At 44.8% G+C, this 58,882-nt stretch overlaps 3 protein-coding genes across 8 annotated transcripts; all 3 read left to right on the top strand.

Moving 5' to 3' along the window:
* Positions 1–5,066: 5,066 nt before the first annotated feature.
* On the top strand, positions 5,067–6,757 carry LOC101170395 (nuclear factor 7, brain-like). The gene has a single exon (XM_004084874.4). It carries the CDS (start codon positions 5,172–5,174, stop codon positions 6,603–6,605), a length of 1,434 nt encoding a protein of 477 aa, XP_004084922.1. The 5' UTR covers positions 5,067–5,171; the 3' UTR covers positions 6,606–6,757.
* Positions 6,758–10,941: 4,184 nt separating this feature from the next.
* LOC101169704 (uncharacterized) lies at positions 10,942–22,596 on the top strand. Of its 2 annotated transcripts, none has more exons than XM_011478740.3 (12): positions 10,942–11,027; positions 11,631–12,334; positions 12,412–12,491; positions 12,608–12,688; positions 12,769–12,816; positions 12,891–12,959; positions 13,045–13,119; positions 16,732–18,625; positions 20,083–20,205; positions 20,364–20,594; positions 20,667–20,780; positions 21,941–22,596. In XM_011478740.3, exons 2-12 carry the CDS (start codon positions 11,674–11,676, stop codon positions 22,225–22,227), a joined length of 3,663 nt encoding a protein of 1,220 aa, XP_011477042.1. In that variant the 5' UTR covers positions 10,942–11,027; positions 11,631–11,673; the 3' UTR covers positions 22,228–22,596. The 2 variants fall into 2 exon arrangements, with proteins under 2 accessions (XP_011477042.1, XP_020561298.1); XM_020705639.3 differs by having other exon boundaries at positions 10,957–11,078.
* Positions 22,597–28,197: 5,601 nt separating this feature from the next.
* si:dkey-13n15.2 (protein transport protein Sec24C) lies at positions 28,198–58,487 on the top strand. 5 transcript variants are annotated; one of them, XM_023958145.2, is made up of 21 exons: positions 28,198–28,413; positions 31,499–31,975; positions 32,153–32,208; positions 32,729–32,782; positions 39,123–39,234; positions 39,313–39,440; positions 39,652–39,787; positions 39,916–40,025; positions 40,117–40,226; positions 40,314–40,484; positions 41,469–41,565; positions 41,635–41,739; positions 53,592–53,759; positions 53,816–53,912; positions 53,980–54,128; positions 54,204–54,342; positions 54,774–54,895; positions 55,023–55,202; positions 55,447–55,638; positions 55,856–55,945; positions 56,251–58,487. In XM_023958145.2, the coding sequence occupies exons 2-21, from the start codon at positions 31,525–31,527 to the stop codon at positions 56,389–56,391; spliced, it is 2,808 nt and encodes a 935-aa protein (XP_023813913.1). In that variant the 5' UTR covers positions 28,198–28,413; positions 31,499–31,524; the 3' UTR covers positions 56,392–58,487. The 5 variants fall into 5 exon arrangements, with proteins under 5 accessions (XP_023813913.1, XP_078809467.1, XP_078809468.1 ...); XM_078953341.1 differs by having other exon boundaries at positions 28,205–28,419; XM_078953343.1 differs by having other exon boundaries at positions 28,232–28,419; positions 32,729–32,806.
* The last annotated feature ends 395 nt before the right edge of the window (positions 58,488–58,882 follow it).

Genomic DNA, 58,882 nt, shown 5'->3' with positions numbered 1-58,882 from the left:
TTGTTTGTGTTTTCTAGTTTTGATTATTATTGTTTATTGTTTGTGTTTTCTAGTTTTGATTATTATTGTTTATTGTTTGTGTTTTCTAGTTTTGATTATTATTGTTTATTGTTTGTGTTTTCTAATTTTGATTCTTATTGTTTATTGTTTGTGTTTTCTAGTTTTGATTATTATTGTTTATTGTTTGTGTTTTCTAGTTTTGATTATTATTGTTTATTGTTTGAGTTTTCTAGTTTTGATTATTATTGTTTATTGTTTGTGTTTTCTAGTTTTGATTATTATTGTTTATTGTTTGTGTTTTCTAGTTTTGATTATTATTTTTTATTGTTTGTGTTTTCTAGTTTTGATTATTATTTTTTATTGTTTGTGTTTTCTAGGTTTGATTATTATTGTTTATTGTTTGTGTTTTCTAGTTTTGATTATTATTGTTTATTGTTTGTGTTTTCTAGTTTTGATTATTATTTTTTATTGTTTGTGTTTTCTAGTTTTGATTATTATTGTTTATTGTTTGTGTTTTCTAGGTTTGATTATTATTGTTTATTGTTTGTGTTTTCTAGTTTTGATTATTATTGTTTATTGTTTGTGTTTTCTAGGTTTGATTATTATTGTTTATTGTTTGTGTTTTCTAGTTTTGATTATTATTGTTTATTGTTTGTGTTTTCTAGTTTTGATTATTATTGTTTATTTTTTTTTTTTCTAGTTTTGATTATTATTGTTTATTGTTTGTGTTTTCTAGGTTTGATTATTATTGTTTATTGTTTGTGTTTTCTAGTTTTGATTATTATTGTTTATTGTTTGTGTTTTCTAGTTTTGATTATTATTTTTTATTGTTTGTGTTTTCTAGTTTTGATTATTATTGTTTATTGTTTGTGTTTTCTAGGTTTGATTATTATTGTTTATTGTTTGTGTTTTCTAGGTTTGATGTAAGCTGTTCTTACGCAGAACGGACTGACTGCTGGAGTTTTTCTCATCAAACATTCGGTCAGAAATGATCCCAAATTGATCGAATATAAGAAAAAAATGAAAAAACAAAGTCTAAATGTGAGTCAAGTTTTCATTTACTGAAGTTTTTGTTTGTTTGCTTGTTTGTTACGGGGGGGGGGGGGGGGGGGTAATCTCTGAACAAAGATGAACCTGCGGCTTGTTGTGTGGAAGTGGGTGGGGGGTTGAGAAGCTCCCTTGCCCTCTTCAGATGCCCCCCTCCCATTGAGCTTCTCTGTCGGGGGGTGAACTTGTATGTCCATGTCAGACCCCATGGGAAACGCTCCAGGCATCTACCCCCCGATCTTCTTCTCTTCCTCTCATCTTCCTCTCATCTTCCTCTCATCTTCCTCTCATCTTCCTCTCATCTTCCTCTCATCTTCCTCTCATCTTTCTCTCATCTTTGTCTCATCTTCCTCTCATCTTCCTCTCATCTTCCTCTCATCTTTCTCTCATCTTTGTCTACTCTTCCTCTCATCTTTGTCTCATCTTCCTCTCATCTTCCTCTCATCTTCCTCTCATCTTCCTCTCATCTTCCCTTCATCTTCCTCCTTGTCTCGGCTCATCTCCTCTGGAGCTTCTCACTAACTTTGAATGATTTACGTTCTCTCGGTCCTGGAAGGACACCCGGGGGGGTGAGGCTAGCTGCTCTATGAAGCAGCATCTCTGGATAATTAAGCATGGCTAATTGCCCCCCCCCCCCGTCCAGTTTATAGAGTGGAGATAAAGACACAATGAAGGGGTGGGAGATGCTATATAGGCTGAAGTGTTCTCTCTCTGGGTGACGGATGGCGTCTCTGCTTCAGAGCCGATGATCTTCATCACATCAGCGTCGGAACACAACCGCCTCGTTTGAGGAAGTAATAAGGCGCCGGTTCTGGCCGAACTAAGGACGTTTTCCGGGGTTGTTCACGCAGAACCAACAGCTCAGTTTGCCCGGCCCTGATGAGGATTCAAACCCTCGTTGGCGTTCCCCTCAAGACGACGTGAGCACAGGAATCCTGCAGGTTTCAGCGTTGCTGCTCATTTTCTGTCACTCCTCCGCTGCAGCTGAGAGCTCCGGGTCAACTGTCAGCATCAATACGGCAGGACAGCAAAGCTCTGCAGATCCATCCACCACATCTGCCAGCAGAGCAAACCTGAGAGACATGACCCCCCCTTAACCTAAATCCTCATTCAAGCGTGGATGTTCCTCCTGAAATGCTTCGTTCTGCGGGCGGATAGTGTTTCCTCAGCCTCCGAGACGGAACATCCTTCAGCATCTGAAGGAGCAGAGGTCAGAGGTCATCTCAGGAACTCGTCCGGTCCTCAGATCTTCCGATCCTCTTCCTGCATGAACACCCACCTTCTTCGGATCCTTTTCTTCACAACCAAAAACTGCTTAGAAGGATTTTGCGTTTCTATTCAGGAAAAAGGCATTTTCCAGCCCTGTAAATTATTCAATAAAGCTGATCTTTGTAAAAGAGCAGGTTAAGGATTTGTTCAAATATTGTCTAATAAAAAACTATTTTCCGCTTTGGTCCAAATTCACTTCTTTTTAAAGCACTCAGAACAACTTTTTCTTCTGGATTCCAAAAACGTGTTAAACTTTTCCTCCAGCGTGGGAAGTGTTGAAATTCTGCCTGTGGAAAAGGTGAGCGTGCCGTCTCCTCTTCATCACCCAGAGAAAACCTTTGATGCTGTTAGAAACCTCAAGAGTAGTTGTTTTCGTTTCTGTTGGTCTGGTTCTGACCAGTCCGGTTCTGTTGGTTCCAACAGCAGATGGAGTCACAGAGTGAATCCAGGTTCCATCATCCCGACAGAGAAACCAGACTCTGCTGGTTCTCTGATTGATTTGAACGAGTTTTAGTCAGAAAATGTTGTTTCTGGGCTCTCCAAAAACAATAATATTCTTTTTTTGAAGATCAGCCAAAGCTCTCAGGTTGAGACCTCGTCTGATGTGATCGTGTGTGAACGACTACCTTTAAACACAAGGCCCAGGTAAAGTGTCACAGCCGGGTGTTATCGTGCACATCACTGAATGTGTGAGGAAGTCTGGAAAACGAAAATGATCAACAAACCAAACGATTGAAAGCTGATGAAGCAGCAGAGAAAAAGGTCCACATCTGTGGATCAGGCTCCTATTTAGAGCAGCAGGTGATCAAAAACATTCCCAGATGACAGGAACTTTGCTTTGACATCATTTAACACCTTTATGTGAGCTCTGCAAGAGCCATTCCTGCAGCTTGTTTGTTCTTCATCGCTTTTCTTTCCCAAAGTAGCACAGGGTTTGTCTTCTTCATTTACACGGCACTCGAGGGAAGTTTCTGTCCTGTTTAAGTTCACGAAGCCTTTAAGCGTCTTTCTGTTTTTTAACCCTGACAGTTTGAGTTTTTAGGGTCGGACTTGTGTCTTCAAGACAAAAAAAGCCGTAAAGACAACTCTGACGTCTGTCTCGTGTCTTCAGTCTGGTCCGGAGCAGGTCCTGAACCTTCAACAAAATCCCCAAAGCCAAACTTTTAAGTGCAGCAGCCTCTTACTTTTTCTTATTTTTACTACTTTTTACCTTTTTTTTTAGACAATTTTGCCATTTTTGCACATTTTTTTGCTTTTCAATTGAATGCTGATTAGGTTTTATATATCTCTGCGTCTTTTCAGATGCTGCTGATGCAACAGTTGGACTTCCCCTCATCTTTACTTAGAGACGTTGCTGCATGCACACATGCTCCTGTCTTGGAGGACAGTCAAACGTTCAGAGTTCATTCCTCCTTTTTGTTCCAACAGCAGAGGAGCCGATGAAGCGCCTAATGAGTTCCGCCGCTGTTTTTGTTCCTCGTGTTGTTCGGTGTTAATCTTCCCACCTGACTCGGTCCCAACAGGGAGACCCGGGTGTGAGGAGTCTGCAGGAGCTCCATGATGACGCTCCTCTGAGCCTCTGCGGTCAGACGGGAGGGAAAACGGAGGAGGAGGAGGAGAATCCCAGAAGATGAAGATGCTCGTAAGAACGACGAGACAAAGGAAACAATTGGAGTGAAAACAAGAGGAACAGAGGAGGTCGTGAGGGCTCAGGAAAACAACAAAGACACACAAAAAAGCAACAAAACAGCACAACTGGAACAAAAGCATCAATGAAAAACCAGGAGGGGTCAGAGCTGTGTTGTCTCTGTAGCAAAAAATATGCTTAAAGTCAAATGAAAAATGAGAGAAAGTTGTGAAAAGTGTTCTTGTTTAGTTCGTTTCAGATTTCCTTCTTGTTCTTCACAGCAGCTTGAAGGTAAAACAGATCTACAATCTTCATCCTTTTAGTACATTTAAGTGTCTGATTTTTGGTTTAGTTGAGTAAACTTATTTCAATATTTCAAAAATCAAATAAAATCACTAAATAATATGACAATAAACAATAACAACAAAACAATAAATTAACAAATTAACAAGCTGACCCACTAGATCCGCTCACTGGAGTTAAAAGCCTGAGTAAAAAGACGAGTTTTAAAAATCACTGACGGTTCTGCAGACGTCACAGAGAAGGGGAGAACGTTCCAGAGTTCAGGAGCTGCAGCTGAAAAGGTTCCTTCTCCCCGAGTCCCAATCCGAGTCCTGGGACCTGTTAGAAGGTCTTCAGGTCTCAGGGTTCAGCGTGGACGATTCAAATGTAAAAGCTCAGAAAGATGCTGAGCTGCCAGACCCTTCAGACATTTAAAAACCAGAAGTAAAATCTTAAAAATGATTCTCAAAGACACAGGCAGCCAGTAAAGAGAGCATAATATTGGAGTCATACGCTCACACCGTCTGATCCCCCAGGCGGGACGCTGAATTTGGAACCAGCTGGTCATCTGCTGTTTTGTTTCCATTTTGTTTTGTAGTTTTTTGTGTGTTTTGAGTTTATTTATTCAAGATATGAAGTTCTAATCAATCACTAGCCCCACCAGGGTCACTCCTCTTCATGTTTCTTGACCCTGAGGAGGGTCGCCTGAATCCACCCCTCATCGTGTTCCCTGTTTCTCTGGAGCGTAGCTGGAACAGCTGTTGTTTAGGTTTTCTTACCATGAGAACGGTCAATGGGACCGCCTCTCCTCTCGTTCCTGAGGAGGGTTGCCAGACCAGTCCAGGTGTTCAAGCCTTTGCTCAAAAAAACACAAGATTTTGAGGAATATTCAATCCTGAAGTCAAAGAGTAAAGCCGGTGAGTCCTGACACTGAAAGGCTGGAAGCATGGCTGCAAAAGCTGCTCTTTTAAAACGTTTTTTAAACTGTCACGTCTGCTCCGAGCCTTTCAGCGATCCCGTATCTCTGAGCTGCAACCATAGCTTCTGCTCGAGCTGCCTGCAGAAGTTCTGGGAACAAACTCAGAGCAGGAACTGTCCCATCTGTAAGAGAAAATCCTCCAAAGATCACCTCGGTGTGAATTTTGGTCTGAAGGAACTTGCCGACAAGTTTGCTGGACGACCGGGGTCTGGATGGTCTGAGACAGAAACAGAAGAGCAGGAGGTGGTGGAGGTCTGTGGGAAACATCCAGGAGAACCCAAAGTGTTCTGCAAAGATGATCAGAGAGCTCTGTGTTCTGTCTGTGACATTTCTCAGCACCAGAGTCACACAGTGGTTCCTGTGGAAGTGGTGATCAAGGAGCTGAAGGAGGAGCTGAAATCAGACAAAAAGTATCTGATGGACAGGAAGAACCAATGCAGACGAGTGGAGGAGACGCTCAATCAGATGATTCAGCACTCCAAGAAGCAGCTGCTGTCCACCGAGAGACAGATCAGAGCCCAGTTCAACAAGCTCCACCAGTTCCTGAAGGAGGAAGAGGAGTCCAGGGTGGCAGCTCTGAGGGAGGAAGAGGAGCAGAAGAGGAAGACCATGATGGGAGAGATGAAGAGGATCCAGGAGCAGATGTCCTCTCTGTCAGAAAGTATCAGTGCTGTTGAAGCAGAGCTGCAGAAAGACAAGGAGGCCTTCCTCAGCAGCTATAAAGCCGCTCAGAGCAGAGCCAGAGTCCAGAGCTCGCTGCCAGAACCTCAGCCGCCCTCAGGAGCTCTGCTAGACGTGGCCAAACATGTGGGCAACCTGTCCTTCAGAGTCTGGGAGAAGATGAAGGAGAAGGTCCACTTCAGCCCGGTCCTGCTGGACCCAAACACCGCACACGGAAAGCTTTTTCTGTCCGCTGATCTGACCGCTGTGAGATTTGGGGAAACTCATCAGCAGCTTCCAGACAATCCAGAGAGAAACACCAGGTTTTACAACGTCTTCGGCTCCGGGGGTTTCAGCTCAGGAAGACACAGCTGGGACGTGGAGGTGGGAGACCACCCCCGCTGGAACATCGGCGTGGCCAACGAGTCCTCTGAGGGGAAGGGAGACAGACAGGCATCTCCACCATATGGAATCTGGTGTTTATTGTACGATCACGGAAAATTAGTGGCTGGAGATGGAAGGATCGTGAAACCTGACAAAACCCCCCAGAAAATCCGAGTGGAGCTGGATTATGAGGGTGGCGAGGTGTCCTTCTATGACCCTGACGACATGACTCACATCTACACTCTGCAGGACATGTTCACCGACAAGCTCTTCCCATACTTCTGTGTTTGTTCCTCTGAAGATGCTGAAACCCCCGGAAATAAGATGTGTTTAAGGGATTTCACATCCCAATCATGAGATCCAGCAGGATGTTCAGGGAAGTAGAGCTGGAAATATTAAAACGGTGGACTAAGGAGAATGAAGCCTCTTCTGCTTCGTCACTCGGTTTGACTTTGGCGTTCTCTTAAACACAGCTTTCACGGAGTCATCTCTCCTTTATGACTTCAGTCCTGAGATCTTCTGTCATTTGGGAAAATGTCCACAATTTGTTTTGTTTTGTCCATAAAGTTAATAAGTTACCTTTTGGTGTCATTCTTCTTTCTCTTTCGGCTTTTCCCATCAGGGGTCGCCACAGCGAATCATCCTTTTCCACCTCACTCTATCATGAACATCTTCTACCCTAACATTAGCCAACTTCATGTCCTCTGTTAAGACATCCATATATCTCCTCTTTGGCCGTCCTCTTGCCCTCCTGCCAGGCAGCTCCATCTCCAACATCCTTCTACCAATATATCCACTATCCCTCCTCTGAACATGTCCAAACCATCTCAGTCTGGCTTCTCTGACTTTGTCGCTAACACAGGCAACATGAGCCGTCCCTCTGATGTACTCGTTCCTTATCCTGTCTAACCTGGTCACTCCTAAGGAGAACCTCAACATCTTCATCTCCGCTACCTCCATCTCAGCCTCTTGTCTCTGTCTCACTGCTACCGTCTCTAACCCATAGAGCAGAGCTGGTCTCACCACTGTCTTGTACACCTTTCCTTTGAGTCTTGCTGGCACTCTTCTGTCACACAACACTCCTGACACTTTCCTCCACCCGCTCCAACCTGCCTGCACTCGCCTCTTCACCTCTTTTCCACAATCCCCATCACACTGAACTGTTGACCCCAAGTACTTAAACTCCTGCACCTTCTTCACCTCAGTCCCCTGTAACCTAACGCTTCTACCTTGATCCCTCTCGTTCAGACACATGTATTCTGTCTTACTACGACTGACCTTCATGCCTCTTCTTTCCAGAGCAAACCTCCACCTCTCTAGCTGTTCCTCCACCTGCTCTCTACTCTCACTGCAAATTACAATGTCATCCGCAAACATCATTGTCCAGGGAGATTCCTGTCTTACCTCGTCTGTCAGCCTGTCCATCAGCATAGCAAACAAAAAAGGACTCAAAGCTGATCCTTGGTGTAGTCCCACCTCCACCTTGAACTCCTCTGTCTGACCTACAGCACATCTCACTACCGTCATACTTCTCTCATACATGTCCTGAACTACTCTGACATACTTCTCTGCCACTCCAGACGACCTCATACAGTACCACAGCTCCTCCCTCGGCACCCTGTCATACGCCTTCTCTAAATCTACGAACACACAATGCAGCTCCTTCTGACCTTCTCTGTACTTTTCCATCAACATTCTCAAAGCAAAAATGGCATCAGTGGTGCTCTTACGGGGCATGAAACCATACTGCTGCTCACAAATCTCCACCTTCTTCCTAAGCCTGGCTCCCACTACTCTTTCCCACAGCTTCATTGTGTGGCTCATCAACTTTATTCCTCTATAGTTGCTGCAGTTCTGCGTGTCACCCTTGTTCTTAAAGATCGGAACCAGAACGCTTCTCCTCCATTCCTCAGGCATCTTCTCACTCTCTAAAATCCTATTGAACAACCTTGTTAGAAATTCCACTGCTGTCTCTCCTAGGCACTTCCATACCTCCACAGGTACGTCATCAGGACCAACGGCCTTTCCGCTCTTCATCCTTTTCAGAGCCTTCCTAACCTCATCCTTTCCAATCTCTGCTACTTCCTGCTCCACAACAACCACATCTTCCTCCCTTCTTTCCCTGTCATTTTCCTCGTTCATCAGCTCCTCAAAATACTCCTTCCATCTTTTCTGTACACTCTCTTGGGTTGTTAGCACCTTTCCATCTCTGTCCTTAATCACCCTTATCTGTTGCACGTCCTTCCCATCTCTGTCTCTCTGTCTGGCTAGCCTGTACAAGTCCTTCTCTCCTTCCTTTGTGTCTAACCTGTCATATAGCTCATCGTAAGCTTTCTGTTTGGCCTTTGCCACCTCTCTCTTCACTCTACGCTGCGCTTCCTTGTACTCCTGTCTACCTTCCTCAGTCCTTTCTACATCCCACTTCCTTTTAGCCAACCTCTTCCTCTGGACGCATTCCTGTACTTCCTCATTCCACCACCAAGTCTCTTTACCGTCTTTCCTCTTTCCAGATGACACACCTAGCACCTTCCTACCTGTTTCCCTGATAATCTCTGCTGTAGTTTCCCAGTCCTCTGGAAGCTCATCCTGACCACCCAGGACCTGTCTCAACTTCTGCCTAAATTCCTCACAAGTTTCTTCATTCTGTAGCTTCCACCACTTGGTCTTCTTTTCTGTTTTCCCTCTCTTCTTCTTCCTGACCTCCAGAGTCATTTTACACACCACCATGCGGTGCTGTCTGGCTACACTCTCTCCTACCACCACTTTGCAGTCATTAACCTCTCTCAAATGACCTCGTCTACATAGGATGTAGTCCACCTGAGTACTCCTACCTCCACTTCTGTATGTCACTCTATGTTCCTCTCTCTTCTGGAAGTAAGTGTTGACTACAGCCATTTCCATCATCTTCGCAAAGTCCACCACCATCTGTCCCTCCAGATTCCTTTCCTTCACACCAAACCTGCCCATCACCTCCTCATCACCTCTGTTGCCCTCACCAACATGCCCATTAAAGTCTGCTCCAATAACAACTCTCTCTCCTCTGGGGATACTCTCTATGACCTCATCCAACTCACTCCAGAATCTCTCCTTCACTTCTAACTCACCGCCAACCTGTGGCGCATACCCACTGACTACATTCACCATCACCCCTTCAATTTCTAACTTTAGGCTCATCATCCTGTCTGAGACTCTTTTCACCTCTAGAACACTGTTTACAAACTCCCCCTTCAGAATCACTCCTACCCCGTTTCTCTTCCTATCAACACCATGATAGAACAGTTTGTATCCTCCTCCAATAGTACGTGCCTTGCTGCCCTTCCACCTTGTCTCCTGCACACACAGTACATCTACCTTCCTTCTCTCCATCATGTCTGCCAGCTCTCTGCCTTTCCCTGTCATTGTGCCAACGTTAAGAGTCCCTATTCTCAAACCTATGTTCCTGCCTTTTCCCTTCTCTCTCTGGCCACGGACCCTTCTGCCTCCCCTCTTTCTTCCACCAACAGTAGTCAAATTTCCACCGACACCCTGTAGGTTAACAGCATCGGTGGCGGTCGTTGTTAACCCGGGCCTCGACCGATCCGGTATGTCTAAATCTTTCTCGTGGATGATTCGCATGGTTATTTTGGCAATTTTTACGCCGGATGCCCTTCCTGACGCAACCCTCTCTATTTATCCGGGCTTGGGACCGGCACAGAAGTTACTGGCTTGCAACCCCTGTGGCTAGATTACCTTTTGGTGTCATTAAACTTTGTAAAAGTCCTTTGTCAGCACTTTTGACAGCAACAGATGTATGTTGATGCATTTCTTCACACTTTTGTTCTTCATTGTTTTGTTTTTTTTTACCTTAAATTGAATCAAAATCATGCATTAATGTTTTTTATCTCATCTTATTTTATTAATTTTGATGCTGTTCTTTCTGTTTCTGCTGTGTCCTTATACTTGACTAAATAAAACACATAAACCAGTCATTTGATATCTATCATTCAAATTGTTGAACAAAGAACTATTGGTTGCTTAGTTTCTCTTATTTTCATGATTTTTGTTTTTAAATTCCGTCTTTCATTTATCTTTTTCTTTTAAAAGTATGACATAAAAACATGTATTCTAATTTAAGATTTTTTTGCAGAAAAAACAAATGTTTCATAAATGTGAATTTAAAACATCCAAATAGAAATTGTTTCTATGCTGTCCCTCACTGTCAGAAGTCTGAAGTCTGTCTCCCCCTCTGGTGACTGGCGGGAATCTCCCAGCAACCCCAGCGCACACTTCCTGGATGCTGCACACCTGACTGTCACTCAGTCAGCCATAGCATATTTAAGCACTGCACTGTGTGAAGTATTGTTTGCGCCACTCTACCTTCCTTACCAAGTGTTTTATTTGGACAGGATTTTTACTGCCCCTGTCTCTGTTTGCCTGCCCCGACAGTCTCTTCGCTGATGCTCTCATGCTTTGTGGACTTTTAGCAGAGCTAATAAACCTGCTGCATTTGGAACCAGCCGTTTGGTTCCAAATAGAAACAATTTAAGTAAAAAATAAATAGTTATTTGAACTTTCTATTTAAAGTTTTGAATCATAATTGTTTAAGTTTTCATGTAAAATCGAATCACTTCTGTATTTAGGAGATTACCCGTCCTTTCCATTAAAGTTCTGATTAAAAATATTTATCAAAAAAAATTGTGACTTCTTGAGACCACTTTTATTGTGAAAAGGCTAGCGGAAAGACTGTATTTTCCGTATCCGGGGAAAAGGTGAAACTCTAAGGGGCAGTGATCTCCCCAGGTGTGTTTTGCTTCTTTGAAACAGTAAACATATTTTATTCGGGATTTAAAGGTGAGGCGATTTTAATTGAGCAGCTTTTAAACTTTGGAGTCGCTGTTTGAGAACCGATCGATTCCAGGCTGTTTAAGCTAGCATGCTAAAGGCTAGCCGATGCTAACGGTGGAGGAAACATGAGGGAGTCTCTGGTGGACATTTGTCCAAAGATTGCAGTGATTTATGCTCTCAAGAGCAGCTCAGACTGTAGACTTTGGGCTTTGGAGCATCTCGTTACATTTGCCCCAAAATTTCCACAAGTTTCATTCGCTATTTTTTGTGGCTTTAATTTAAGTCTGTACCTATAAAATAAGATTTGAACGGATATTATTTCCGGTAATGTGAAGATCAGGGGTATTATGTGTTGTTGTTTAAACGAGACCAATATTTAGTCAGTTTAAGGGTTTCTACTGGGTTGCTGGGAAAACATCAGCCAGAGTTTTGTTCTTATCTGAACAGGTTTCCTTAAATAAGTTCAGCATGATTTCACCCATAAATAATGTATTTTTATTTTTGCTTTAAGATCAACCGAAGCACAAACGAGCAAAAGTGTTTTGTTTTTGTTCTTAGGAGACACTTTCAATGTGTTGAGAGGCGTCAAGCGTTTCGGAGGATGATGGAGAACCCCGTCGTGGATAAGAACCACATGTCCTGTCAGACATGGGTCGGCGGGAACGGCTGGTCCACGCCTTCGCCTCAGGGACCCCCCCTCATCGACCCACACGGCGGCCCCCAGCACCTCGGCCAGGGCTCCTCTGATCCGGGCTCTTTGTTCGGTCACCTGCAAGGCTCCGGTCCGAGCTGCATGGGTGACGTGAGCGCGCTGGCGAGCGCTCATCACGCTGCTCTGAAGCCCCTCCACATGAGCAACGTTTCGTCCCCCAACTCGCTGTTTGACAACATGACAAACCAGGGAGTTTCCCACCTGCTGTCCTTTGCTCAGCACATGCCGGATCCCTCGTCTATGCTGGCGACCGCAAACCAGGTGAAGACTCTCCCCCAACCAAACCGAGAGCTGCCCCCCTGCAGGCCCCAGCATTTGGCTACGGTTCCGTCCTCGGACCCCCACAAAGCATTTCACACGCCGTTAGGCGGACATGCTTTAGCTAACGGGCATCACGCCGTCAGCTTTTCGGCGTGTGGGCAGCACGCCGTCTCTGCTCCCTTTGGAGGGCAGGGTATGGAACCAGGGGGGGTCTCTGGGTTTACCCACAGCTATGGGACGTCTGCAGCTCAGGAGCAGCATCAGTGGCCGTCTTCGCTGCACAGCCGAGGCAAGGAGACGTTTGGACCTCCTCCTGTGCTGTTTGAGGAACTGATTTGCAGTCAACGTCTGTTTTTCCTTTTTAAGGAGTTTTGAACGAGTCCGTCCCAAATGCACGAGTCTGTCCGGACACAAACCCGATACCAGAGGAGGCCGCCGTTCCCGCGGTGAGGAGATCGTTTCGTTTTCGTCCAAGTCTCTTCCTCGACCTCCTCGCCGTTTTTCACGCAGACGTCGCAGGTTTCAGACTCACTGCGCTGACATTGAAACCGTTTCTTTTCAGGCTGGCGGGGACCAAAGCCGCTCAGGCCTTTTACGGCAGCGCGAACAGCTCCTCAAGCAGCTGGAAAACATGAACCGACTTGTAAGTAAGTGTTTTTCACGTCATCGCCTCACAGAACGGAATCTGCTCCCGTGGCTCACTCCTGTTTCCCTCCCGGTCAGCTGGAGTCGCTGCCTCCTGAGGATGAGGATGGCGAGCAGCCGCTTCACGTAAGATTCCTCTTTTCACGTGTTTGATAGATGCATAAAAACTAAAAAGAATCACAACCTTTTTCTGCCAACAGGAAGATTCATCCTCGAGGGAGAAGACTGAACCCAGCAGTGAAGTTCTGCATTTCTCCCAGGAGGCAAAGGTCCAACAGTAGCTTTCATGTCGTCGCTGCGTCTCTGAAGCGCCGCGCCGTCCAACTCACCTCTGTCCTTATCTTGTGTTTGAAGCTGCGACCTTCAGAAGATTTTCCACCTTCACTCGAAGAAAGCGGAGCTTGTGACGTTTCACCGCATCCGTTTGAGGCAAGCATGCAGATTTATTCATGTTTAAAATCCATTTTCCCCTGATTTTAGCATCATTATTCTCAGCAAAGGGCTGCCTACGCAAATGTTCAGTCAGGATAAACACAAGCTGGGTTTTGAAAATCTGTCCATTTTTTTGTGTTAAACACAGGGCTCCAGACTGCGACCAATTGGTCGCATTTTGAGACCGAAATTTGAGAGTGTGCGACAAAATTTTACATCCAGTCGCACATGTACTACCAGTAAATTTGCCTCCCTCATCCTTCGTATTTTTAATACATCAAACGTGGAAGGGGCACGTCAATGATCAATGAAATAATCAATGAGAGGCGAGCCACACGCACGCAGGCAGACACACACACTCGCGCACATACTCATCAAACGCGAGCACACACTCGCGTGATGCCTGTGTGTGAGGCGGCCACTGCGTGTGAGAAGAATAGGGAAAGCCACTGTGAGTGGCTAAAATGCGTGGAGGGGGAGGGGCCTAGAGATAATCGAGTGCGCGTAAACATCTGTGGGAAGGAAACGGAGACAAATATCATCACAAACTGATATGTGCGTCTGAGCTATGGGTAAGCGAACTATTGATTCGTTCTTCAGACCTGCAGCTAGTGTACCAGGGCCAGAGTGTACAGCAGGGGTCTCAAACTCGCGGCCCCCAAGATGATATTTTGCGGTCCCCGCCTTAATATGAAGGTTTAATGTTACTGCAGCCCGCCAGTTTGTATGAAAGACACTTTTTCATTGTCGTGCGCTGAGCTGACCAACCAATCACAGTGGGGTATATGACTCTTGGGGGGCGTGACAATGACAGGGTTTGAAAGCAGGAAACCTGACAGCCCCCTCCCTCCCCGGACCACATTAAGGAGTTCCTTACTTTCCTTTAGAACGTATTTATTCGCTCGTAATTGTCTAAATACATGCAGTCCGTGCTGAACTTTTCTCTGGGTCGCACAGAACCGGAGGAAGGTTTAGGGTTTTGGTTAAGCTCGCGGCGGCGTGTCACCCCCGACCACAAACGGTTTATGCACGGCTGTTAGGGCAGCTCACCGCTCCCGTGGGAGTCGGGTCAGCTGAGGAGAATAAATGTCCCTCACGTACATGCGTGACAGCTAACGGGGCTTGAACTTTAAATATGCGGGGGGTGAAGGCAAAGGAAGGAGAACAGGAAGTTGGAGTTGTCCTTACCATTCAATTTAGTTTTAATGTTCCTCTCTCCCTCAGTATGATCTGTTATTATATATTTTATGCTTATTTGAATGTTTTGTAATGTATGTAGCCTTTTTTTAATCAATTGGTATTTTAAATTATTTTGATTGATCATTGAACTACAAAAACCATCAGGACACATGTCCCATAATGCATTGTTTTGTAGTCATTAGGGCAGCTTTCAGTCAGTGCAGTACTAAATTTTCAGCTGCGTTCGCTCAGGTTGGGGCCTTGCTCCCACCCCTTTCTCGTGATATTTTTGTTTTGATTGACAGTTGATGTTGGAGCAAAAACAAAAATATACATCTCAAACCAGGTGATGTGTGCAGCGTTGAGTTCACCTGGGTGATCTCAAACATGCTTTTGGTGTCACCAACATACATTTCCATCTGTTTTCTTTACTTATTTGTACTGTCATGACAGCGATGCTTTTGTCAGTTTACCTTCATGTTGCATCTTCAAAAGTGCAGAATAAAATGTGACACTGAATTTGAAACAGCACATTGTAATCTCTGCATCTATTATTAAAGTATTTATTAGTAATACAGTGGAAATTAGTAGATTTGGTTAGAATGTTGATTCACGGTATGCGCCCCTAAATTTTCTGGTTGTGCCCCTAAAATTTTCAGTTGGGGGCCACTGTGCTCCTAGTGAAAAAAGTTAGTCTGGAGCCCTGGTTAAACAGGAATTTTGTAAACCAGAACCAACCAGAAACTGAAATAAATAATCAAAGAATCTTTATTTCTTTCAGGAAATCATGTATACGCTTTAAACAACTACAGATAAATGTATTTAAAATTATTCTTAGGAGCTTATGTTGTTTATATTTTATGCAATTAGTCTGAAAAGATTCAGGTTTTAGTGAAGAATTAATTTTAGTTTTTCCATGGAGTTGCAATACTCCTTTCCTCCACTGGGGGGCGCACACAGTTTTCTTTCACTCATGGATATTTGATCATCTCTGAGCAAAAATCACTTTTTGTTATTAAAATATAAACGTTTATGTGTTCTTCTCTCTTAACGCAAACAGTGCTGCCACACACACACACAAACACACACAATAACAATGATGACATCACGGCGGGAGGAACCATTAAAAATGCATGGGGCTGAAATCTCTTAGGGAGTTTCAAATAATAATTTAAAAAAAGAAATCCACTAACAAAACCAAAACACACATTTCGGGGATATCTAAAGGAGGTTTTAAAATTATTATGGGATGGCCACAAAGTGTGAAATTTGGCAGTTTTCACATTTTCCCCTTAATATGTGAACAAAACATGAGTTTGAACGATCGGCAATAGATTTCACGCACACGAATGTTGACCTCTGACCTCACAATTGAAAGTGTGGCACGCTCACTCGTGGCGTTGCCCTGCTGCTTGCACATTTTTTATGGGACTATTGTTGAATTTTATTTTAATTAAAGTTGTGCTGGGCAAACAGATGAGAGCTGAAGGCCTCTTGTGTTGGACATATTTTTACTAACAATAGTGTTTATTACTGTTACTGTTGTTGAATTTTAACACACAAACCGTTGGCTCAAGCTGAACGAAACAATGTGACGTATGACACGGATGTATTAGGAATGTGGGCGTGGTTAACAAAAAACTTGTGTTGCCACGGAAATCCCAACGTTTACTTTGGCCGATTCTTCCATAAAGGACACAGACCTGTTTGTCATCTCCAGGGGACCAAAAAATTGAATGGTTGCTATGGAGATGAAACCAACAGAAAAGCTGCCAATTTGAACAAAAGGTTTTTTTTTCATTCATTCGTCGGGTGCAGCTCTGACCGGGGGGGGGCATAGGGGGAGGAGTCAGTGAGTCTTCTAAGAGGCATCAATCACACGTACCATCACATGCTTGGAAAGTAAGGGGGCGGGGCATACAACGCTGCTTGTGGCTTTAATTGTTTGAATGCTATAAATCCTTCAACCATCGTTTTCCTGTTTCTGTTTCTTTAATCTAGCATCTTCCTCCATTTTTTGCCGCTTATCTCCTTCTACAGTTTTTCATCTATTTCAACCATCCAAATATTCAAATGTTCAGCTCTTTCAGCTTTTTCCAGCTGTGACTTTTGGTCCTTCAAATCCTTGAACTTTTCCAGATTTTCCAGGATTTCTGCCTCCATTGAAATCCATGGAGAATCCTTGGAATCTCTGAGCTAAACAAAGTGTCTTGATGTCTATTAAGTTTCATTTTCATACAGCATCAACCTGCAGTTTCTTCTGGAAACGCAGCTCCTTCTAGTTGACAGTTTGTATCCACTGAAGGTTATTTCTGAGGATTTGAATCCCTGTAACAGGAAAAGCTCTGGCAGGAACAGCGGTGACATCTCCAGAGGAAAACTTTGGGTTCTGACGTTTAAAAATCTTCTCTTTTCTCTCACTGTTTCCAGGAAAAGGAGGACAAGCGCGTGAAGTCCGATGATGACTGTGACGATGACTACATACCCAGCGCAGATAACAGCTTCTCAGATAGCTGGTCTGAGGATGAAGATGCGGCCCCCCCTGCTCCAGACAGCCCACGCAGAGCCTGCGGCCCCGCGGTCGAACAGTCGACTCTCAAACAGGAAGAAAGCGCTAAATCTGAGGAGTCTTCGTCTGAGGAGAGCAGCTGCCCCCCTCCTCTGAAGAAGCAGAAAACCCCTCAGAAGGGGAGCTTGGAGACCATGGTGCTTCCAGCGGCGAGCACCAAAGCGCGGCGAGTTTACGACAAGAGGAACTACTGCCTGTTCTGCTCCAAACCCGTGCTCAAAGTGGCGCGGCATCTCATGAACGTCCACAGCGACAAGGCCGAAGTGGGGGCGGCCTTCCAGTACCCCCCCCATTCCAAAGAGAGGAGCAGGATTTGGAAAAAACTGACCAACGAGGGGAACTTCCTTCACAACAAGAAGGTTCTGAGCTCGCGCCAGGGCCAGCTGGCCGTGAAGAAGAGGCCCAGCCGGCCCACGAAGGCCGTGGAGTACGCCCACTGCATGCACTGTCACGGCCTGTTCAGAACCAAGGCGCTCTCCAGGCACATGAGGAACTGTCCGGACAAAGTCAAGACGGAGGAGGAGCCGCAGGCGCGGGGGAAGCGCATCAGGTCGCAGTGCGCGCTGCTGGCGGTGAACTTCCAAGAGCTCGGCGTCGGCGAGAGCGTGAAGGCCATCATCAGCGAGATGGTGTACGATGAAGTGACGCGCGCCGTCATAGAGGACCGCACCATCTTGCAGTTCGCAGAGCAGATGCTGAGCGAGTACAGCGCCGACGAGAACAAGTTCAACTGCGCCAGACAGAACCTCCGGCAGATCGCCAGGCTCCTCCTGGAGGCCAAGAAGACCACGCCGCTGGAGAGCCTGGAGGACTTCTTCCACCCCGCCAACTTCTACCACGTGCTCTCCGCCGTGAAGGTCGTGTCGGGCTACGACCCCGAGAAGAAAAGGTTCAGCTGTCCCTCGCTGGCCATCAAGCTGGGCTACAACCTGCAGAAGATCTGCGGCATCGTTGAGGCGAATGCGGCGAAGGCAGAAGACGCCGAGAGGGCGGAGTCTGCCAAGAGGTTCCTGTCCGTTTACAGGAAGAAATGGAGGAAGCTCATCTCATTGGGGGCTTTGAGGAACCTCCGAGAACTAAAACGGAAAAAGGAGGCCGACGTTCCTTTAGCCGAGGACGTCAAGCTGCTGCAGTTTCACGTGGAGAAGGTCCACCAGCTCGCCGAGAAGAAGCTCCGAGAGAGCCGGTGTGTGGAGAACTACGCCGCCCTGACCAGGGTGCTGCTCGCTCGGACCATCCTGTTCAACCGCAGGAAAACCGAGGAGGTCTCGAAGATCCCCGTGACAAAGTTCCTGTCGCGGAGGAGGTCCGATGAGCTGGACGACATGGATGCGTCCGTGTCCGACTTGGAGCGGACGCTCTGCCGGTTCTTCACCAGGATCGACGTCAGAGGCAGCAGCGGCAGGATGGTTCCGGTTCTGCTCCAACCCTCTCTGGAATCATCTCTGGAGCTTCTCATGGCGGCTCGCCAAGAATGCGGAGTCCCCAAAAACAACGCCTTCCTGTTCGCGCGGCCGTCCGTGCGGTCGCCCTATAAGGGCTCCGAGTGCGTCCAGAGGTTCGTTCGGGAGTGCCGGGCGCAGCGGCCCGCGGCGCTCACGGCGCTGCAGATCCGGAAGCACTTTGCAGCGATGCTCCAGCTGATCAACCTGAACGAGGAGGAGGCGCGGCTCGTCCTGGGGCCGGACAATCCCGTCCGGACGCTGCGGGAGGACGGCGGCGCCGTGTGCGACGACGCCTTCATGGAGACCGGAGGTACGTGTGAAAATGGATCAATCAGAAGTTTCTCTGTCAACTTCCTGGTTAACTCCAGCAGGAAACCAAACATAAAGTCTCTGTTTTGGATCATTTAACATCAAATCCTGAAAATGTTTTTCCGTCCTCAAAGTAGGGCTGGGATCGTTTTCAAGCATGAAACCCAGCTCAGCATGTCTTTAGTTAGTGATCCTCACATTTAATGTTTGTTTTTGATTATCTATGCTTTTCCATCATTTTTGTGATGACTTTGATCAATCTGTGGGATTTGTTTTATTGTATTGAGGTCAATGCTTGAAATACATCAATCGATTAAAGGTGAAGCTGATTACAACTCCAGTAGATCGATGACGTAAAGACAATAAATGAAGACGCAGCAACGCCTCAATAGAAATAGAACAACTAGAAAAAACTTTCATTTAGACTCACGATCAGCTTTATTAGAAAAAGAAAAACTTGTAAAACTTTAGATGAATATTTTACCGACTTCTCCACCATGCTAGCAGAGGTCACATGACGTCACGTCATTGATTTTTGTCATCTTTGTAATTAAATATTATTTATAGTTTTTATTCAATTTGTTCCAAACAAAATCTTTTTTTCAGAACTTATTTCAGGAAACTGAACTCACTTCTATCTTCATTAAAAAAAAACAAAAAAACAATGAATAGTTTTACCAACACTAATATTTTAATATTATATTTAATATTAATTTAATATTATAACAATATTTAGTGTTTTTTGGAAAAGTATCCGAGTATTCAGATACGCGTTCCAGCCCTACATAACACACTCCAGTTTCATTCTCGTCACGTTTGCTAGAATTGGTTTCAGTCCATGGACTGTATCACAGAACTGGACTGAGTCGGTCAGTCCTGTTTGGCTGTAGAGCAGCTGTGTGTTAATAGAAATTCACCTTTGAACAGTCAGCTGTTGTTGCCGTTAGCGACGAGAACCAGGAATGCTAATTGAAGGTTTTCCCAGCAGCCTCTGCAGAACCTGACCTTTTTTTTTTTACAGTCATCTTAGATCCTATGGAGATGTTTACGTCACATCGCTGCACACAAAACCTGCTAATGTGCAAATTTTAGCTTTTCAATTTTATTTTTCCTTCAAACTTTTTATTTTTGCTTTCAAAAATACATTTGCGACACAACTGTTTTTGTAGACGTTGTGTCTCATCTCGCCTTTTTTCCTATCTTTGATTTTGCTCTCACATGTTTCCTTTTAGCGTGACAAATCTAAAAAATTCAACAACAACAAATGTTGAAGGCAAAATTAAAACTTTCATTTGAAACTGAGAAAGTTTTGTGTGCAGCGGGGGGGCAGACACATCCCTCCAGAGGATCCCAGTCTGGATCCAGAACCCAAACCCGTCCTGCAGACCCGTCAGAACCTTTCATCCACAGCAGCCTCTGCCTCCTGACGTTTCCACACCGACTCCGTTTCTGTTGCAGTCCGATCACAAACATCAGGAAGTCCTGCAGATCGACGGCGTAACGGAGCGCCGGGTCCAGGCGGGGGTTCTGCTGAACGGCGAGGACGTGGGGAGGCGGGGCGCGGCGAACCCAGGAGACGAGGTCCTCCTTCTGTTGTGTTTTTCTCAAATCTGCATGTGATCTGGTCTCTCTGAAAGTTGCGTGTTTGAGGATCCGCTTGCATGTGCCGGGGGGAGGGGTGGTGGTAATCTGTTACACAAATGAAGCAGCTTTTGTGTTGTTGTGTTTTTGTGTCACAGCGTCCCACAAAGCCTCAAAGTCCAAATGGGCCGAGGCGGAGGTCCAGGCGGTGGAGAAGCACCTGATGGACTTCATCAGGAGGCACCGAGTGCCTCAGAAATACGACTGCATCCAATGTCTGGACGCGGAGCCCCGTGCGCTGAGGGCGCGCTCGTGGAAGGGCGTGAAGGATTACGTGAGGAACAGGATCACCACGCTGCGCAGACAGAGCGGCGGCGTGGGATCTGCAGGTGAAGCGGCTGCAGGGCCAAAGATGGAGGAGACGTTTAAGAGGATCTGAGCTCTTCTCCTTTCTGCTGCAGGAAACCCGCCAGAAGTCCGAGCGGCGTCCTCCACTCGATGCTCAGGCGTCTCCAGAGTCGGCGGCGGGCCAACAAACCGCCACACCGCTGCCCCCCCCAGAGCTAACCCATCAGGTGGTTGTTCAGACAGGAAGTAGTTTGATTACAGTGTTTGTAAGGGGCTGTAACCCCCCCAATACTCGGATATCCACCATCGTTTCCAGAAAAATCCAGTACAAATATTTATGACGTCGAAGGTCGTGTAGTAAAAATACCCCGTAAAACAATGTATCGATGTAAACATGGTTTCAAAATGCAGAATAAGGTCAGATTTTACAAATATAAAGAAAATGAAGACGCCATTGTGGAGATGTCCCACCAGGTTTGTTTGTCCTGATCCGATACTTTATAAGGCATTTAAAAAGTGAACACATTTAACAAACGGATCCGATCATTTCTGATCATGGATCGTTTAAACGAAGCACTTCTGTCAAGTCGCTTCTACAATTAAAAACAAAATAGTGGAACTATTGACTAGAACAGCTGATAATTAGTCCTGTGAGAAGGTTTGGAAAGTAAAAGCTTTAGGATCTTCAGGTGGGATTTAAATGAAATTAGAATTATTTTTGTTCCATAAACATGATGATAAATGTTCACCACTAGCTATCAGTTTAAACATTTATGTGTTCTGATTTATTTTTTTAATCTTTTTTTCCCCAGAGTTGAACTTTGTAGACGGTCCCTTGGCAACTGTCTCTGTTTCCTTCTCATTATACAGAATACAAAAATATTCCTTATTTTCTGACGCCTTTATAGGTCTTTATTTGTGTAAACACAAACCAGTAGAGACTCTCGCTGTCAGCTTTAAATGTTTATTAAAAGATCTCAGAAGTCTGTTTTTCTGCGCCTCCTGCTCAAACTAGGTCTGAATTCCTTCCCTCCTCCCTCTACAGCGCGTTCTCCATGTTCTAGTTTGTCTGAATCTACAATCCAACATCCAGAGCCCTAGAGATTTCCCAGAAGTCTCTGCGATAAACCAATGTGCATCGATGCATCGAACAACCATTCTAACATGTGTTGAATAGGAAGACTTTTGGATTTGGAATCGAACCTCTACCTAAGTAACGATCCACTCCACCAGAGCTCCTCCCCCACGTCTGCGCGTAGACTGTAGTGACACATCTAAAGGCTTTCTCCAGCATCAGACGCAGATCTGTTTCATGAAAAGCTGCAGGATGATCTGATAGAGCTGCTGGTCCAAACCCTCATTCAGATGTAAATCTGCCCCCCCCCAGGCTCCAGAGTGAAGTGGGACGAGGCGGAGGTCGGCGCCGTGGAGAGGCACATGATGCGCTTCATCAACGAGCACAGGGTGCCCCAGAAGAAGGACTGCGTCCTGTGTCTGGAGGCGGAGCCACAGGTGCTGCGGGCGCGCTCCTGGAAAGGCGTGAAGGACTACGTCAGGAACAGAATCACCACGCTGCAGAGGCAGAGCGGCTCCTCCAAGAGTTCCCGGAGAAAAGCCGCCGCCGCCGCCGCCACCACCGCCTCTCAGCACAGAACGGTCCTGCAGCAGCTGTAGCTGAAAACCGTTCTGATCAGGAAAACCTCAACGTTCAGTTGAACGTTTGAACATCACAGTTTCACCTTTATAGAAATGTTCTTTTTGTTTTAAAGAACTTTTTATTAAACAAACCGACTGTTTTCAAATCAGAAAATTTAATTTTTCTAGATTTAGCTGGAGGTTGTAATTCACATTTAGAGACTGAAGTCAAGTTAGAATTCATTTTTTTATTTTTACTTTGAATGTTGAATAATGAATGCTGAAGCATTTTGTTCCAAAAACAGAGGATTCCTCCAAGGAACGGATGTAAAATAAACATTTTCATCAAGTGTTTGTATCCTGCTGCGTGTCATATTTCAAAATAAAAAGTTTTTTTGGTAGAAATAATCCTCGTTTGAAGGGGGACAGGATGCCTGTCTGTCACAGGGCTCTTGATTTCTAAATGGTGTAGACTTATTTAGCGCTTTTCTACCTAAAAGGCCCAAAGTGCTTTACAGTCACACACACAGTCACACACACATTCACACACACAGTCACACACTGGTGGCGGCTCTGCTGCCAAACACTGGCGCCAACCTCCCACCAGAGGTAAGGTGGGGTTCAGTGTCTTGCCCAAGGACACATCAACTCATGGGCGTGCAAGGCGGGAATCGAACCTGCAATTTTACATGGGTCGACCACTGCTGCACGGGCACCCCTTAAACACAGTTTAAGAAAAGAAAAAGTAGATTTCGTTCAGTAAGAAAGCTGTAAAAAGTTTTTGTCAGAAAAAGGAAGAAGCAAAAGTAATAAAACTCCCTGAACATTTTTTTAACCACCGTACCTGTTGTCTACATTGCATGTTGAGGTCACGTGGTCCACCATGGACAGCTCCTGACCGGAAGACGGAAACGTTTAAACCGGAAACCTGCAGCAGGTGGGGAATGTGGAGGGAAGCTGCAGAAAATCCACACATTTACAGGAGAAACGTGCAAACTTTTCATTCTCAAGGGTAAATATGCTAACAAAAAAACTGTATTTATGGTTTTCAGAAAGAAATGGTTCTGTATGTAAATAGGATTAAATCCTGCACTAACTGTTAGGAACAGTCTCCTTTGAAACTTTAACAGATTACTTTGCCTTTATCATTTTTTGCTTTATTTTTTTTAACTTAATTTATATTGCTATTATTATGGCTTTTTGAAATTTTTGTTTCTTTTTTATTGGCAAATGTGAAAATGTTGTCCAAATGTTGGGGAGAGTTTGTTTTGTATTTTGTATGTGCAATATTTGTTAATAAAGTTTATATATTTCAACGTGCAAACTACAGGCAGCTGGGATTTAAACCTTCTTGTTTGTGATGTGACAGAGCTGGCGAACTGAAGATGAATCCAGAACCGGACCTTAGACCTAGTCCAACAGACTTTTATTTTCCTAACTTTGACCGGAAACACTTCCTTTTGACCGGCGTTGACGGGATGCTAACGTTACCGTAAACATCTGGTTTCAGCACCTGAGTGGAGGCGTTTCTGCGGACCTTTTGCGTTGGACATTGTAGTGTATTGGAGTTGTTATACACTTTGTGTCCACAGGTGTCGCTGTGAGATTTGTGTTGTACTGTTGTGGTGCAGTAAAAGACAGCTAAATAAACAGACGGTAAAACTGAACACTTGACTCCGTTCACGTCGTATATTACATGGTGTCAGAAGTGAAGAAACTTAGCAGGAAAGAGGGAGAAAATGGAGCAGATGAAACCACCGACTTCACTAAGTCTAGAAGGAAATCTAGCGGAAAATTGGAGGGTCTGGATCCAGAGATTAGAACTTTTCCTTGTCGCCAGCGGAATCGATGAAAAGTCCGACGCGGTGAAAAGAGCCACATTCCTGCACGTGGCTGGGGACGAAGCAATTAAAGTATTCAACACCTTTTGACTTTGATGAAGATGTCGATGACTACGATGTGATGAAAGAGATGTTCAGGCGACATTGTGAGCCAAGAAAAAATGTGACGTATTTGAGACACCTGTTCTTCACACGCCTGCAAGGAAAATCAGAAACTGTGGATGCGTATGTGACTGATTTAAAAAATAAAGCAAGAGACTGAGTTTGAGCATCTCCCTGACTCAATGATACGGGATAGAGTCGTTTGTGGGATAATGGATGATCAAGTTAGAGGACGACTATTACGAGAACCTGACCTCACGCTACAAAAAGCAATAGACATTTGTAGAGCCAGTGAGTTAAGCCGGCTCAAAAGTCTGCATGAGGAGGTTGAAATTCCTGTGCATAAAGTCACCAAGCAAAAACAACATGAGAGAAAGAAAGAGGATGGATTAAAGTCACAGAGCATAAAGATGAGAAATCAAGGAAACTGCACTAGATGTGGCTACAAGCATGAGCCAAGAAAATGTCCTGCTTATTGACAAGTGTGCAAAGCCTGCTACAGAAAAAATCATTATGCAAAAATGTGTAATTCACGAAGACAACAAGATAACCACAAAGTGCAACAAATAAACAAGGCTGAGGCAGGTGATCAAGAATCTTTCATTGGCTCCATACAAGCAGAAAAACAAGAACACTCAGTCTCACAGATGAATGCTGAAGGAGCAAAGAAAGAAAAGTGGCATGAAAGTCTGATCGTCAATGAGAAAGTGTTGAGAGTCAGGCTGGATACTGGAGCTGACTGTAATGTCATTTCAATGAAAGATCTCAGAAAACTGAGAGTAGACAAAAAGGTGAGCAGATCTTACTCCAAGCTTGTTGCTTATTTAGGTCAAAAAATTCAAACTAAAGGAAAAATCATGTTGAAATGTCAATACAAAGATAAGAACTATGATATAGAGTTTGAAGTCATAAAGAACAAGGCACCTGCGATTCTGGGAGGAGAGTCATGTGAGGAAATGGGTATTGTCAAAAGACTACATGTGCTTGAAACGGAGAGTGACATTCTTAATGAATATGAGGATCTCTTCACTGGATTAGGCTGTTTACCTGGACTATATCACATCAAGACAGATCCAGATGTCTGTCCAGTCATCCATGCACCCAGAAAAGTGCCTGTTGCTCTCAAAGACAAAATTGAAACAGAGTTGAAAAGAATGGAAAGCTTGGGAGTAATAACCAAACAAACAGAACCCACAGAGTGGGTAAATAGTATGGTGACTGTAACAAAACCTAACAAAGTTCGTATCTGCATTGACCCACAAGACCTGAATGCTGCCATTAAAAGAGAACATTATCCACTGAGAACAATTGAGGAAGTCGTAGCTGAGATGCCAAATGCCAAATATTTTTCTGTTTTGGATGCAAACCATGGATTTTGGCAAATCCAACTGGATGAAGAAAGCTCTCACCTGTGTACATTCAACACCCCATTTGGCAGATACCGATTTAAAAGACTTCCATTCGGCATTTCCTCAGCGCCGGAAGTGTTCCAAAGATGCATAGCCAGACACCTAGAAGGGTTAGAGGGTGTGGTCAATGTAATAGATGACATCCTAGTTTGGGGAGAGAACATTGAGCAGCATGACCGTCGACTGAGGCAACTGCTGGACCGCATTCGGAAAATAAATCTGAAACTGAATAAAAGTAAGTGTAAGATAAGAATGACAGAAATCACCTACATTGGACATGTGCTCAGTGAGCAGGGACTCAAGCCAGATCCAGAAAAGGTCCAAGCCATTCAAAACATGCCTGCACCAGAGGATAAAGCTGCACTCCAGAGGTTCACAGGGTTATTGCAATACCTCTCTAAATTCATCCCTAACCTTTCGGACATTAGTGCTCCTCTGAGGAAGTTGGAAGGAAGCGTGGAATGGCATTGGGAAACAGAGCAGCAACAGAGTTTTGAGAAACTAAAAACACTAGTCAGCCAAGCACCAGTACTGAAGTACTATGATGTGAACAAACCAGTTACATTGTCTGTGGATGCAAGTTCAGAGGGTTTGGGAGCGGTGCTACTTCAGGAAGGTCAGCCGGTAGCTTATGGCTCCAGGGCACTTACTGACTGTCAAAAACGTTATGCACAAATTGAGAAAGAGTTGCTGGCTATAGTTTTTGGCTGTGAGAAGTTTCATCAATACCTATATGGAAGACACGTCCATGTAGAAAGTGATCATAAGCCATTGGAAGTGATTCAAAGTCACTCCTCAGTGCTCCAGCTAGACTGCAAAGAATGCTCATGAGGCTGCAAAAGTATAGTCTGGAGGTTAAATACAAACCAGGAAAGGAGATGCATGTTGCAGATGCACTAAGCAGAGCGTGTCTAAATGAACACAAAGAAATACTTATAGATGAAGAGATGGAAGTTAACTGCATCAGCCATCAACTCCCGGTGTCAGAGGAAAAGTTGTGGGACTTTAGAAATGCAACAGCAGAAGATCCTGAACTGAGACTGGTGGCAAAGGCAATTCAGAGTGGGTGGCCAGAAAAGCAGAGACAACTTCCAGACAATATCAAGCAATACTGGACCTTTAGAGAAGAACTGTCTTATGAGGATGGACTCATATTCAAGAACTCAAGGTTGATAGTACCACACACAATGAGAAGTGAAATGCTCAGAAAAGTCCATGAATCACACTTGGGGATAGTTAAATGTAAGGAAAGAGCCCGAGATGTACTGTTCTGGCCAGGTATGGCTAAGCAGATAGAGGAAGTTGTGGCTCATTGTGCTGTATGTAACACACACAGACACAATAATCCCAAAGAGCCACTTATGCCACATCCAGTTCCTGAAAGAGCATGGGAAAAAGTAGGTGTAGATTTGTTTCACTTCAATGATTCTGAGTTCTTACTGTGTGTGGATTATTTTTCAAAGTTCCCAGAGGTCGTCAAACTGAGTGGAACCACAAGCAAACACATCATCATTGCACTCAAGTCCATTTTTGCAAGACTTGGGGTGCCTGATGAGTTATTTTCAGACAATGGCAGACAGCTGGTGAGCCAAGAGATGGAGGATTTCAGCACTGCATGGGATTTCAAACACACCACCTCCAGTCCCACTTTCCCACAATCAAATGGACAGGCTGAGAGGGCGGTCCAGACAGTAAAACACCTGTTGAAGAAAGCACAAGACAGTGGTGGTGATCCATACTTAGCCTTGCTGGAATACCGGAATACGCCACTAGATGGGGTTGGCCTTTCACCGGCACAATTACTCCTTGGGAGACGACTCAAGTCAAAACTGCCTGTGTCAAAGGCATTGTTACAACCTGCTCTTCATGAAAATGCCAGGAGTGACCTTGTAAGGAGACAGGAAAGACAGAAACAATCCTTTGATCAGAGAACCAGGACACTGCCTGAACTCCAAGATGGGGAAAATGTGAGGATTAGGCAAGGCAGCAAGTGGGAACCAGCCACTGTGATAAATAAACACAATCTGCCAAGATCCTACATAGTCAAAACCCCAAGTGGACAAGTGTACAGGCGGAACCGCAGACACTTGCTTCAAACCAAAGAGACTTCATTTCCAAGGACATCACAGGATACTTTGTCAGAGAACACCTGTGAGGTGGAATCAGAGACAGTTCCAAGTGTTGACTCACCCTGCTCAACTCAAGATGATTTCACTGGACCACAGAGGCAAGAAACAATGACTGACAACACTGAATGTGTCAACAGCCCTTTGAAAACAACACGCTGTGGTAGGCCAATAAGAATGCCGCAGCGTTATCGGGACTAAAAAAAAAGCATATGTTAAGAGGTTGTGTACCAAGAGATCTTATATTTCAGTGATGTTGTAAGGTTACAGGTATTTGATTTTGTTTAAAGTGAGTTTAGTCTTTTGAGTTTGATTAGTAATACTAATTAGCATGTGATCAGTTAGTTGAGTCTATTCAGGACTATGGTAACTTTCTGTGTCTTGTTGAGAGACATAAGTAAAGATAGTGCGTCACCTGTGTTGGTTTTTTTGTGTGAATGTTGACCACAATTTCTTCAAAAAAAAAAAAAAAAAAAAAAAAAAAAGAAGGGAGATGTAGTGTATTGGAGTTGTTATACACTTTGTGTCCACAGGTGTCGCTGTGAGATTTGTGTTGTACTGTTGTGGTGCAGTAAAAGACAGCTAAATAAACAGACGGTAAAACTGAACATTTGACTCCGTTCACGTCGTATATTACAGACATGTTGATCTTTGCTACGCTCAGATTTCTGTTTTCCTACAAGAAGCGCAACGTTAAGTTTATGTCGCTGTGGAGGTGAAAACGAAGACGAGCGGCTGCTGTTTCCGGTAAAGGTCAGACTGTCTCACTCACCGAGAAAAACGAGCTTTTTTATTTTATTTTATTTTTTAGCTGCAGATTTAATCTGGACCGGTTCCGTGTGTGTGATTCATGTCAGAACCGAAGACTGTCTGCAGCATCAGCGGATCGTCAGACGGACATCATGTTATCTTAAAAAGATGACAAAATAAAAGACCTTTCCTAGAAAACCGCCAAAACCACCACGGCGATTATTACTGGATTATCTGGGGGGGGGGGGAACAAGATGTTCTGTTTTTTTAATTAAGAAAATTCTAAATTATACAGCATTGTTTTTCCATTTGGAACACTCAAATCCAAACACATGGAAACAAATGGAAAACGTGAACAAAGTCTAAGCAGCAGATGAAATGTATATAAAATAGAGTAATAAAATACTAAACTAAGAGTAGCAATAAACAAAAATTAAGAGAAACAAAGGGCATTAATCCAGATAAACAGTTCAAGAGTTTTATAGCTTTATATTTTTGTATTATTTTGGAAGAGATTCATTAAAAAGCAGATCATTTTTTAAATAAATTGGTCTTCTCTTTCGTAAAATGACATTTATGAATAAAAAAAATTACCTAAAAGAAAAGTTGTTTAAAATAAACGGAATAATTTTTTCTTTTTTGATACACCCAAACTGAATGTTAAAGTATGAAAATGTTGGGATTCAGTGTTTTGTTGAAAGCCACATTTATGAATCATTCCAGAACATTTGAACCAAATTACAATCATTAAAAGAGCTGCTTTTGAGTTTCTATATCTTTTGTACACATGGGCCAACTGACTTCCATGCTATTGCATGGGCAGGTGGGAGCAATTCCCTTGTTATGTCATTATGAGTGAAGCAGATAAAAGGCCTGGAGGTGATTAGAGGACTCGTGCTGCATTTGGAAGATTCTGCTGTGAACAGAAAACATGCGGTCAAAGGAGCTCTCCATGCAGGTGAAAGGAGCCATCATTAAGCTGAGAAAACAGAGACAGACTGTCTGCGCAGATCCAGGTGAATGCAGCCCTGTCTGCGCAGATCCAGGTGAATGCAGCCCTGTCTGCACAGATCCAGGTGAATGCAGCCCTGTCTGCGCAGATCCAGGTGAATCCAGCCCTGTCTGCGCAGATCCAGGTGAATCCAGCCCTGTCTGCGCAGATCCAGGTGAATGCAGCCCTGTCTGCGCAGATCCAGGTGAATGCAGCCCTGTCTGCACAGATCCAGGTGAATGCAGCCCTGTCTGCGCAGATCCAGGTGAATACAGCCCTGTCTGCGCAGATCCAGGTCAATGCAGCCAAACTGATTGGACGGTGTTTCATAATGAAGATGGACAACGACCCAAAACATACAGCCAAAGTAACTCAGGAGTTTATTAAAGCAAAGAAGTTGAATCTTCTTGAATGGCCAAGTCAGTCACCTGATCTGAACCCAACTGAGCAGCATTTCACTTGTTGAAGACTAAACTTCAGACACAAAGGCCCACAAACAAACAGCAACTGTTTGCCGCTGCAGTAAAGGCCTGGCAGAGCATTCAGAAGGAGAAAACCAGCATCTGGTGATGTCCATGAGTTCAAGACTTTAGGCTGTCATCGCCAACAAAGGCTTTTCAACCAAATATTAGGAATGAACATTTGGTTTTCAGTTATTTCATTTGTCCAATTACTTAGGAGCCCATGAAATGTAGGGATTGTGTTTAAAAATGCTTTAGTTTTTCACATTTTTATACAATCTTTGTGTTCAACCCATGGAATAAAAGCCGAAAGTCTGCACTTCAATGGCATCTGAGTGGTTTTATTTCAAATTCACTGTGGTAATGTACAGAAACTAAATTAGAAAGAATGCGTCTCTGTCCAAAGATTTATGGTCCTGACTGTAGATCTCACACGTAAAGATTCCTTACATGGATAGATGTCTTTAATTGTTTTAAAGTGGAAAAAGAAAACCTGATCTAATGTTTTTGAAAAAGTTTACGACAGAATTTTTCCTTTTAACAGGAAGGGAAAATAATTTAGCTGTTAAGGAGGCTCTGAAGACTTTGTTATATTGTTTTATCTGTAAAAGATTCATTATCAAATAACAGTTTTGGAAGTCGAGGTAAAATCGATGAATTCTGTACACTTGTTCTGATTTAATGTAACTCTGTGGAAATTGCTTTGATAACTCTTAAATGTGAAATCCAAATAGTTCTTTATATCTGTATCTTTGGGTGAAGTCCCGTCACCGTCCAGCATGTGACTGCGGCCCAAACGCCTTTGTCCGTGCACCTTCTGAAAAACCTGGATTTTTTGTGCATAGTAAATCTATTGTTGAAGTGTGACGACTGAAGTTGAGGGTGAAACAAGACGTTAAACTCAAATGCAGGAAAGTAGAGATGAGATGTTGTCAGAGTTCATTTTTAGATGGTTTTGTACACATCAAAGAGCTGATTTAACAATATTTTCATGTAATAAAATGGTTTTTATGGCACATATATGAACAACATTTTAAAACACGACTTTTTTGCGGTTGAATTCAGTCTCCAAAAGAACTACTTTCTTAAATGACAAATGTTTTGAAAAATAAAGGACTTTGGGAAAATTTAACACTTTAATAGAAACATTAAAGCAAGAAAAAACATTTTTCTCTTAAAAACCCTTTTTTCCCCCTGATTCTACAAATATAACATGAAGATGAGATTTGATCCTACCAAAATAAAAGACTCAAAACAGAAGTGATTCACTTTCATTTTATTATTCAGTATTTCAGTGGTTTTCAGTAACCGCCTCCTCCTCCTCTTCCAATCTTCAGGAAAAACTGTTGGAAAATGAAGAAATGGATGGAAAGACGAGTTCTAATTGATTTTATTTATTTTTTATAAAACAGGAAGTGCAATGTTTTCAGTTGAACTGGTTTTTGTTGGAATCAGTGAGGGAAACGTGTGAGTTTGTGTGTTTTTGTCTCTTCAGCTCCAAAGGATTGTTTGTGTAAATGAGTTTCAACACGTTTAACCTTTTTAAAAAAGGAACTTCCCCGGCTGTGGGAGTGAAACACTGGGACATGTGGGGGTTATGAAAATGCTGAACGTTCTCTGGTGTCTGCAGGTTGTTCCTGTTGGTGATGGAGACGGATGGATGTCCCCAAAAACAACCAAAACCAGCCTCCCGCTCAGACATGGGGGGCGCAGAGCGGCTGGCCCACTGTTTACCACCCTTTGCCCAGTTTTCATCATCTCGGCCGGGGCCCTCCTCCTGCCCCGCAGACCCCGCAGGCATGGGGCAGTAGCCCCCAGAGCGGGCGGGACACCAGCGCTTCAGACCAGCACCAACTCGGCCCTGAAGCTCCGCCTTCAGCCACTAGTCTGCCTGAAAACGGAGGGGGAAGCGCGCCTCCATGTCATCCCCCTGTTCTGAAGCTTCACCCCCCCCCGCAGGTTTGTCCTTACCCCCCCCACAATTCTTCTTGGTCGGCAGCGTCCTGCTTCCACCCAAACCAGCCGCCTGGAAACGCAGCATCAGGACCAGGAGCAAATCTGAGGGATGGATCTGACCCCCCCTCTGCTCCTGCTCAACGTCCAGCAGGTACGTCTGTAGATTTGACATGAACCCTTGTGCTGGGTCCAGATGACCCCACTTCCATCTGGACCCAGCACAAGGGTTAAAATCCACAGAAACGTGTCCAGCATCCATGACTTTTTATTTTTTTAAACCAAACAGATGTCTGGATCAAAAAAAGGTTTTTCATGAATTTCTCCACAGGAAACACAAATTTTATTCCCACGGAAGCTGAAGAGGACAGACGTGTACCACAGCAGGTATTTAGGATTTTAATTTATTCAAGAATATTAGAAAAAATAACGTTTCCACTCCCCCGTTTTAATTCCTCCACAGTTTAACTTAAGGTTTCAAAACTAAACTGTTAAATAAAAGGATTCCCTTTAACAAAAAGAAGTGGTATTGAGTTTAAACTGAATGTAAACATGAGACGGTGCAGGTCTACCGCAGATCAGATCAGCTGGGAGAAGAACCGACCTGACTTGGTGGGGGGAAAACCATTTATTATATATAGTTTGTCACTCGAGTAACCCTTTCCAAAAAGACCAAACTGGAGTCTGAAGTTCTGTGGAGAACGAGACGTTCTTGTCCAACCAGAAGCCTGAGAAAAGATGAGACATTAAAAAAAAAACGACTATCCCCATCGTGGGACAAATAAAGTCTTGTCTTGTCAGGAATCGAGGAAAGCTCAAATAAAAACGATAAAAAGGAAAAACTGGTAGAAAGAGCTGAGCTCATGTATGAACTGTTTTGATGACTCGGCATCTTTCCCGTCTCCAGCTCTCCCCCTCTGCTTCTCGCTATGGTCTGGATCCGGATTCGCTGCCGAGCGCCGTGAGTTCTTTCAGCTGATTCCAGGTGTGCTCACACCTGTCATGCTGACCGGAGGACACACCTGAGTTTTATGGCCCCTCCATTGTGGCTCTTTTACCCCTTCGTTGTGTTTTTTTTTTTATTCTTTTGTTGTGGCTCTTTTACCCCTCCATTATGGCTCTTTTACCCCTCCATTGTGGCTCTTTTACCCCTCCATTATGGCTCTTTTACCCCTCCATTGTGGCTCTTTTACCCCTCCATTGTGGCTCTTTTACCCCTCCATTATGGCTCTTTTACCCCTCCATTGTGGCTCTTTTACCCCTTCATTGTGGCTGTTTTACCCCGTCGTGGCTCTTTTACCCCTTTGTTGTGTTTTTATTATTACCCCTCCATTGTGGCTCTTTTACCCCTCCATTGTGGCTCTTTTACCCCGTCATTGTGGCTGTTTTACCCCGTCGTGGCTCTTTTACCCCTTTGTTGTGTTTTTTTTCCCTTTCGTTGTGGCTCTTTTACCCCTGCATTATGGCTGTTTTGCCCCGTCGTTCCTTTTTTTTTCCCCTTTCATTGTGGCTCTTTTACCCCTCCATTGTGGCTCTTTTACCCCTCCATTGTGGCCCTATAACCCTCCATTATGGCTCTTTTACCCCTCCATTGTGGCTCTTTTACCCCTCCATTGTGGCTCTTTTACCCATCCATTATGGCTCTTTTACCCCGTCATTGTGGCTGTTTTACCCCGTAATTGTGGCTGTTTTATCCCGTCGTGGCTCTTTTACCCCTTTGTTGTGTTTTTTTTTAATCCTTTTGTTGTGGCTCTTTTACCCCTCCATTGTGGCTCTTTTACCCCTTCGTTGTGTTTTTTTTTTATTCTTTTGTTGTGGCTCTTTTACCCCTCCATTATGGCTCTTTTACCCCTCCATTGTGGCTCTTTTACCCCTCCATTATGGCTCTTTTACCCCTCCATTGTGGCTCTTTTACCCCGTCATTGTGGCTGTTTTACCCCGTCGTGGCTCTTTTACCCCTTTGTTGTATTTTTTTTTATCCTTTTGTTGTGGCTCTTTTACCCCTCCATTGTGGCTCTTTTACCCCTCCATTATGGCTCTTTTACCCCTCCATTGTGGCTCTTTTACCCCTCCATTGTGGCTCTTTTACCCCTCCATTATGGCTCTTTTACCCCTCCATTGTGGCTCTTTTACCCCTTCATTGTGGCTGTTTTACCCCGTCGTGGCTCTTTTACTCCTTTGTTGTGTTTTTATTATTACCCCTCCATTGTGGCTCTTTTACCCCTCCATTGTGGCTCTTTTACCCCGTCATTGTGGCTGTTTTACCCCGTCGTGGCTCTTTTACCCCTTTGTTGTGTTTTTTTTCCCTTTCGTTGTGGCTCTTTTACCCCTGCATTATGGCTGTTTTGCCCCGTCGTTCCTTTTTTTTTTCCCTTTCATTGTGGCTCTTTTACCCCTCCATTGTGGCTCTTTTACCCCTCCATTGTGGCCCTATAACCCTCCATTATGGCTCTTTTACCCCTCCATTGTGGCTCTTTTACCCCTCCATTGTGGCTCTTTTACCCATCCATTATGGCTCTTTTACCCCGTCATTGTGGCTGTTTTACCCCGTAATTGTGGCTGTTTTATCCCGTCGTGGCTCTTTTACCCCTTTGTTGTGTTTTTTTTTAATCCTTTTGTTGTGGCTCTTTTACCCCTCCATTGTGGCTCTTTTACCCCTCCATTGTGGCCCTATAACCCTCCATTATGGCTCTTTTACCCCTCCATTGTGGCTCTTTTACCCCGTCATTGTGGCTGTTTTACCCCGTCATTGTGGCTGTTTTACCCCGTCGTGGCTCTTTTACCCCTTTGTTGTGTTTTTTTTTTATCCTTTTGTTGTGGCTCTTTTACCCCTCCATTGTGGCTCTTTTACCCCTTCATTGTGGCTGTTTTACCCCGTCGTGGCTCTTTTACCCCTTTGTTGTGTTTTTATTATTACCCCTCCATTGTGGCTCTTTTACCCCTCCATTGTGGCTCTTTTACCCCTCCATTGTGGCTCTTTTACCCCGTCATTGTGGCTGTTTTACCCCGTCGTGGCTCTTTTACCCCTTTGTTGTGTTTTTTTTCCCTTTCGTTGTGGCTCTTTTACCCCTGCATTATGGCTGTTTTGCCCCGTCGTTCCTTTTTTTTCCCCCTTTCATTGTGGCTCTTTTACCCCTCCATTGTGGCCCTATAACCCTCCATTATGGCTCTTTTACCCCTCCATTGTGGCTCTTTTACCCCTCCATTGTGGCTCTTTTACCCATCCATTATGGCTCTTTTACCCCGTCATTGTGGCTGTTTTACCCCGTAATTGTGGCTGTTTTATCCCGTCGTGGCTCTTTTACCCCTTTGTTGTGTTTTTTTTTAATCCTTTTGTTGTGGCTCTTTTACCCCTCCATTGTGGCTCTTTTACCCCTTCGTTGTGTTTTTTTTTTATTCTTTTGTTGTGGCTCTTTTACCCCTCCATTGTGGCTCTTTTACCCCTCCATTGTGGCTCTTTTACCCCTCCATTGTGGCTCTTTTACCCCGTCATTGTGGCTGTTTTACCCCGTCGTGGCTCTTTTACCCCTTTGTTGTATTTTTTTTTTATCCTTTTGTTGTGGCTCTTTTACCCCTCCATTGTGGCTCTTTTACCCCTCCATTATGGCTCTTTTACCCCTCCATTGTGGCTCTTTTACCCCTCCATTGTGGCTCTTTTACCCCTCCATTATGGCTCTTTTACCCCTCCATTGTGGCTCTTTTACCCCTTCATTGTGGCTGTTTTACCCCGTCGTGGCTCTTTTACCCCTTTGTTGTGTTTTTATTATTACCCCTCCATTGTGGCTCTTTTACCCCTCCATTGTGGCTCTTTTACCCCGTCATTGTGGCTGTTTTACCCCGTCGTGGCTCTTTTACCCCTTTGTTGTGTTTTTTTTCCCTTTCGTTGTGGCTCTTTTACCCCTGCATTATGGCTGTTTTGCCCCGTCGTTCCTTTTTTTTTTCCCTTTCATTGTGGCTCTTTTACCCCTCCATTGTGGCTCTTTTACCCCTCCATTGTGGCCCTATAACCCTCCATTATGGCTCTTTTACCCCTCCATTGTGGCTCTTTTACCCCTCCATTGTGGCTCTTTTACCCATCCATTATGGCTCTTTTACCCCGTCATTGTGGCTGTTTTACCCCGTAATTGTGGCTGTTTTATCCCGTCGTGGCTCTTTTACCCCTTTGTTGTGTTTTTTTTTAATCCTTTTGTTGTGGCTCTTTTACCCCTCCATTGTGGCTCTTTTACCCCTCCATTGTGGCCCTATAACCCTCCATTATGGCTCTTTTACCCCTCCATTGTGGCTCTTTTACCCCGTCATTGTGGCTGTTTTACCCCGTCGTGGCTCTTTTACCCCTTTGTTGTGTTTTTATTATTACCCCTCCATTGTGGCTCTTTTACCCCTCCATTGTGGCTCTTTTACCCCTCCATTGTGGCTGTTTTACCCCGTCATTGTGGCTGTTTTACCCCGTCGTGGCTCTTTTACCCCTTTGTTGTGTTTTTTTTTTATCCTTTTGTTGTGGCTCTTTTACCCCTCCATTGTGGCTCTTTTACCCCTCCATTGTGGCTCTTTTACCCCGTCATTGTGGCTGTTTTACCCCGTCGTGGCTCTTTTACCCCTTTGTTGTGTGTTTTTTTTCCCTTTCGTTGTGGCTCTTTTACCCCTGCATTATGGCTGTTTTGCCCCGTCGTTGTTTTTTTTTTATCCTTTCGTTGTGGCTCTTTTACCCCTCCATTGTGGCTCTTTTATCCCTCCATTGTGGCCCTATAACCCTCCATTATGGCTCTTTTACCCCTCCATTGTGGCTCTTTTACCCCTCCATTGTGGCTCTTTTACCCCTCCATTATGGCTCTTTTACCCCTCCATTGTGGCTCTTTTACCCCTTCATTGTGGCTGTTTTACCCCGTCGTGGCTCTTTTACCTCTTTGTTGTGTTTTTATTTTTACCCCTCCATTGTGGCTCTTTTACCCCTCCATTGTGGCTCTTTTACCCCTCCATTGTGGCTCTTTTACCCCGTCATTGTGGCTGTTTTACCCCGTCGTGGCTCTTTTACCCCTTTGTTGTGTTTTTTTTCCCTTTCGTTGTGGCTCTTTTACCCCTGCATTATGGCTGTTTTGCCCCGTCGTTCCTTTTTTTTTCCCTTTCATTGTGGCTCTTTTACCCCTCCATTGTGGCTCTTTTACCCCTCCATTGTGGCCCTATAACCCTCCATTATGGCTCTTTTACCCCTCCATTATGGCTCTTTTACCCCTCCATTGTGGCTCTTTTACCCCGTCATTGTGGCTGTTTTACCCCGTCGTGGCTCTTTTACGCCTTTGTTGTGTTTTTTTTTTTATCCTTTTGTTGTGGCTCTTTTACCCCTCCATTGTGGCTCTTTTACCCCTCCATTATGGCTCTTTTACCCCTCCATTGTGGCTCTTTTACCCCTCCATTGTGGCTCTTTTACCCCTCCATTATGGCTCTTTTACCCCTCCATTGTGGCTCTTTTACCCCGTCATTGTGGCTGTTTTACCCCGTCGTGGCTCTTTTACCCCTGCATTATGGCTGTTTTGCCCCGTCGTTGTTTTTTTTTTAATCCTTTCGTTGTGGCTCTTTTACCCCTCCATTGTGGCTCTTTTACCCCTCCATTGTGGCCCTATAACCCTCCATTATGGCTCTTTTACCCCTCCATTGTGGCTCTTTTACCCCTCCATTGTGGCTCTTTTACCCATCCATTATGGCTCTTTTACCCCGTCATTGTGGCTGTTTTACCCCGTAATTGTGGCTGTTTTATCCCGTCGTGGCTCTTTTACCCCTTTGTTGTGTTTTTTTTTAATCCTTTTGTTGTGGCTCTTTTACCCCTCCATTGTGGCTCTTTTACCCCTCCATTGTGGCTCTTCTACCCCGTCATTGTGGCTGTTTTACCCCGTCGTGGCTCTTTTACCCCTGCATTATGGCTGTTTTGCCCCGTCGTTGTTTTTTTTTTTTATCCTTTCCTTGTGGCTCTTTTACCCCTCCATTGTGGCTCTTTTACCCCTCCATTGTGGCCCTATAACCCTCCATTATGGCTCTTTTACCCCTCCATTGTGGCTCTTTTACCCCGTCGTGGCTCTTTTACCCCTTTGTTGTGGTTTTTTTTTCCCTTTTCGTCGTGGCTCTTTTACCCCTGCATTATGGCTCTTTTACCCCTCCATTGTGGCCCTATAACCCTCCATTATGGCTCTTTTACCCCTCCATTGTGGCTCTTTTACCCCTCCATTGTGGCTCTTTTACCCCTCCATTGTGGCCCTATAACCCTCCATTATGGCTCTTTTACCCCTCCATTATGGCTCTTTTACCCCTCCATTGTGGCTCTTTTACCCCTCCATTGTGGCCCTATAACCCTCCATTATGGCTCTTTTACCCCTCCATTGTGGCTCTTTTACCCCTCCATTGTGGCCCTATAACCCTCCATTGTGGCTCTTTTACCCCTCCATTGTGGCTCTTTTACCCCTCCATTGTGGCTCTTTTACCCCTCCATTATGGCTCTTTTACCCCTCCATTATGGCTCTTTTACCCCTCCAAGTTTTATATTTTTGGACAAAAAGCTGCATTATGTGAAACAAAACAATCCGATACGTTAAACTTTATTTAACTCACTCACCAACAGAACGTATCACTCCGCCATTCTCCTGACTACAGTACCCATAATGCTCCAACAATTCATCAGCTTCATGTTTCCGTTCGGTTCTGAAACGTTCTGTCGATTTAAAAACATAGATGAAAGATTTAAGGCCGTCTTACGGTTTGCTAATACGGGAAAGGTCACTTCTGCAGGTACATTTTATTTTTGTCACTGCTGACATCACAATACCTACGACTGATCTGCTGCTGGGATCTAATGTGGCGCAGTGAGTATTTTATTTTGAAAGGAAGTAATAGGAACCTTATAAACTGTTGCATATTAAAAAAAGAAATCCTTTTAGGTTTTATAAATCCCCTAAAACATTAATATAAATGAACTAATCATCATAGTAAGAAGAATATAAATATAAGTTAAGGGCGTAAAAAGACTGCGGCTGCTTTTCATTGGTGAGAAATTTCCCTGAACGTAACAATAATAATAATTGATACTTTATTTATCCCTCAATGGGGAAATTCTTCTCTGTATTTTGACCCATCCCCATGGGGGAGCGGTGAGCTGCAGACTAGCCGCGCTCGGTGGACGACCGACCTGCTCTGCCGCCTGAGCTAAACTGCCGAACGTCCATCAAAGTCAGGAAGGTTGCTCCTTTAACGGCTTTTTGCTCCTGACGAAACACCTGAATCCCACTGTGGGACGTTCCCTCCTCTCTGTGTGACAGGTGAAGGTCATGCTGGAGGACAGGGCGGAGTGGGAGGGCAGGACCTTCCTCTCAGAGCCCCTTTCTCCTCTTCCTCCTCTGCCCACCACTTCCTGTGTGATGAAGGATGGAGGTAAACACGTCTGTGCTGCTTCATCGGCACATCGGCTTCTTTCCGTTTGACTCCGCCTCTTTTCAATGTGTTTGGCAGGTAATGCGAGTCCCTCTGTGATCCGCTCCAACTCCTACTGTTTACCCTGTGAGGCTCAGGTGGGGCTGCTCAGCCGCCTGCCTCTGGGGGCTCTGATCACCCCCCTGGGGGGGCTGAACGCCGGAGAGGTTCATAAAGTTTTCCCATTTTTTAAAAATCTCTTCTCTCCGTTCTGCCCCTTTCCTCCTTATTATATTCTATTGTATTCTATTGTTGTGTTTTGTTTTATTCTATTCACGTTGCCAATATATTACCGGATTATTTCAGTTTGGGATTTTTTAATAATAATGAGAAGGATTTCTTTAGGGAATTTTCCCACAATCCTTTGCTCTTCTGCAGGGACATCCTCCCCTCTGCAAGGACTCGGAGCGTGTGGATGGCTGCGGCTCCTGTGGGGCCTCCATGTGCCCCCCCATGAGCTGGCAGGACTGTGGGCAAAGGTTTTATTGCCCCTTTTGTGGGAAACTCAACGAGGGTAAAATCCAAATCCAGGTTTTTGGGGTTTTTTAGGCAAATCCTCTTCATCCTGAATGATCTGCTGACTCGTCGCTTGCTCCCTCCCCACTCGGCACTTCTTCTTTTTTGCCTCCTTTCTGGTCTCAGTGGCGTGGAAACACTACCAGCCCACCAAAGGGGTGAATGGCGTCCGGGTGGATGCTGACCACAGACCTGAACTCAGCCTGGGGTCGTATGAGGTCATCGGCTCGCAGCAGGTGGACCTCCGTCTTCTTCTCAGCTGCTTTTGCCTAATTCTAGATCCTTAAACCTTCAGCTCTCTTATTTTGAAATGTTTACGGTTCGTAGGAACCGGCTGCTCTGCTGCTCGCCGTCGACGTCTCTGCCTCAGCGCAGAGAGGAGGACACTTGGAGTTCATGACTCAGCAAATCCAGGCAGTTCTGTCCTCCTTGAGCAGGTGAAGCCTCGCTCACCTGCAGGCGCCTCCTCCTCCACACCTGTTTGGGAGCAAAAGCATCAGCAGATTTCTCCCTGTCTGTCACAGGGAGGTTCCCGTCGGTTTGATGTCGTACGACAGCAGGATCCACCTGTACGACCTCAGCCCGGAGCTGTCCCGCCCCCACATGCTGGTCATCGCCGACACGGAGGAGCTGCAGCTTCCTGTGAGGGAGGGGCTCCTCGTGCCCCTCAGAGACTGCATGGAGAGTGTCCTCAGGTAGCAGAAAGCTCTGGTTCATGTTTGCCCGGGCGTCTCATTTCTCACCACCACCTGTGGAAAACATTTTTGTCCTCACCTGTTGAAGGTGTTATGATGCAGCTGAACCTGCAGGGGGCTCTGTCCCCACAGTCTGCTTCTCCTCTGCAGGAGTCGGAAGGAAAATTACAAACTTAAGCGACACATTGTAAACTTAAAAAAAACATTAAACATTTAAAAAGTAAATATTTTACATTTGAAGAAAATCCAGAAAAACTGAATAAGTTTTGACTACTTATTCAAATTTAAGGATTATTTCCGGATTATTTCCGGTTCCGGGTCATGTGCTTTATCGATATCTTATGATCTTTAATTCTGTCTGATAAAAACTGCGAACCAGATATTGATAAATTATGTAATAAAATGGTTACAGTATAACGGGGTGGGATTATATAAGTTCGCTTCCTCCCACTCCTTTTCAAGCAATATTTATTAATATGTCTAATTATCCTAAGTTCGATTAGTTACTGTATGCATGTATAACTGATGTTTATATTGCTGTTGTGTATTATTTCTAATTGCTTGAAATAAACCATTTCAAATCAAAAAATCAAAAACTACTTATTCAAATTTACAAAATTTTTGTTCAAATTTACAGCGTTCCCCAAATTTTCATTATTTCAAATAGTTTTCAATTTACAGTTTTTTTCATATACAGCTGGTTTTTATCTTCCTTTGAAGCTGATCCTGATTTGATCGTCTTTTCAAACTAAAAGAACATTTCAAACATGGATTAATACTGAGAAAGAGGAGGCTTCCCTGAGGAGATTCATCTTCTTAGGTCTGAAGGTCCAAAACAACAAAAACTAATTCTACTGGTTTAATAAAATCACTCTACTGTTGTTACTCATATATTTGAAGTACTGTAGTTTTATCTGACTACATTCAGAAAGTACTTGGCTGTTGTTCTTGGATCAGTTTTTCCTGCTGTTCTTCGTCCTGCAGCATTCTGCAGGTTCTTCCTCACATCAGTGGAGATCATGAAGGTTGCGGTGGAGCTCCTGTAGAGCTGCCGATTCAAGCGGCGCTCGCAGTGCTTCAGGTACTCTGAGCTTTCTGTTCACAGATCTCCATGAAACCCTTTTAGGGAATCTTTCTGCGACGTTTTTAGGGCCTGAAGAGTCCGGGAAAACTGCTGATCTTCCATTCTGCTGATCTGATGGAGACGGGAGACACAAACTCCTCCTCAGGACTCTTTGGTTCCAACAAACCAAAGGTAACTTCTGTCTGAGAACTGGAGTGAGTGGCGTCGTCCACAGAAAAGGGTTTTGAAGTGTACAAAGGGTTCGATGAAGCCTCAAGGTTCCTGAGGCTTCGCTTGCTCTGTCAGTCAGGCTGCAACACTCACATGTTTTGGTTCTCCCACTGAGAGTGAGCCAGAACCTGTTGATTCTTTTAAATCGCAGTAAATGATAAAAAGAATCATAAAAAGTAGATACTTCAATTTAGGATCTGAAATATTTTAAAGTGGTGAACTTAGCTGGATATATTTATCTGTCTATGAAGAAGAAATCTTCCTTTTCCTGTCTGGTCCATGTTAAGAAAACTAAGACTGGTCTCATAAGCTCATTGTTTCATGGTCATACAGTCTCATGGTCTCTTGGTCACATGTTCACATGTTCTCATGGTCACACAGTTTCATTGTCACATGTCTCATGTTGTCATGGTCTCATGTTCTCATGGTCACATGGTCACACAGTTTCATAGTCACACAGTTTCATGGTCACATGTACTCATGTTGTCATGGTCACACAGTTTCATGGTCTCATGTTCTCATGGTCACACAGTTTCATTGTCACACAGTTTCATGGTCACATGTTCTCATGGTGTTATGTTCTCATGGTCACACAGTCTCATGGTCACATGTTCTCATGGTGTTATGTTCTCATGGTCACACAGTCTCATGGTCACATGTTATCATGTTCTCATGGTCACACAGTCTCATGGTCACATGTTCTCATGTTCTCATGGTCACATGGTCACACAGTTTCATAGTCACACAGTTTCATGGTCACATGTACTCATGTTGTCATGGTCACACAGTTTCATGGTCTCATGTTCTCATGTTCTCATGTTCACACAGTCTCATGGTCACACAGTCTCATGGTCACATGTTCTCATGTTCTCATGGTCACACAGTTTCATTATCACAGTTTCATAGTCACACAGTGTCATGGTCACATGTTCTCATTGTCACACAGTTTCATGGTCACATGTTCTCATGGTCACACAGTTTCATGGTCAAACAGTCTCATGGTCACATGTTCTCATGTTGTCATGGTCACACAGTCTCATGGTCACATGTTCTCATGTTCTCATGGTCACACAGTCTCATGGTCACACAGTCTCATGGTCACATGTTCTCATGTTCTCATGGTCACACAGTTTCATTATCACAGTTTCATAGTCACACAGTGTCATGGTCACATGTTCTCATTGTCACACAGTCTCATGGTCACATGTTCTCATGGTCACACAGTTTCATTGTCACACAGTTTCATGGTCACATGTTCTCATGGTGTTATGTTCTCATGGTCACACAGTCTCATGGTCACATGTTCTCATGGTCACACAGTTTCATTGTCACACAGTTTCATGGTCACACAGTCTCATGGTCACATGTTCTCATGGTCACACAGTTTCATTGTCACACAGTTTCATGGTCAAACAGTCTCATGGTCACATGTTCTCATGGTCACACAGTTTCATGGTCGCACAGTTTCATGGTCACATGTTCTCATGGTCACACAGTTTCATTGTCACACAGTTTCATGGTCACATGTTCTCATGGTGTTATGTTCTCATGGTCACACAGTCTCATGGTCACATGTTCTCATGGTCACACAGTTTCATTGTCACACAGTTTCACTGTCACACAGTCTAATGTTCACATGTTCTCATGGTCACACAGTTTCATTGTCACACAGTTTCATGGTCACACAGTCTCATGGTCACATGTTCTCATGGTCACACAGTTTCATTGTCACACAGTTTCATGGTCACACAGTCTCATTGTCACATGTTCTCATGGTCACACAGTTTCATTGTCACACAGTTTCATGGTCAAACAGTCTCATGGTCACATGTTCTCATGTTGTCATGGTCACACAGTCTCATGGTCACATGTTCTCATGGTCACACAGTTTCATTGTCACACAGTTTCATGGTCACATGTTCTCATGGTGTTATGTTCTCATGGTCACACAGTCTCATGGTCACATGTTCTCATGGTGTTATGTTCTCATGGTCACACAGACTCATGGTCACATGTTCTCATGGTCACACAGTTTCATTGTCACACAGTTTCATTGTCACACAGTTTCACTGTCACACAGTCTCATGTTCACATGTTCTCATGGTCACACAGTCTCATGTTCACATGTTCTCATGGTCACACAGTCTCATGTTCACATGTTCTCATGGTCACATGTTCTCATGGTCACACAGTTTCATTGTCACACAGTTTCATGGTCACACAGTCTCATGGTCACATGTTCTCATGGTCACACAGTTTCATTGTCACACAGTCTCATGTTCACATGTTCTCATGGTCACACAGTTTCATTGTCACACAGTTTCATGGTCACACAGTCTCATGGTCACATGTTCTCATGGTCACACAGTTTCATTGTCACACAGTTTCATGGTCACATGTTCTCATGGTGTTATGTTCTCATGGTCACACAGTCTCATGGTCACATGTTCTCATGGTGTTATGTTCTCATGGTCACACAGTCTCATGGTCACATGTTCTCATGTTCTCATGGTCACATGTTCTCATGGTCACACAGTTTCATGGTCACATGTTCTCATGGTGTTATGTTCTCATGGTCACACAGTCTCATGGTCACATGTTCTCATGGTCACACAGTTTCATGGTCTCATGTTCTCATGGTCACACAGTTTCATAGTCACACAGTTTCATGGTCACATGTTCTCATGGTGTTATGTTCTCATGGTCACACAGTCTCATGGTCACATGTTCTCATGGTGTTATGTTCTCATGGTCACACAGTCTCATGGTCACATGTTCTCATGGTCACACAGTCTCATGGTCACATGTTCTCATGTTCTCATGGTCACATGGTCACACAGTTTCATAGTCACACAGTTTCATGGTCACATGTTCTCATTGTCACACAGTTTCATGGTCACATGTTCTCATGGTGTTATGTTCTCATGGTCACACAGTCTCATGGTCACATGTTCTCATGGTGTTATGTTCTCATGGTCACACAGTCTCATGGTCACATGTTCTCATGTTCTCATGGTCACACAGTCTCATGGTCACATGTTCTCATGTTCTCATGGTCACATGGTCACACAGTTTCATAGTCACACAGTCTCATGGTCACATGTTCTCATGTTCTCATGGTCACATGGTCACATGGTCACACAGTTTCATAGTCACACAGTTTCATGGTCACATGTACTCATGTTGTCATGGTCACACAGTTTCATGGTCTCACGTTCTCATGGTCACACAGTTTCATTGTCACACAGTTTCATGGTCACATGTTCTCATGGTGTTATGTTCTCATGGTCACACAGTCTCATGGTCACATGTTCTCATGGTGTTATGTTCTCATGGTCACACAGTCTCATGGTCACATGTTCTCATGTTCTCATGGTCACACAGTCTCATCGTCACACAGTCTCATGGTCACATGTTCTCATGTTCTCATGGTCACACAGTTTCATTATCACAGTTTCATAGTCACACAGTGTCATGGTCACATGTTCTCATTGTCACACAGTTTCATGGTCACACAGTTTCATGGTCACACAGTCTCATGGTCACATGTTCTCATGTTCTCATGGTCACACAGTCTCATGGTCACACAGTCTCATGGTCACATGTTCTCATGGTCACACAGTTTCATTGTCACACAGTTTCATGGTCACATGTTCTCATGGTGTTATGTTCTCATGGTCACACAGTCTCATGGTCACATGTTCTCATGGTCACACAGTTTCATTGTCACACAGTTTCACTGTCACACAGTCTCATGTTCACATGTTCTCATGGTCACACAGTTTCATTGTCACACAGTTTCATGGTCACACAGTCTCATGGTCACATGTTCTCATGGTCACACAGTTTCATTGTCACACAGTTTCATGGTCACACAGTCTCATGGTCACATGTTCTCATGGTCACACAGTTTCATTGTCACACAGTTTCATGGTCAAACAGTCTCATGGTCACATGTTCTCATGGTCACACAGTTTCATGGTCGCACAGTTTCATGGTCACATGTTCTCATGGTCACACAGTTTCATTGTCACACAGTTTCATGGTCACATGTTCTCATGGTGTTATGTTCTCATGGTCACACAGTCTCATGGTCACATGTTCTCATGGTCACACAGTTTCACTGTCACACAGTCTAATGTTCACATGTTCTCATGGTCACACAGTTTCATTGTCACACAGTTTCATGGTCACACAGTCTCATGGTCACATGTTCTCATGGTCACACAGTTTCATTGTCACACAGTTTCATGGTCACACAGTCTCATTGTCACATGTTCTCATGGTCACACAGTTTCATTGTCACACAGTTTCATGGTCAAACAGTCTCATGGTCACATGTTCTCATGTTGTCATGGTCACACAGTCTCATTGTCACATGTTCTCATGGTCACACAGTTTCATTGTCACACAGTTTCATGGTCACATGTTCTCATGGTGTTATGTTCTCATGGTCACACAGTCTCATGGTCACATGTTCTCATGGTGTTATGTTCTCATGGTCACACAGTCTCATGGTCACATGTTCTCATGGTCACACAGTTTCATTGTCACACAGTTTCACTGTCACACAGTCTCATGTTCACATGTTCTCATGGTCACACAGTCTCATGTTCACATGTTCTCATGGTCACACAGTCTCATGTTCACATGTTCTCATGGTCACACAGTTTCATTGTCACACAGTTTCATGGTCACACAGTCTCATGGTCACATGTTCTCATGGTCACACAGTTTCATTGTCACACAGTTTCACTGTCACACAGTCTCATGGTCACATGTTCTCATGGTCACACAGTTTCATTGTCACACAGTTTCATGGTCACACAGTCTCATGGTCACATGTTCTCATGGTCACACAGTTTCATTGTCACACAGTTTCATGGTCACACAGTCTCATGGTCACATGTTCTCATGGTCACACAGTTTCATTGTCACACAGTCTCATGTTCACATGTTCTCATGGTCACACAGTTTCATTGTCACACAGTTTCATGGTCACACAGTCTCATGGTCACATGTTCTCATGGTCACACAGTTTCATTGTCACACAGTTTCATGGTCACACAGTCTCATGGTCACATGTTCTCATGGTCACACAGTTTCATTGTCACACAGTTTCATGGTCACACAGTCTCATGGTCACATGTTCTCATGGTCACACAGTTTCATGGTCGCACAGTTTCATGGTCACATGTTCTCATGGTCACACAGTTTCATGGTCACACAGTCTCATGGTCACATGTTCTCATGGTTACACAGTTTCACTGTCACACAGTTTCATGGTCACATGTTCTCATGGTCACACAGTTTCATGGTCACACAGTCTCATGGTCACACAGTTTCATGGTCACATGTTCTCATGGTCACACAGTTTCATGGTCACACAGTCTCATGGTCACACAGTCTCATGGTCACATGTTCTCATGGTCACACAGTTTCATTGTCACACAGTTTCATGGTCACACAGTCTCATGGTCACATGTTCTAATGGTCACACAGTTTCATTGTCACACAGTTTCATGGTCACACAGTCTCATGGTCACATGTTCTCATGGTCACACAGTTTCATTGTCACACAGTCTCATGTTCACATGTTCTCATGGTCACACAGTTTCATTGTCACACAGTTTCATGGTCACACAGTCTCATGGTCACATGTTCTCATGGTCACACAGTTTCATTGTCACACAGTTTCATGGTCACACAGTCTCATGGTCACATATTCTCATGGTCACACAGTTTCATTGTCACACAGTTTCATGGTCACACAGTCTCATGGTCACATGTTCTCATGGTCACACAGTTTCATGGTCGCACAGTTTCATGGTCACATGTTCTCATGGTCACACAGTTTCATGGTCACACAGTCTCATGGTCACATGTTCTCATGGTTACACAGTTTCACTGTCACACAGTTTCATGGTCACATGTTCTCATGGTCACACAGTTTCATGGTCACACAGTCTCATGGTCACACAGTTTCATGGTCACATGTTCTCATGGTCACACAGTTTCATGGTCACACAGTCTCATGGTCACATGTTCTCATGGTTACACAGTTTCACTGTCACACAGTTTCATGGTCACATGTTCTCATTGTCACACAGTTTCATGGTCACACAGTCTCATGGTCACATGTTCTCATGGTCACACAGTTTCACTGTCACACAGTCTCATGGTCACATGTTCTCATGGTCACACAGTTTCATTGTCACACAGTTTCATGGTCACACAGTCTCATGGTCACATGTTCTCATGGTCACACAGTTTCATTGTCACACAGTTTCATGGTCACACAGTCTCATGGTCACATGTTCTCATGGTCACACAGTTTCATTGTCACACAGTTTCATGGTCACACAGTTTCATGGTCACACAGTTTCATGGTCACACAGTCTCATGGTCACATGTTCTCATGGTCATACAGTTTCATTGTCACACAGTCTCATGTTCACATGTTCTCATGGTCACACAGTTTCATTGTCACACAGTTTCGTGGTCACACAGTCTCATGGTCACATGTTCTCATGGTCACACAGTCTCATGTTCACATGTTCTCATGGTCACACAGTCTCATGTTCACATGTTCTCATGGTCACACAGTCTCATGTTCACATGTTCTCATGGTCACACAGTCTCATGTTCACATGTTCTCATGGTCACACAGTTTCATTGTCACACAGTTTCATGGTCACACAGTCTCATGGTCACATGTTCTCATGGTCACACAGTTTCATTGTCACACAGTTTCACTGTCACACAGTCTCATGGTCACATGTTCTCATGGTCACACAGTTTCATTGTCACACAGTTTCATGGTCACACAGTCTCATGGTCACATGTTCTCATGGTCACACAGTTTCATTGTCACACAGTTTCATGGTCACACAGTCTCATGGTCACATGTTCTCATGGTCACACAGTTTCATTGTCACACAGTCTCATGTTCACATGTTCTCATGGTCACACAGTTTCATTGTCACACAGTTTCATGGTCACACAGTCTCATGGTCACATGTTCTCATGGTCACACAGTTTCATGGTCACACAGTCTCATGGTCACACAGTCTCATGGTCACATGTTCTCATTGTCACACAGTTTCATGGTCACACAGTCTCATGGTCACATGTTCTCATGGTCACACAGTTTCATTGTCACACAGTTTCATGGTCACACAGTCTCATGGTCACATGTTCTCATGGTCACACAGTTTCATTGTCACACAGTCTCATGTTCACATGTTCTCATGGTCACACAGTTTCATTGTCACACAGTTTCATGGTCACACAGTCTCATGGTCACATGTTCTCATGGTCACACAGTTTCATTGTCACACAGTCTCATGTTCACATGTTCTCATGGTCACACAGTTTCATGGTCACACAGTCTCATGGTCACATGTTCTCATTGTCACACAGTTTCATGGTCACACAGTCTCATGGTCACATGTTCTCATGGTCACACAGTTTCATTGTCACACAGTTTCATGGTCACACAGTCTCATGGTCACATGTTCTCATGGTCACACAGTTTCATGGTCGCACAGTTTCATGGTCACATGTTCTCATGGTCACACAGTTTCATGGTCACACAGTCTCATGGTCACATGTTCTCATGGTCACACAGTTTCATTGTCACACAGTTTCATGGTCACACAGTCTCATGTTCACATGTTCTCATGGTCACACAGTTTCATTGTCACACAGTTTCATGGTCACACAGTCTCATGGTCACATGTTCTCATGGTCACACAGTTTCATTGTCACACAGTCTCATGTTCACATGTTCTCATGGTCACACAGTTTCATTGTCACACAGTTTCATGGTCACACAGTCTCATGGTCACATGTTCTCATTGTCACACAGTTTCATGGTCACACAGTCTCATGGTCACATGTTCTCATGGTCACACAGTTTCATTGTCACACAGTTTCATGGTCACACAGTCTCATGGTCACATGTTCTCATGGTCACACAGTTTCATGGTCGCACAGTTTCATGGTCACATGTTCTCATGGTCACACAGTTTCATGGTCACACAGTCTCATGGTCACATGTTCTCATGGTTACACAGTTTCACTGTCACACAGTTTCATGGTCACATGTTCTCATGGTCACACAGTTTCATGGTCACACAGTCTCATGGTCACACAGTTTCATGGTCACATGTTCTCATGGTCACACAGTTTCATGGTCACACAGTCTCATGGTCACACAGTCTCATGGTCACATGTTCTCATGGTCACACAGTTTCATTGTCACACAGTTTCATGGTCACACAGTCTCATGGTCACATGTTCTAATGGTCACACAGTTTCATTGTCACACAGTTTCATGGTCACACAGTCTCATGGTCACATGTTCTCATTGTCACACAGTTTCATGGTCACACAGTCTCATGGTCACATGTTCTCATGGTCACACAGTTTCATTGTCACACAGTTTCATGGTCACACAGTCTCATGTTCACATGTTCTCATGGTCACACAGTTTCATTGTCACACAGTTTCATGGTCACACAGTCTCATGGTCACATGTTCTCATGGTCACACAGTTTCATTGTCACACAGTCTCATGTTCACATGTTCTCATGGTCACACAGTTTCATTGTCACACAGTTTCATGGTCACACAGTCTCATGGTCACATGTTCTCATTGTCACACAGTTTCATGGTCACACAGTCTCATGGTCACATGTTCTCATGGTCACACAGTTTCATTGTCACACAGTTTCATGGTCACACAGTCTCATGGTCACATGTTCTCATGGTCACACAGTTTCATGGTCGCACAGTTTCATGGTCACATGTTCTCATGGTCACACAGTTTCATGGTCACACAGTCTCATGGTCACATGTTCTCATGGTTACACAGTTTCACTGTCACACAGTTTCATGGTCACATGTTCTCATGGTCACACAGTTTCATGGTCACACAGTCTCATGGTCACACAGTTTCATGGTCACATGTTCTCATGGTCACACAGTTTCATGGTCACACAGTCTCATGGTCACACAGTCTCATGGTCACATGTTCTCATGGTCACACAGTTTCATTGTCACACAGTTTCATGGTCACACAGTCTCATGGTCACATGTTCTAATGGTCACACAGTTTCATGGTCACACAGTCTCATGGTCACATGTTCTCATGGTCACACAGTTTCATTGTCACACAGTTTCATGGTCACACAGTCTCATGGTCACATGTTCTCATGGTCACACAGTTTCATTGTCACACAGTCTCATGTTCACATGTTCTCATGGTCACACAGTTTCATTGTCACACAGTTTCATGGTCACACAGTCTCATGGTCACATGTTCTCATGGTCACACAGTTTCATTGTCACACAGTCTCATGTTCACATGTTCTCATGGTCACACAGTTTCATTGTCACACAGTTTCATGGTCACACAGTCTCATGGTCACATGTTCTCATTGTCACACAGTTTCATGGTCACACAGTCTCATGGTCACATGTTCTCATGGTCACACAGTTTCATTGTCACACAGTTTCATGGTCACACAGTCTCATGGTCACATGTTCTCATGGTCACACAGTTTCATGGTCGCACAGTTTCATGGTCACATGTTCTCATGGTCACACAGTTTCATGGTCACACAGTCTCATGGTCACATGTTCTCATGGTCACACAGTTTCATTGTCACACAGTTTCATGGTCACACAGTCTCATGTTCACATGTTCTCATGGTCACACAGTTTCATTGTCACACAGTTTCATGGTCACACAGTCTCATGGTCACATGTTCTCATGGTCACACAGTTTCATTGTCACACAGTCTCATGTTCACATGTTCTCATGGTCACACAGTTTCATTGTCACACAGTTTCATGGTCACACAGTCTCATGGTCACATGTTCTCATTGTCACACAGTTTCATGGTCACACAGTCTCATGGTCACATGTTCTCATGGTCACACAGTTTCATTGTCACACAGTTTCATGGTCACACAGTCTCATGGTCACATGTTCTCATGGTCACACAGTTTCATGGTCGCACAGTTTCATGGTCACATGTTCTCATGGTCACACAGTTTCATGGTCACACAGTCTCATGGTCACATGTTCTCATGGTTACACAGTTTCACTGTCACACAGTTTCATGGTCACATGTTCTCATGGTCACACAGTTTCATGGTCACACAGTCTCATGGTCACACAGTTTCATGGTCACATGTTCTCATGGTCACACAGTTTCATGGTCACACAGTCTCATGGTCACACAGTCTCATGGTCACATGTTCTCATGGTCACACAGTTTCATTGTCACACAGTTTCATGGTCACACAGTCTCATGGTCACATGTTCTAATGGTCACACAGTTTCATTGTCACACAGTTTCATGGTCACACAGTCTCATGGTCACATGTTCTCATTGTCACACAGTTTCATGGTCACACAGTCTCATGGTCACATGTTCTCATGGTCACACAGTTTCATTGTCACACAGTTTCATGGTCACACAGTCTCATGTTCACATGTTCTCATGGTCACACAGTTTCATTGTCACACAGTTTCATGGTCACACAGTCTCATGGTCACATGTTCTCATGGTCACACAGTTTCATTGTCACACAGTCTCATGTTCACATGTTCTCATGGTCACACAGTTTCATTGTCACACAGTTTCATGGTCACACAGTCTCATGGTCACATGTTCTCATGGTCACACAGTTTCATTGTCACACAGTTTCATGGTCACACAGTCTCATGGTCACATATTCTCATGGTCACACAGTTTCATTGTCACACAGTTTCATGGTCACACAGTCTCATGGTCACATGTTCTCATGGTCACACAGTTTCATGGTCGCACAGTTTCATGGTCACATGTTCTCATGGTCACACAGTTTCATGGTCACACAGTCTCATGGTCACATGTTCTCATGGTTACACAGTTTCACTGTCACACAGTTTCATGGTCACATGTTCTCATGGTCACACAGTTTCATGGTCACACAGTCTCATGGTCACACAGTTTCATGGTCACATGTTCTCATGGTCACACAGTTTCATGGTCACACAGTCTCATGGTCACATGTTCTCATGGTTACACAGTTTCACTGTCACACAGTTTCATGGTCACATGTTCTCATTGTCACACAGTTTCATGGTCACACAGTCTCATGGTCACATGTTCTCATGGTCACACAGTTTCACTGTCACACAGTCTCATGGTCACATGTTCTCATGGTCACACAGTTTCATTGTCACACAGTTTCATGGTCACACAGTCTCATGGTCACATGTTCTCATGGTCACACAGTTTCATTGTCACACAGTTTCATGGTCACACAGTCTCATGGTCACATGTTCTCATGGTCACACAGTTTCATTGTCACACAGTTTCATGGTCACACAGTTTCATGGTCACACAGTTTCATGGTCACACAGTCTCATGGTCACATGTTCTCATGGTCACACAGTTTCATGGTCACATGTTCTCGTGGTCACACAGTTTCACTGTCACACAGTCTCATGGTCACATGTTCTCATGGTCATACAGTTTCATTGTCACACAGTTTCATGGTCACACAGTCTCATGGTCACATGTTCTCATGGTCACACAGTTTCATTGTCACACAGTCTCATGTTCACATGTTCTCATGGTCACACAGTTTCATTGTCACACAGTTTCGTGGTCACACCGTCTCGTGGTCACTTGGTCTGATGGTCACATGGGTCATCCCTACAGCCAGGTTTCAGATGCCTTTGGCTCAGTTTATTAGCGGTGTCAGGTGTTTTTTTCCGGATTACCTGACAGAAGCCCCTCCTCTTCTTTCAGTCAGTCTTTCAGCCGTCGGAGCAGTCCATCTCCCTGGCCAAAGAGTGCGTAAGCCAGGGCTGCGGTGTGCATATGTTTGTCCTTTCGCAGCAGGATGTGGGCGGAGCCTGGCCAGGCCACATCCCACACCTGACGGGAGGAGCTCTGCACAGCTATGCCCACCTGCAGGTGCGTTCTTGGGCGACCTGTCCTGAAGCAGCTGTCTGACGCGGCTTTCACTGCAGGGCAAGCTGGACCGGGACCGCTTCAGCCGGGATCTGAGGAGAACCGTGGAGACGGACTTTGCTTTCCGGGCCGAGCTCAGGATCTTCGTCTCCAAAGGTGAGGATGACTCCTGCAGTTGGTTTTTCTCAACAATCCGTTGACATTTTCTGTGTGTTTGCAATAGATTTGCGCGTGTCTGGATGTTATGGGATGTTCGTCCCTGGCCCTAACCCGGCACATGTCACCATGGCAACCCTGGACAGGAGGACCACACTGGCTGTGGAGCTGGCTCACACTAGAGCTCTGGACGAGGCCAGAGGAGCAGCCATACAGGCAGGTTACCGTATCAGCTGTAATTTCACCCTCACTTCCTGTTTGTAAACCCCGCCCCCTCCCCCGATGTCGTAGACCGTTCTGTCCTACAGCCTCCAGACCGGAGAGACGAGGACGCGGGTCCACACGCTGACTCTGAGATGCTCGCGCCACCTTCAGGACGCCTTCAGGAACTTTCAGGCCCAAACGCTTCTCAGCTTCTACTGCAAAAAAAGTGAGACGTTTCTTCTGATCCCGCCTCTGCTCTTTACTGTGTTTTTATTGTTTCAGTAGAAACAAATGTGAGGAACTTTCATTCAATTTCTCCCCCCTCGGTTGTCTACAAATAGAAGAAACATGAAAAGGTTCAGAGGATGAAAATGTGAAGTTTGGACACAAACACATCCATACACAAACACACGTGCACACGCATCCACAAATGCGCAGAAACACATACAGACATGCATGCACGCAGAGGAACACACACACAGACACTTTCCGCTGCAGAAATGCCTTTGAGGTCAAATGGAATGAAAGCTGCATGCGGAATAATCCCAATCTGGGATTACGTCTGTTTCCTCTTCTGCCGGATCGCCAACAGTCAGGCGGCTTTGCTCTGACAGAGAATGGATTCTTGTTTCCTGAAGCCTCCTGTCTCGTGTGCAGTGTACTGCTCGGTGCTGGAGCGCCCCCTGCAGGAGCTGAGGGAGGAGCTGCAGACGGACACGACCGAGGCGCTGGCGTCTTACCGCAAACACTGCAGCACGTCCTGCGTGTCTGCGGGGCAGGTGGGCCGCCACTCAGACTCTGAGCCAAAAACATTCCCATCTTTTGCAGATTCGTTTTAGGTTTTGTGGTTCCGGTGTGGGCCGGCACCTGCAGAACCTTCATTCTGGTTGTGCTGTGCGTCTGCAGCTGGTCCTTCCTCGGTTCCTGCGGGCTCTTCCCGTCTTCCTCAACAGCCTGAGGAAGAGCGAGGTTCTGCTGCCGGGTCTGAGGAGCTCCATCCACCAGAGGCTGCAGCTGCGCTGCTGCGTGCTCGCCATGGACCCCCGCAACACGGTGGAGCACTTCTACCCCCCCCTGCTGCCGCTGGTCAGTGCGCCGACACACCCGTGCAGCGGCGGTTCTCGAACTGTGGGGCTCGCCTTCCAGGGGGGGGCACGAGTGGGATAAGGCTGCGATGTTTGATGTTTGAACATTGGAATTGTTTTCACGCCGGAACATAAACAAACCCCGCTTCGGGACGGCAGATCCGCATGTCTTACATCAGAGGAACCACCGGCCTGGAAGATGCTGCTTTTCCAATAATATCTCTGTTTTCTTTCCTCGCCTGCAGCTGCTGTCAGATGGCGGCGGTTTGAGTCCAGGCGAGCCGCTGCGCTGCACGGCCGCCAGCCTGCAGCCCACGGGCCTTTACCTGCTGCACCCTCCCCTCATCCTGCTGCTGTGGGTGGGAAGCCAGGTCCCAGCATGCACTCTGGCCCAGCTCTTCAGCGCGGGCTGTTTCTCGTCCCTGGCGTCCGGAGAGGTGCGAACAGCGACATCATCCTATCATTTAAAGAAAGGGAAAATATTCTGTCGTTCATCGAAAGAAAAACTATTCATCCGCTGATGTTTTCACTTAAAGAGTCCTTTCTGAGTTTCGCTAAGAGAAGATGCTCTTCGGTTCCAAATGTTCCGTTCGTCTGAGCTGAGGGGAGCCTTCAATCTGCTCTTTTTTTCTGGTTTCATTCGCGTTTCACCAGATCAAGCTGCCGGTTTTGGACACTCCTCTGTCTGTCTACGTTCGATCTCTGATCGACGACCTGAGCGAGCGGACGCTACACAGCCAGAAGGTGAGCCGCAGGTTTCTTTCCACAGCAGCCTCTGTGCACAGAGTCCACTGCAGACGCACGCCTTCCTGCTTTTATTCTGAAAGGCTCCAGTCCTAATCTCTTTTGGATAGGAGATTACAAACAGTTTAGCTGGAATTGATCCACCAAAATGCAAATCAGGAAATCGAACACAGTTTTCTCCAACATGTCTTTGTGGGTCACGTATGTTTCAGAAGGTGATCGCTGTGGCAACTGCATGTATGAGTTTTCCCGCTCTCAGATGCCGTTTGGCGTGTTTGTCTTCTGACGTCACGTTTCTGTTTCAGCTGTTGGTGGTGAAGCAGGGAGACGCGTGTGAGGAGGAGCTGCAGCGCCTCCTGGTGGAGGACAAGAGTCCAAACGGAGGAGCGTCGTACGCCGACTACCTGTACCACCTGCACTTCAACTCTGTCCGACTCCTGCAGTGACACACATGTACACATCTGCACACAGAACATATGCACATATATGCACACACACACACACACATAAGGCACACGGACACATCTATGTATATATATGTACATACATGTCTGCATGCACACAAACACACATATAGGCTCATGTAGGTATGCATTCATGCACACAGTTCTTCCAATGTGTCCATCATTCATTCATACTTGGTGATGGTCACTACTGATGTACCACAGCGGCCCTGGGGCAGACGGCGTGGCTGCCAGTTCACGCCTACGGCCCCTCTGACCATCACCGGGACATTCATACGCATTCATACAGCAGTGGAGCCACACTGGAGGCAAGGAGGGTGAAGTGTCTCACCCAAGGACACGACGACAGTTGGCTGGGGGATCGGGGATCGAACCGCCGACCGTTCAATTCATTAGACCACCTGCTCAACCGTCTGCGCCACTGCCGTCCACGTATATGTGCACGTGTGTGTGCACATATACGCACACGCACAAACACACTCACATTTGCACACACACACACATGTCCTCATGTACGTTTCCAGTCATGCACACACACACACACACACAGACACACAGACTCCTCATGTTCACATTGATCTGAAGATCTGTTTTTATCATGAAAATGTTTGTCTGTATTTAATGATTTGTGTGAATACACGTTTTCATTTCCTGAATGTCAATGATGTTAATTCATTGCAGTTTAACCCCCACCCCCCCTCCACCCCCCAGGTGCTCTGTCCCTGCAGTCAAACGGTTAAACTGAATAAAGAGAAGCCTTCAGTTGGCCTGGCTGCTTTCACCTTTGTAGCGTCCTCCAGCTTCCTCTGGGTTGGCGGAGGAACCGGAGAACGGAGGAGGACTGTCCAACGCTAACGATCTGCAGTTATGCTGCTGCAATGATGAGGAGGGGCGGGGCAGGATGAAGAGGCCTCAGGAGGCCTGTCAGGAGGTTGTAGAACTTTAAATGTTCCAACATCATGCAGTCAAATAAACTGCAGCTGCAAAGAGATCATTAGTGAATCATGAAACTGATTTCATTTAGCAGAGAGAAGTGTTTCCAAACGGGATGTTTTTATGATTTAACTGAAGCGAAAAGTTCAAAGAATGAAGCGGATCACACCTGATCAAAGTCCAAACTTTAAACTGGGCTCAAACCTTTGACACACAAAGAGCTTCTGCTGCAACAGAAGGAAGAGACCAGAACCAAAGTCTCTGGCCCGTTGGAGCCGTTCCTGAAGCCTCCGGAGAACCTCAGAGATCCGTCATCCCCTCATGGAGAAAACTGAACAGGTTAAACCCAACGTGAGTCCTAGAACCCAAAAGAGGACTCATCCAGGAGAGCCCCAAGGATGCAGAAGAAGATGGAGGGAAGTTCAGGCCTCGCTGGACTCAGTTCAGTGGGACCAACGTGGATCCATGGAGCGGTCACTGCTGAGCAACAACAATCCAAAAACATCTGGACTCATGCGACACGAGAGAAACTTTCTGGAAGGAGAGCTAAAAGACGATCCCTGTGACGGACTGGAGAACTGACCGGATAGGCTCCAGCAACCCCGGGAGCCTGAACGGGAATACAGCAAGCTTAGAAAACGGATGAAGACAAATGTGGTGAATCCTGAGCTCTTCTGGGGCAAAAGTTCCTGATCCCAACCTCAGGAGCTTTTGGGTTCCACTGTGGAACAGATCCAAACCAGCAACCCCACCTCTGAACCAAGAGAACGTTTCAGAGTGCAGAACTTTCATTTATAGATCCGTATGCTTCAAACACAACAAGCAACTTTCCTTCATTCTCTCCTGCTGCCTCATCATCATCACACTTTATTGTTTCTGGAGGCAATCAGTGTGCCCCCCCCCCCCCCCCTTTATTTTTGAAGCACCATTCAAGCTCCTGAACCGTTTAAAAATAATGCAGAAGCTCCATTAAGCAATGTTGAAGATAAACAGCATTTTATTTCCCCAATAGAAACTTAATGGTTAAGGAACATTCATTCTTTGTTTTTTCTTATACTGAAATGTATTTTGTTGTGGAAATCAGACAATGTTGACTGTTCCCTTTCCATATTTTAACTTACCAAAATAAAACCACCATGAATTTGCTTTGGTAAACGCAACTTATATATGAGATACAGTTGCAGTGCTTAACAGTATGATAATTTAATTAACTGAATTTGACCATTTTATTACAGTGGAAGACATTACAAAGCCGGTAGAAATTTTTCAAAGTCATCTCTAAAAAAAAAAAAGAAAGAAAATATGTTTTGGTAAAATATCGGGTTACGTATCGTATCGCCAGACTCTTGCCAACACACACCCCTAGTTTCTAAGATTGTCAACATGTTGTGTTTTCTGAACTTCCAGAAAGTAAAATTGATGCGTCAAAAAACACAAAATTGCATCTTTTCACTGAAATCTCAGCTTCAGATTTGTCTTGATTTGGAAATCCGGCGTCGAGTCTCTGCTACGTCCACCAGGAGGCGCCAAAGAAATCCTG

Source organism: Oryzias latipes, chromosome 9 (genome assembly GCF_053564925.1).
Source record: "Oryzias latipes strain Hd-rR chromosome 9, Olatipes_Hd-rR_3.1".
Lineage (NCBI taxonomy): Eukaryota > Metazoa > Chordata > Actinopteri > Beloniformes > Adrianichthyidae > Oryzias > Oryzias latipes.
The sequence above is the reverse complement of the archived record's forward strand: the minus strand, read 5'-3'. Positions and strand labels throughout refer to the sequence as shown.

Excerpts from the sequence above, each read along its gene's own strand:
- LOC101170395 (XM_004084874.4), top strand. The coding sequence starts at position 5,172 with ATGGCTGCAAAAGCTGCTCTTTTAAAACGTTTTTTAAACTGTCACGTC.
- LOC101169704 (XM_011478740.3), top strand. The coding sequence starts at position 11,674 with ATGATGGAGAACCCCGTCGTGGATAAGAACCACATGTCCTGTCAGACA. Across the intron at positions 13,120-16,731 it reads TTTCACCGCATCCGTTTGAG|GAAAAGGAGGACAAGCGCGT; the intron begins GCAAGCATGCAG and ends CACTGTTTCCAG. Across the intron at positions 20,595-20,666 it reads CGGCGGCGTGGGATCTGCAG|GAAACCCGCCAGAAGTCCGA; the intron begins GTGAAGCGGCTG and ends TTTCTGCTGCAG.
- si:dkey-13n15.2 (XM_023958145.2), top strand. The coding sequence starts at position 31,525 with ATGGATGTCCCCAAAAACAACCAAAACCAGCCTCCCGCTCAGACATGG. Across the intron at positions 32,209-32,728 it reads ACAGACGTGTACCACAGCAG|CTCTCCCCCTCTGCTTCTCG; the intron begins GTATTTAGGATT and ends TCCCGTCTCCAG. Across the intron at positions 39,788-39,915 it reads TTGTGGGAAACTCAACGAGG|TGGCGTGGAAACACTACCAG; the intron begins GTAAAATCCAAA and ends TTCTGGTCTCAG.